Consider the following 71,623-nt stretch of genomic DNA (forward strand, 5'->3'; position numbering starts at 1 on the left):
CCTTCCTCACAAGACCTGCAATAGCATCAGGTGAGAGTGTGTTTTTTTTAATCATTCTTTGTTATCCGGGGTAGTAACAGGAGGTATCCATACCAGATTTGTGCTACAGCTTCACAGTGGAGAGAAAAACGTTACAGTATTTGCATGGAATACCTGGTTGCTTATCAAACTTATTTTGCAATTTACAGCTTGGTAACGTGGAGAGCCAGTGTTAAGAAACAATTAAAACAATGCAGGGCACAGCAGAAGAAATGATACCATCGTACCTGGACACATTTAAGGTATGGCAGGAACTGTCAAGTTGAATTTATAAATGTTCGGCATCAGATCACACAGCTGCGCAGGGGGAGGGTCCAGGGCAGCAGGCCGGCAGACCGAAGAACAGACAGCGGGAGCAACGGCAACAAAACATCTTTTAACCCCAATGCTTGTTTTAAGAGGGACCCAAATCTTTTGTGAAAAGCAGAAAGTTTAAGATATATTTTTAAGTAACTATTTATTTTCAAAATGGGAAAGGGAAACCCCGTAGTTCAGGGAGAAGGAACAGAGCGATCAGAATGGCGAGTTTTGAATTTATTTGAATGCTTACTTTTGCTTTTTTCCACAAGTTTAATTAATCATTGGTGTCTGGTTCAGATTCATTCAATATCTCATCTACACTTCGGTTTCCCAAAAGTTCAACATTTACATAAATGTCGTCGGTAATGTTTATTGCAATAAATTCCAATATGTCTGCCGTTTTTGTTTTTAAATTCTAGGTGTATGGATATCTGCCATTAATTTGCCCGTTTTTGAAAACAAGTGCCAAACTATGGTGCTATGCTGTAATATCAACATGTGACCTATTTGGACCAATCAGGATAAAGTATTTTACATACATATATATATATATATATATATATATATATATATATATATATATATATATATATATATATATATATATATATATATATATATATATATATATACAGTACCAGTCAAAAATTTGAGTACACCTACCATGTTTTTCATGATTATCTATGCTTTTAACTGTATAAACTTGTTAAACACTTAATATTTCATTATATGATACGTGTACCTATATAAGCTGATAATCATAAGTGAATTGCATTCAAAATTTTTAAATGAAAATGTAAATCTTGTCAATTTCAATGAAATGGTCACCCAAAGCAAGGGGATTTCAGTCTGAAGCCCAAGTCAGTTAAAGTCTGAAATGTGTATAACACGGTGTTATAACACTGGCCTAAATATAAAAGTATCTTTGTTAGGTGTTCTCTGAGTTAAATAGCCTGTTTCCTGTAAGGGATCAGAAAATTACAAAATATGCTCAGTTAAGCAAAGAAAAAAGACACAAAAAAAGTCCATAATGTCAAAGTGAAAAATAAAATCTACAAATTATTCTAAATTAATTACAAATACAAAACAGAAAATAATTGATTGCATAAGTATTCACCCCCTTGGGTCAATATTTGGGAGAGGCACCTTTGGCAGCAATTACAGCCATGAGTCTATTTAGATAAGTCTCTACCAGCTTTGCACATCTGGACACTGCAATTTTTGCCCATTCTTCTTTGCAAAAATGCTCAAGCTGTATCAAGTTGGATGGGGACCTTTGGTGAACAGCAATTTTCAACTCTTTCCACATATTCTCAATTGGGTTGAGGTCTGGGCTTTGACTGGGCCACACTAGGACATTGAACTTTTTGTTTTTAAGCCACTCCAGTGTGGCTTTGGCTGTATGTTTGGGGTTATGGTCCTGCTGGAAGATTAATCTTCTCCCATGTCTCAGGTCTTTTGCAAACTTCAGCAGGTTTTCCTCCAGGATTTCTCTGTACTTTGCCGCAAATCCATTTTACCCTATATCTTCACAAGCTTTTCAGGCCCTGACGCAGAGAAGCATCCCCATAGCATGATGCTTCACAGTAGGGATGGTGTTCTCAGGATGATGTGCGGTGTTAGGCTTGCGCCAAACATAGCGCTAGCGTTGAGGCCAAAAAGCTCTATTTTGGTCTTATCAGACCATAGAACCTTCTTCCACTTGTTCTCAGAGTCTCCCACATGCCTTCTGGCAAACTCTAGCTGGATTTGATGTGAGTTTTTTTTCAACAGTGGCTTTCTTTTTGCCACTCTCCGATAAAGGCCAGTTTTGTGAAGAACCCAGGCTATTGTTGTCGTATGCAGTGTCTCCCAGCTCAGCCGTGGAAGACTGTAATTCCTTTAGAATTGCCATAGGCCTCTTGGTGGCCTCCCTGACTAGTGCCCTTCTTGCCCGGATACTCAGTTTTTGATGACGGTCTGTTCTAGACAGATTCAGTTGTGCCATATTCTCTTCATTTCTTAATAATGAACTTTACTGTGCTCCGGGGGATATTCAATGCCTTGTAAATGTTCTTATACTGTACCTCTGGTTGGTGCTTTTGAAGACTCTTATTCCGTATTTGCTTTGATAGATATATACAGTATTAATATATAAAGACGATGCATGAGCTAGACCCTTCTGAGCTGCAGGTCCTATTTTAGCATAAGTTAACCTCAAACCAAGTTAAATGTTGTGGTTTTGCTGCCAGGGTTATGTAGATGTAAAGGTTTAAAATCAGATGCTACAAACAGAATTTACACTTGATTGAAAAAAACTACTGCTGCACTGTTTCAGCCTGCCCTTGACTTTGGAGAAACAACGCAGCTTAAGTTTTGTTAAATCTTGTTCTGCTTTGACAATAGCCATGTTCTGTCTTCGCAAATCTACATTTCTTGGCTGTGCTTCCGGTTTACATTAATGACGGTAGTTGTTGTTGATAAACTCAAAAGCCGCCCGTTGATATATCACACATAAGTCTACTACATTCGGCACCAATTTAGCAGGCCTACTGGTTTAAAAAAAAAAAAAGAAATAACAAAACAAAATGTAGTAGACCTTTAATATTGACAATAATTTGACTGACGCGGTGCCCAGACCACAAAGAGATCCACAACATTTCTAAGTGATTGCTTGTTGCATTTCAATTTTAATAATAATAATAATAATAATAATACATGTATTTTGTATAGTGCCTTTCATTAGTTATCTCAAAGTGCTTTACAGGATAAAATCAATTAACACATATTAAAACAACAGACTACAAAAAAGCCAATCGATAAAAAGTCTTTTATTCAGAATTTGCTTTGACAGAATAACATTGCTACCAAATGTTTTAAACACGAAAAACTAATGACATTTCAAAGATGGCCACGGTTTATCGAACACTATTAGTGTAGTGTTAGAAAGTGGTACATTGTCAGAACATGGTACACGTACCAAAACTTGACCCATGTAATGTCAGAAAGCAATATGTTGTCACATTGAAAATGGTACGCTGTCAGATTGTCAAACAGAGGTACATTTCCCATTAAATATACTTTTTCTTTTTTCAAACTTAAAACTGGAAACAGACACTCAATTTCACCACAGAGTTGCAGAAAAAAATGTACAAGACCCAGTGTGTTGCATATGATAAATATCTGCATACTCTTTTCTTAATGGTGGAAAAATATAAAAAATTACATTAACAACGATGTAAAATACAGGACAATAATACATTACATTTAAAAAGATGTAAAAGACCATACTCTTGTCTTAATGGTGGAAAAATATAATACATTATATTAACAATCATGTAAAAGACTGGACAATTATAAATTAAATTTACAGACGTAAAAGACCGAAAACATCATAACGTACCAGTTTTGAATGGGCACGTTATGCTTTCTTTCTTTTCTCTATACTGGAGTTGCCTTTAAGGGAAATTTCCTGATCAAAAGAGCTGGTCTCAGTCATCACATACTGTACTGAACCATATAAATCATAAGATTCACTTATGTAATGTACTTAAAACCCTTTTTTGTTGTGCTTTACATGGAGAATCACAGAGCACAAGTGTGTATTGGGTATGAAGCCAGAATCTCAGTGTTAGGTCTTTTTCCACTGGAAAACAGTCATGTGACCACAATATGACCGCTAGGTCACAGGTCAAAGTGAAGGGTACCGTTAGATTTTGTGTAAGGAGTTTCCATAACATGGAAATTATGAAGTCACATGAAATGGTTTATGAGAAATAAGCAGTTAAAATAGTAGTGGTGGTGCAGCTAGAGTTTATTTAAAACATGCATAATTTAAAAAGACATGAAAAGCCAGTGACCAGGTAGAGAATTTCTTCTGAGATGCACTCAGTGCAGTTGTGAGGAAGGTCAGCTTCCTGACTAGTCTCTAAAACAACAGCATCTTGCATATGAAAGAAGAGAAAAATGGAAAAATCTGAATTACTTGTTTCGAGTTGTCACCAAAACACATTCGAATTTTTGTCCTGTTTCAATTAATACATAAAACATACAAGTCTTTCCTTCTTTCTTTATTTACAACATGCCATAGTCACATACAACATTAACATACACCATTAATTGTAAATACAAAGTGCTTTGTTTGACAATGTGTTCTGGGACTATACTGTGTGCTATAATATAAACTCTGACAAGAAAAATACTTACCCCATTTGACAAGTAATTTTAAGTATTTACAAGCCACTAAAACTATGTAGCTGTGGGAATACTTTCAGCTCTGATCGTGTCACCCATCACTATTAGAAATAGTTAGGGATTTAGGGGTCTATTTGAAGTGGTCTAAACCTCAGAAGAGGAGTAAAAAGGAACTATAAAGTCTTAGAAACTGCAAACTAATAGTAAAATGTTACAAAACTTTTCACACAGAATCAAGGCATGCTTGTTTCTTATTCCTAATATTTCCTGAACAGCCTATTCCTCAGTTTCTGGAATATCTCTCAACAAATGGAAAAACGGGCGCCCGTGTATACAGCTCTGGCTGTCATTTCCAAGCTGCTGTTTCATTCTGGAGATTGTATCTTCAACATCTTCTTTTGAGAAGGTCAGTGGTAATTGGCGTGCCAGGCGAACAGCTTCTCCCTATATATGTACAAAGAAAAGAAAAAACAATAAGGCATACAGAAATGTGAATTACACAGTAAGTGTAAATTTATACATGACAGCCCCAGTATACATTGAAATTCAAATTACAAGAACTCTTGTCAATTAGGAACTCACTCTATTGTTTTTATAAAAGACAAATTAATCAATTCAAATGTTCATGGTAATATTCTAAACTGTGTTTATACAGTACTATATAGTTGTGCACAGGTGCTTTGTCACAACACTGTACAAAACCACAAATTAATGCTATTTACACATTTTCATAACAAACTGTATGTTTGGTTGCTCTAGGGGTCACTCTCAAGTTGCTTGGAAGGACACTATAAACCCTGATATAACTGCAGCAATAAGAAATATAAACTTACTATAAGGACATTATTGTTGGTATAACAAATATCTCCAATTCCTTACCTGAAGGTAATTTTTTACTTTAAGTGGTCTGCAATGTTGCACGCTTTTGGCGTTTCTGTTCAAAACAGCACTTAAAATTTCCTTTAAATCTGATGTACTGTAGTAAGGCACACAGTCAGACATCCCTGCAACTTCCAAGTGTCTTTCAGCAGTTGAGGCACCTAGCCAAGAAAAACAAAAAAACAAGGATTAATATACACTTGACAGTAAGTACACTCTCCAGCAAAGAATAATAAATAAATGTTTTGATTTACACTCCAGTGACTGACCAACAAAAACAAACTGGTGCCAAATACAGCCCTAAATGACTATTACAATGCTGTATAGAATGGAAAACCAAGATTTCACTCCATCAATCTTTTAGTTCCCCTTTAAAATACAGCTGCAACGTTTTAAAGAATATAGCAACTGTTGCCTTGGGCAATGCCTAGCGTTAACAATTTATTCCCCTATGGCCTAATCTATGACACTCCACAACCTTGCATGGGTATGAGAAATGTGATGAAATCATCACCCAGTGTTATTCCCCCAGACCAGGAATCCGTTGTTAACTGTTTTTAATAACAAGGAAACATTTAACACAAAGAAACATTTCCAACACATGACTAATCCAGATACAGTCTGAAAAAGGTGAAAATTGTATGTGCTGTGCAATATGGTATACAGATGTGGTCTGTCTGCGCAGTATATCTATAAAACTGTTGATTTTACAGCTGTATATAAAAAAAAAAACACACACACACACATTGGTCTCTTCATTACGTAAAACTGTCTGAGATTTAAATTACGAATGATATTAATAATAATAATGTGTACATTATTTATTTACCAAATTGTTTTATCTGAGGAAAGTCTTGAAAGCTTGTGTTTTAAAGTTTGAGAAATTGGTCTAAAAAAAACAAACAAAAAAACACATTTTACTGTAACATAAAAAAATGGCAAATAAAAGATGGCTTATTTCAGGGTTTAGGATTCAGGTGCGCAGTTCAGATTTGATGTACTGTACTATCACTTTCAAAGGTCAAACCCCTCAAATATTTTCCATGTGAGGGAGAAGAATCTGTAGCTGCTGCAGCATGCTTTATTTCTATTTTTTCTAAAGCGAACCAATTACTGACACAATAACTCAGAAAAATGTATCGGAATCTTCTCCTGCAAACCTTATAGTTTGATACAACATGAAAAAAACAACCCTTATGACCCTAAACAGTATGATTCAAAGGCAACCTTATATTACACATGATGGTAATTTGTTGTAAATTACTTTTTAACCCTGTTGGATTGAATGCAAAATGCTTTTAAATAGAAACTTCAGGAAAATCTTATACTAAGAGAGAGATTCAATCAGAAAACACAATACCCACACTTTGTTCCTGTTCTACAGATACATTCAATCAAAACTTCTGGGGGACAGTCAGCGATCCACATAAGCTGTAAAGAATATGCTGAGCAATTTTGATGCAAAGCTTGAGGTTGCATGTTATCAAGCTTCTTGTACTTCGTTGGTTCCTGGCATCTCAATGGTCAATTGTGAATATACTGCAAGCAGTGGCTAGGGAGTACCAACTTCCAGGACTGTAATATTATTAAGGTAGGACTAAATTGCTGTGAAAAAGACATTGTTGGTTTTTGTTCAGGTGGAAAATAAGGAAATCCCAGTGTCTGCATGTAGAATGACTGTAAATGAAGCTGCTGTTCAAAGTACGTTACAGTTAAAATTTACCACTGTAGTTAATGCATACCTCATATGTTGCCATTAAAGTATGGACAGCATTGACAGCACTGAAAGTAAAATAGTGTCTACATTGGAGAGTATATATGTGTTTTAAAGCAAATGACTTAAAACAAATAATAATAATAATAATAATATAATAATAATAATAATAATAATAATAATAATAATAATAATAATAATGTTACAATTTTAATTAGCTAATTCTGTAGTGTATCTGGAGATGAGAATGTATCCTCCTGTAACTTGAAGTTTGATTAAGTAGCGTCCTATAGTAGGGAAATAACAAGAGTCTTAAACTGTAATTTCCAATTATACCCCTAAGTGACAACTTCTGTAACAACACAGAAAACCAGATCAATTCCTGGGATACTGTAGACAAAAAGGGCATTGTTTGCACTACGAACACTTGAAACAAAGCTCAGCCTTTAACCACTCTAATATCAATGCCTCTTACATTTTTTAGGCCATTTCATATCTTCCTAAAAATCTAATAAATACAAAATTCTAAGCAAATATACCGCACATATTCATACCTGGGATGAGTCTGACTTTAAACCCGTTTGACACAAGCCTTGGGTCTGAAAAGTAGGTCACTCCATTCAATGCTGGGTCTTCCTTTTCCATGTTGTACAGCGCATCTGTATACTGCGGCCCTCCAAGCACACTGGACGCAAGCAACAATGAACTGTGTTATGATTTCAATTGAAATAGCAGCAACAGTTTTAACATTCAGAATGTACTGTACATGCCGAAAATAAATGCACAATACTTTGAAATAAGAAAGTGTCAGATAATCCACTTAAAAGGACAAGATGGGAATTTTGCCAGACACAAATTAAATATTTATATGGAAGTTATTTAAATCTTTGATGGAAGTAACTTAGGGTATATTGACTGAAATTAACTAACCTATTGCCACATTCTTATTTTATACACCAGAACCCAACCTATAATGTAAGCCCACTTCTGCAATTTGTCATACTTTCAGGCAATTTACCCTTCTTCATTAAAAAAAAAATCACTAGGGATTTCACACACACACAAAAAAAGCTGACCCAAAACTTCTTTAAAAAGTGGTAAAGGATGTTGGTCTCCTTTCATTGAACTGTTAATTCAGTATTTGTATCACCCATAAAATATTATCATTTCATATATCATGACACAAAAACAAAATAGAAATGCATTGATACACTACCCATCTGTTAACTTTACAGGAGTGTCCAGGCACTCTGCTGGAAGTATATTAGTCTCCATAAGCCTTTTAAACAGCAAGGCTTCTTCCACTCGAGATGGATTTAACAACATGAGTTTTCTTCCAGATAAAACAACCCACGCACTGTGCGAACCCAGACGGTTTACAAGTTGAAGGCCTTCTGATTTTTGATGGCACTGTTCTGAAAGGAGTCCAAGCCTGAGCTTTAATGAATTCACAGAAAAAGGAACAGTTTTAAACACTTTCTCAGAGTTGGATTTCTTTTCTTTCTGGGACTGAAAAAGCTTGTCGATTATTTGTTGGTTTGAAAGAGGATCCTTGCGCTTTTGGATTTCAAGCTTACTACGTGCCAAACCCAGTTTAGGATGTTTTTCTGCTCCTTTTGAAAATCTGTCAATGTTTTGCTCTGATGCTTTCTTGGTCTGTAATTTATATCGGTCCCTGTCCTTTTTAGCTTTGTCCTCATACCTGCATATAAAAAAAAAGAACACAACTTACAGATATGGATCATAGGAAAAGAAACTCTGCATTTTATTTATTGTCATAAATAAAATGGCCCTATATATTTTATCCCCATTCCCCCCAGAAAGTAGTATCCTAATTTTACACCACTTCTGGTTAGTTCCACTTGTCCGAAAATCAATCTAGGTTTGCTAGCCATAAACTTAATACCCTTATGTGGACTTAGTAGCAGTTTTTCTTCCCTGTAGATGTCAAATAACTTGAAGAATAAACAGTTTTATTTTTTTCATTAAAAAACTGCAATGTTAGCTACTAATTGCTGGAGAAATTATCTTAAATTTGTCCAATGGTGAAAATGTAAATACAAGGGATTGCAGGCATTCATCATTTGCTGCCTTCTTTAAAACTAAAGAAATTATGAGCTATTGCAGCCTCACCTAATTTGTTTTGTAGAAACTACAACAGTCTTCTATTAAGCTTTTAAAGATAAGCACTTCTTAGGCAAACATTCAGAATCAATTATTTGCAGGCGTGGTGGAAAATGGGTTTGGTATAAAGGTCACCAGTTGTAACTAATTATAATATGCTCAATCACATATGGAACCTTGATTGAATTTACTCTGGTGAATCTGGTCCCAAGGGACAAGCAATAAATCGTACCCAAGAAAATGTGGAGAAACTGTTAAGATAAAAAACATCTGCTACCTGTAGAGCCAGAGGGGGGATGGGGGTGACCTGTATCCCTGAATAAAGTTACAGCTTTGACCTTATCCCATCGAGTTATACGCTGTTACTGATTACAAAGCTGCTGTTGTCACATTAAGGCTTTCGATAACTAGTGAACAAAACTACTGTGTATATTCCGTTACCATCCTGTTTATATTTTTAGTGTATTTTTTTTTTTTAAATAAATGTAATCCATACTGTAAATTAATCTCTTTGGACCTGTGTTGAATACTCATTTACACTAAGTAACCCTGTTGTACTCTGTATTAACATTGTTCATAGGGCTAAAGCAGTGGGCACACCTTTGAAAAAAAACACACCTTTGAAATTTAAAATATTTAAATGTTTCTCAGCATCCTAGAAAGAGACTGCAGACAATTCCCTTAGCTGTCTGCTTCAACAGGACACAGATTAAAGCCACCTGGTGGAGACTATTTGCATTGCATGTCTGAACTGACATAGAACAGCATCTGCTCAGCGTATAAACTGCAGAATGTTTGGATATTTTGTGAATATTTGGAAATAGTCCAAGTTACAGTATCTGGACAACTGTGTATATATATATATATATATATATATATATATATATATATATATATATATATATATATATATATATATATAAATATATTTGTTTTTTTTTGTAATTAGCTACAACATTTGGGCTTTCAAGTCTATCAGATACCATATTTATCGATCCATTGACTACAATTCAAACTTTCAAGGACTATATGTATAATGATAACATATCACTGAGCGTATATTACGTGTACACTGTGTCGGGTGGAGACATTTTGTGAAACAGTACCACCCTCATAAAAAATAAGTGGGCCACTATATATTTTATAGGCGCTTAGATAAAACATAAAGTTATTATATTATTATTATTATTATTATTATTATTATTATTATTATTATGGTTTTAGAAAGAATGTAATGAATTAAGGATACAAAGGATACAGTATCTTATTAACTGCTGGACTGCGAAATTGTAGGGGTTTAAATAAGATTACTCTTCTAGTGACCTGCTGTACACACAGGCCCCAAATAATCAGTCAAGTTGTACAGTTAAACATTCATCATTCTACAAGCCACTTCAAAAAATAAATTCTTAACAAAATGAGTTAGAAATGTGAACTATTATTACATACCCTGCTGCTTATGATTTACAACGAACTCTGTACATTGCATTTAAAAATGTTTTGCCAGATTTGGTCTAAAGTTAAGGAGAGGTCCAATTTGGGGGTTGGCCTGTCTTCATTTGCAGTGAAAAAACAAAACCAAACCAAAAATAAACGAAATTACAAAATACACAACAGTATTCAAGGCTAATCCTGTGCAATGGCAGCACAAATTTATATTGAATCAGATTAGAAGACGAAGGCATGAACATATAGCTACAAAGGTGCAATAAACAAATGTTTGAGCACTGATAAACTTATTGGTCACATGGCATGTGGAATTTATATTAATACTGAACAAAAAAAAAAAATTTCTTTCCTTCCTAATAGTTAGTATGTGTATTTTTTTTAACAAAAAAATCGAGTCAGACTCCAAAACAGAGACAAATTGTAAATTAAAGAACATTGACACAAAATTCAGTAAGGTTTACTTGTTGTTGAATCTTTTGTAGTTTTTGTACGGCACTGCTGTATTAGGTATTTATTGTCTGAGTTTGCCTAGTGCAAGTTCAAGATGTTCATGTTCTGTACACTTGTACAAGCAACTGTTCATGTAATCTGTGAGACGTTTTGCATTGCTACAAAACCCCAACATATATATTATCTATATATATCAATAGTAATAGGATTTATTAAAAAAAAAAAAATAATAACTAATAATAATAATAATAATAATAATAATAATAATAAAAGATGATAAAGAAGATTGCACAAACCTACAAACTATTATGATTATTTAAACTCATTTTTAAAGTTGTGGTTTAACGAGCCATACACCTTCTGTCCGATGAAAAAAAACTGTCCGCTCCATAATTGAGCCTTCACACAAAAACGTAAAAAATAAATTTACTACAGTAAATTTACTATCCAGTGACTATTGTTTGTGGTATGAATTACCAAGTGAAAGAAAAATGCTCCGTTATTAAATCACAGCTGTCGAGAAGATCAAGAATAACACTGCCTAGGAGAATATATATACATGTACACATATAGTGTTTATATAGTCATGATGGAAAAAAGAGAATGATTGAAATGTTAAAACCTGGACTGGAAAATGTTGAGCATCTAACCTAATAATCAGATGCAGCAGTCTGGAAAAGACAAACATATCAACAATCCGCAGTCAGGATGACAGAAGGGACAAGCCAAAACCAATTTTCCACTCTATATTTTATAAAACCTTGAGATATGGTTTTTGCACCCTGTGAGTCACAAGGAATGCAAACTACTGGTTCAAAGGTAAAATCTGGAAACGTACTTTTTTTGCTCCTCTTCGCTCAGATTTTTCCACAGATCTTCAACACTGCTGGTAATATCCTGCAGACTGGCCTTCGGATTCTCTTCTAGGATCCTTGGTCGCATTTCTTGATCGAATATTGCACTGGCAGACATTGGCTGCCTCACAGTTCGGTTGCTGATCAAGTCATAGGCTGTAACCTTTGCCATTTTCTCAGTCACAGCGTTTGACAGCTTTTTGCATGGGCTTGAATCTGAACTCTGCAGGTTGATTTCATTCTGGTTTGCAAATGTCTTTTGATGAGGCACAAAGACTTTCACAGGTTCCAGCTTCTCTCCTGTGTTGGAATCTTTCAATGCATGACCCATGCTCCAGCTTTCGGCAGTCATTTCAGAGAAGTCTTTAGTACCATCAGCCTTTGTGTCCACCACAGCTCCTGGGTTCTTCAGCAGGCCGTTTTCACCTGCACATTTTAACCCATTTCCCTGCTGGCTGTCCATAAGGATCCTCTCATCATCAAGGGTGAAAGTCACATCAAACTCGCAGGCGTTATTGATGATTTGGCAGCTGCCGCCTTCTGATGATGTGCTCTCCAGTGGCTTGGTTGGCATGGTTTTGTTGAACGACACTGGTGGCTCAGAAAGTCGGACACTTGTGTTTTCCTTCCCAGTGTTTAGCGTTGGTAATGAAGTGTCACCTGTGAGGACCCTGCTGTCAGGTGAATCGGTTTCATTCACGGACATAGGAAGATCTCTTCTGCTGACATCTTTAGGTACTGAACAAGGCAGTGCACCATACATTGAAATTAAAATGGTCTCAACAGCAGATAAAATGTTTTCCTAAGAATACAAACAAAAATGAAAAAAAATACAGTATAAATGCAGTCATTTAAAAGCATTCAACAGCAGATATGAAAAATACGTAGTTAACCGTTTAAAAGATTAATGGTTGTAATATTACCAATACATATAATGTTCAAAAGTATAACAATTACTTTCATGTGGCCAAAAGGTGTAGGGGAATACGAATGTTAAGTTACCTTGTTCTGAAGCATTACTTGTGTTTTATCAGGTGTGAGGTTAATGTCAACTGAAGCAGCAGGAACAACAATGTTCATAAACAACACAGGACACCGTGAATGTGAAGACTGTTGGCAGGACTGAGAGCTATAGTACTGTCGGACCAGCTATAAAGACCAGCAGAAATACAATGCAATCAAAAAACAAGGTTTGTTTATCAAACAAGTATCAGTTTGGTAATAACCCTTATTAATCAGTACATCATTTCAATACATTTAGTATAATTGTTTAAACCTGTAAGTTAGTTTTTATTAGCTCTGGATGGTGTACAGTTTGCTTCATTAGACCTACAGAAAGTCTATTCCTAAGTCTAAACCTAAGTCTAAGTCTACTGTAGTTAAAACCTCTCTCATGCTGTTTATTTCTAGTTTTTAAATCTTTACAGCATTCTATTCCATTTAAAAAGGGATGAAAACTTTGTACTGTAGCAAAAGCTTTATGCTAGTCCACAGTCCGTTACAGTACCTTCATTACTTCTTTTAGATGAACTGGTCTTTGATTCACGAAAATGAAAGTTTTGTCAGAGCTGCTTGAGCTTGTCAAAGTGCTGTCAGAACCTGGTTTTGGAAGAAATCCACTAAGACTAACCTGTAAATGCAAAATAAATAAATAAAAACATGTTGTACTATAACAAGTAGGTGGTAAATAAACACTACAGACATATTCCCCAGTGAGAAACAGTGAAGAGAGATCAGGCAACTACTTGTAAAGATTATAATCATTTAGCGTGTGTGTCTGTGTGGGGAGGGGATGTGAATGACCTAAAACATACAAGGATCTCAATCTGCTCAAATAACAATACCAGGGAAAAGGTGCACATTTTGCATAGAAACTCTTTGGAAACAGGCCTTTATGTGACCATGCTAGTTGCAACAGATGATAAGAACTACTTTGTCTGCATATTGTGATTAAGTGCTGTAGCAGCAAACAAAACAAAAAAAAATGTTTTCCACTGTAGGTCTATAACTCATTTAAGGTTTATTGTGCAAGAACCAACTTCAGTTCAATTGTTTGGTGTGTACTACTGAGGCAACACACCTCTTCGTCCGGCATACTGCAAACAAAGTATTTTCTCATCACCCCATTATAAACCTATTCTCACTCACACTGTACGACATGCATTCACAATGTCATTGTGCATTACTATCCACTGGGATTTTTTCAAAATAAACACATCATGCACTGTTTACTGTTTAATATTTAAGCAATTAATGAAGTTTTCAATGCACAATCAGAACAAATTTGTCATCTCCGGACAATGTTGATGCCAAGCTGCCAAAATCTGCTATGACAACCTCTTCTACTGGCAGTGTGTTGGAAATACAAGCGAGCTGTGAAAATGGGAATCGTCTCAAAATGTTGAGAGCTACCATATATTGCATGGAGTGGCGTGCAATTTTAAATTAACAAGCTCAACATCTGCTGTGCAACAGTGTATTTTAATTAGAGATTTTAATGAACTTTCTAATTACTGTGGTGGGAAAATTACAATGTTGCTACTGCTATAATTGTTTAGGGTTTCCATGCTCAGGTTTAAATGCTATTACGGGTTATAAGATTTAGCTATAATATAATAATAGTGTATTATTATCGGTAGTTGTTTGTGAACATACTTCCTCTTTCTTGCTGCAGGGCAGGTGGCCCATATAAGTGATGGAAAGATACTGACTACTAGCTAGAAAGAGGAAGTTCTCTTTATTTAGCAACCGCAAGCTGCATCCTTGACACTTCACGGAAATGTCACCGACTTACTTAGAATAAGAATGATTTTAGGGTGCTTGCAATTTAAATAAGTTGTTATTGTTGCATATTATTGGTCTCATCTTAATCTTATAAGTTGTTGCTATCCTTGAATATTGAGTTAAGCTTCTGTGATAGGCTCGCAATAACTGTAGGTTACAAGGTATATATTATGCTTACTGGCTCTGCGTAGCCAGAACATTGCTCAGGTTTCTTTGCACCTGCGTGTGTTCTCAGGTTTGCAATCCTTGAGCTATAAACTTGTTTGATTCAACCTTGACTGTCTCACTGAGTCTCTTTCAGAAGTTGAGTGAAAAACTTCCATCACATTACTCAGAACTGAAACATTTACAATAGCCATCATCATACATTATTTATACTGCACCATTACAACATTGTTAATTAACTGTAAGCAGGTGATCACTGATGCAAGATACTGAATGAGAAAACATCATTGAGGTACAATACATCCTATCACTGTTGGCTTTGTCGATCCTCAGAAACTACAATATTGAGTATACAAGCTTTCTATTTGCATACAACTACTGCTTTATGTTTTACAGCAATTGGCGAGGCAAACTATTAGCCAACCTGCAGCAATTTATATTACGCAACGGTTACACTGAAAAACAGGGAAAGATTAAAATAACTAACAGAAATGTTATCTTAACATTTTTTAAGTTTTATCTGTCAAGAGAAATTTATTTATGAAAGTTGCAGGTAGCAAACAGGGGAACCATGGCAAGAACAAGCAAACATATTCATGCTCTTCTGAAATGCAATTATAATTTGAATTAGTTCAACCAGTTCATGCGACACAAATTATTATTAATGCTTTACAAATCATGAGGAGAAAATCTGGAGGCCATCCAATGACAATATGTCACGTATGACTGGCTTGAGTTCAGCATATCTTGATCAGAACTTAGAAGGGCTGCATTTACTTTGGGAGCACTCTGGAGTTTTGCACTTCAAATGATGAGAATGCTTATCAATGTTTTTAAATATACTAAAGTTCCTCTTACAAGGTGCTCTTTAATTCACCCAGAAACGAAGAATTTGAGAGTTCCCAGACCCCTCCTGGTTGGAGCCACCAATGCCAAGCCTGCTGGCGGTCCGGCATTATGCCAACTGAGCTCAGCTATGTCCTTATGCTGGTCACACATCTACAAGACTAATGACCCTCCCAGCTAATCCAATGTTACATATTTTGCAAGCCTCCAGCCCTAAACTTGGCTGCTGGGTCATAGAACTAGTTAAGTTATGTACTATTGCTAAAGATTGCACCACTTATTAAAAAAAACAAACTGGTTATTTTACTAACCTTAATTCAGTAAAGAGACACTTAATACTGGAATTTACATTGCATGGAATGTTTTTTTTTCAGAAAGATCTGTATTTTCCTCTTTTTAAAATTATAAAAAAATGATGTACTGTGCTTCTTAAGATACCATATAATTTGTGTTATCAACACTGAATTAGTTCTGTTTTAAAGGCCTTTTGACTAAGCAGTAGGGTATTACTAAAAAATACAACATTCGATAAGCCTATTGAAAAAGTATAACTTTAAACACCCAAATATACAGCAAGATCTTCAAAAATAGAAGAAACCATGAAAACTCATCATCAAACACTGGATTTGCAAAATGATTATGACTGCCACCCAGACGCATGATGTAATGGTTGAAGCCACTCATGCCCCACTAAAAGCAACACAATGGAGATCTGTGCAAGAATGTCATACAGCTCAGTTGACACCCTTGTCTGTCACACTCTGAACATGAACTGTCTCCAATTTTCCCAAATCCTATCCAAACTTTTATCATAAGACTTCTAGGTATAATCTGGAATACTTTATTGATTCAAGTAGTCCGAGTACATAAGGATCCTACATATGTGTGTGCGCACACTGGTTTTCAAATCTGACTAACTCACTGTATCTCCTGATTTAACAGACTGCACTTATTATTTAAGTATGAAACATCTACTGACTTGCTGTACTTTACATTACAACAGAGCTGCAAATCCCATTCTATCAGCTCAGACACAGTAGTTCAAAATAAAACGAATTTGCTCTGATCAGAACTGTAAATAAAACTGACAAGTCTGTCCCCTGAGCTCACTGAATCTAATTGAGTAGACGACTTTGGGATTTTTGAAAAAAAACTACTGGGGTTGGGTTTATATTGAGGGACTTCATTACTGTACCTTCTTAGATTCTCCCAGGCAAAAAATAAATGTAATATTATTCAAGAGGCCAGCACTGTCCTTTAAAACTGTTGTCAGTTTTTTTAAATCATTATTATGATTTTGAAAAGAATAACACAACTTAACAGTTTTCACAGGCAGTAATGTATAATATTCAATTAAACTGCTGTCATTTTAGGAAAATAATTCCAAAGCTGCTGAGCAAGTATTGCTGTCTTGTTATTTCCTTGTACTGGGATGTAGCCTTTTACTGACCTCTGGATGCACCTGATGGTGTTGGAAAGGTAGCATGTTGCTCATCAAGGCAGTTCCAAGCACGGACATGAGGGCCATTTTGTGATCCGACACCCTGGCTTTCTGCCAAACAATTGCCTGAAACAACATGGTAAAGGGTCAAATATTTTGTATGCTAAATTTAGATCTGTTGAACTCTAGTCATCTGCAGGATTATGTACTTGCGAACAGATTCAGCAGCATTTCCCCACCCCAAAAATGTCAACAAGCATTTTTCATTACATTTTCCATCAGCCATACAGTCCCTTTTGCAGGTTCAGTGGATATCTCCAAATGTGATTAAGTCTAAAAACCTTAATTTCGATCACATGAATGGTTCAATAAAACAACAAGGATCTGTATTGGGTGAATAGCAAAGAAAATTGATTTGTATTAAAATACACAGTTGATTCAGTTTACCAGTGATTTTACAAAATATTAAATAATTCCAAATATTTGTTTGTAATCATTCTGTGGGATTCTTATTGCAATTAACGAAGCACTGTAGTTGTACTGTTATAGACAGATGCATTCTCAATCAATAAAGTGTGGCATATGAAACAGTACCATATTTTTATTTGAACATGAAAACCTGGATTTTTGAGGTTGCTTACGCATAACATATATTTTAACACCAGCGTGCAAGCTTGTCATGGGCATTTCTAGATGCAAGCATAAATCCAGGCTGTTGATTTCTGCAAGCGTGCTATCATATCTATCATATGTATCATACATCTCCAATGAAATATGCAATTTAAGAAATTGTAAAATGACCACTGTAGTAAACAGCTTTCAAAAAAGCTGTGAAACACGAGAAGCCATGAAGTGCAAAGTTTGTGATACAAGATATCTACGCATGTGCTGATGGTGTGAAAAGCAGGCCCACTCCTCCCTTGACAATCTTTAAATGAATTAAATGAAATTGATATGCGACAGACTTTTCCTCCTCCAAACATTTCATACAACGTAGGATTTGCAACTATATCAAGAAGTATTCCAACTGCAAGCAAAGTATTTTTTTTGTTGTTGCAGCATTTTAATGTTGGACAGACAATAAATTAAAATAGAGAAAGAAATAGGATTGAAGTAGCTTTCCACAGTTAACCCAAACTGCGCACATTTCAAAATACAATAAACAAAATCTTCAGCCACCACCACAGACACTGTGGACAGGAGGCTTACTGTACTGTATAAGGGACTTCAATCTCAATTGCAACTAGGTATGCTAAATTTAGAGTGGAGTTCAAATGTCAGTCGATGACACTGCAAAAACCCCACACTGGAGATAAGGTCAACAGGGACTGCAAAGCTTCAGCCTTTAAGATAAGGAAGGCCAACAACATCATTACACTTATGTAATGTATTTCACAGCACTGTTGTCAAAAAGTACTTTACAAATTAACAGCATTTGCCATTTCTTGCATCCTCTTGGAAATGAATCTATAAAATGTAAAAGGGGATGCATTGCTTTACTGCAGGGTAAAAATCAGATAAACCTACTTATAGTGATTTGTTTTTTTTTTACAAAAAATATCTACAAAATGGCAAATGTCAGTATAATTAATATAACAGTAATCTACCGTATTTTCTGTACTACTGTTTAGGGACCACTTTTATTTATTTTTTTTTTACTATGTTCGATTCAGTACAGAGCTTCACGTAGCTTCTCCCTTAAGTAACATTGGCTTTTTGCTCTTTCAAATGACTTCCATATGCCTGATTTAAAGTATGCTTTCCAGGAAAGCAATGATGAGCGATGGAAAAAATACACTTCTCTCACAGAACATCTGGCATGAATAATGGCATTATCAGTATTCTAACAATTTCTTGGCAGGAAAGCCCAATATTTGGGAACCGACATAAATCCAAGAACTGATTATGAAACGTTACAAGCAGTTATATCCATTAACTATCTATATCTATTTTAAAAGGGAAAACTGCTGTGTACCAAAAGGTGCAAAAGCAGAAAGAAAAAGGTAATGTAAATACACAAAAACCTAGCTTCTGGTGTGATTTTATACTAGGATAAATGTGCAGATTTAACAGAAGTTAAATACAGAAAAAAGCACCTTTTTGGTTGATATTCTCTCCCTCTCTCTCTCTCTCTCTCTCTCAATAAAGCAATGGTAGAAATGTATTTTATTCCCCCAACAGTCACTTACGTTTTCAGGTACACACTGAACACATTGCATTTCACAGCTTTATCTGTTCATTGTAAAATTAACTGCATACAGAGAGAGACATCTTGTGGTTAAAGCCATCACTACAAGACTGGAACTCATTCATGTGTTAGACTGTGTGTTACATGTGTTTCAATCTACACTGTTCCAAATAACTGAAGGGTATTCATAGATATGACTCATGTACATGGAGATGATCATTGACACCACTCACTTCCAGTAGGCATAATCAATTCCAAGCCTGTACTAGTTTCCATGGTGATCTTCACACACGATATTGACTTAAGGACAGTGGACAACTGGGACCCTCTTTCTCGATGTGATGTTGGATATTTGCATATTACAGGACACCTCACCTCATACCTGTTTGCATTAAATGACTCTAGAGGGTGTCAGGCATTATTTCAACATAGGATTAGGGATTTTAACCCTTAATATACAGATGCAGACAATGTACTTTACAGTAAACAACCTCTGCGCCCCACCCCTAATATTCATTCATATAATGTATTCATATAATACTCAATATGAAGATGGTTCTCCATGAGTCTGTAAACCTGGTTTCAGATACATTTACCAGGATTGTATGGGGAAGCCTAAATTTGCACCCAACCTGCATCAGACAAGAACACAAAAATGGATATCCTTGAAACCAGTCACCATATTGTTTAGTTTCATACCTTGTTGTGTGTAAATATCATTCTCAGCTCCGGTTTTATTATGGCATATGCCATTAGGAGATCCTGAACCTTTTTTAACTCCTCTTTACACTTTTTGGCAGAAGAGTAAAACTGTTTCCTCACAGGCAGATTCTTAAAAAGTTTTAGCACCATCACAGTTGTTCCTAGATAAAATAAGCATGTACAACAACAAAATTACTGGTAGCACTTTATAAATTTGTACAGGTACAGCAGCTGTGGACAAACACTACAAAATATGACTAGCGCTGTTCCTAGTACCACCATTATAGGAAATACAAAATTAGAAATCTCAGTTGGTTTCAAATAATAATACAATTAATCAGTTACTACTACTTGTTAAATACTCTACATCTCTGCAGTATATTACACCCTATGCTTACTGAGTTATACTTTAGTTCATAAAGGCTGGAATAAAGAATAACCTAATTTATTATTTAACTAAATATGAAAGAACTTCAGTTTCCTACCTTGACCCAGATGGGAAGGCTTTTGAGAGACTACATTTCCAGTAAAGTCCAATGTGTACTGAGTACTAACGTCATCAGAGGCAGTCTTTGTGATAATTATTACCTGAATAGAAATTAGGTGAAATACCAAAGATTTAGACGTGTGTAAATAACAATGGAATAACAAACCAATTTAATGGCTTCTATGCCAGTGGTTTCTTGTTAATTGTATAAAATAATTATTTCACAAAATAGAGTTTTCATACTGTACCTTGTTCATCTAAAACCCATAAATCATATTAATTATGAATTATTAGGCTAATTGTCAGAAATGTTCTCTTTCTACGTGTTCTGGAGGTCTTTAGCAAAATAATACCTAGTTTTGTAAAGGGTGCTTCTTAAACAGAGCACCATATGAAAAAAATAAATAAAAAATAATACTTATTACAAAATAATTCTGAATTACAAATTTAGGACAGAATATGCAAACATGTCCAAGCTAACTGGAATCAAAGAATTACCATGTGCTAGGCCAATGGCGGATCTCAATTTGAACATTTGTTCTGTGATAAACGTTTTTGTTATATGGCGTGTTCTTTATCAAACACCGTGTATACCCTACTCCCTACATGTAATACTTTTCCTTTACTGGGAATTGTTAGCTTGCCTCCACTGCAGCACCATCGGAAAGGCTAAGCTGCAGCATCGCTCCCTGCCGATGGAAACTCTCAAAGGTACAAGGACACCTCACCTCAGATACAGCGCACAGGGCTCCCAATGCTTCACCACGGAATCCATAAGTCTCTAAGGATTCCAAGTCATCATGGCTGCTGATTTTTGAAGTGTAGTGTTTAACAGCCATAACGGGCGTATCAGCGGCTTCAATTCCAATGCCATTGTCTCTCACCTCAATTCGGTCAAAACCATAATTATCCTTGACAAAAAACAAACAAACAAAAAAACAGGATTCAATTTAATTTATATTATTTCCTCTAGTTTTTGCCACAAGATCACCAGATAGCTTTATATAAACCACCTCATACATAAACCGTCAGGAAACAATTATTGATCTGGAACAGTTTAAAATAAGCAAGTCTTGATTACGTCACTTAAAACAGTGCACTCATTTGAGGAATTGTATTGCCTCTTCGTATGACATACATGGAAAACTATATTTTGGTTGTGTTTCAGGTCACTTGCCCTTATGCAATTACAGCGCAGGCTGTGGTGTTAAAACTGTTCCGATTCCCTTAATGGGCAATACTTTTGGTTCCTAAGAATATACACCTGTCATTCCAGCCCAATTTTTATATCTTATTATGGCACAAACAAAGATAAGGAAATTGCTATTATTTAACTTCACACTTCAAGGGTGCATTCAACAGTGTGACAAAACATTTGATCCTGCTGCTCAATATCATAAATCAGAATAATTTGTCATCACTATTTTCAATGCAGGTTATTAAAGCCAGATGTCATCAGATGTCTTCTGCCAAAAGGTCCAACATTACATACCTGACTAACCTAATAAATATACTGCCTTTAAAGACGCTGTCTAATATTCCGTTAAAGCAAGTGTACAAATATGTGGGGCGGCACTTGCTGTTTGGCAAGATAGAGGTAAGCATATTCGTAATCAGATGTCAATCTGAAAGGAGCAAAACTGTCACATTAAGGGGTTTTTGACATTTGACATTTGAAGACCCTTACGTCACAATCAGAAGTTAATTTTTCTTTGATAACGATTGTTTAAATCTACATTTGGGCAAGGTTGTTGGTTCACTGTAACCAAACTTGGTTTTCTAAAGTTGGGGGTGGGTGGTATGTGTGGAGGGGGTGGGGGTATCAGAACTGCTAAACTACAAACAACACATAACTTGGCATTAACTGACTAGTGACTATGGTCTGACATTTCTAAATCTTACAAATGATTATTATTAAAGTGAAGGTGGGTTACCACCTAAATTTCTACTCAGGAAATAAAAACGCGCGTGAGTGCAGTAGGTACCTCTTGCCATTTGGACATGTGTGCGAGACATGTGTGAGAACTGAAGAAATGAACACTTTGATTAGTGACTGCATGAAAGTTATTGCTATTATTTTAGTCGATGTCGTTACAGGAGATATATTCCACAAAAAATAAGATTCTATTCGATTACTGTGCCAGAGGTGTGTTTTTTTTTTTTCCCCCAACTTTTTTAAATCATAATTTCAAAAGACTCAATCACATACAGTGCTAAAAAGATTCTCTTTAAAAGATGTGCATTTAGACCCCCTTAAAACAACCAATTTGCTTTATTTTTGTGGTCTCACACAGATCCAGATTTGTGAAAATACATCTCTGGAAATGCATATCCATATAGTATACCCAGCAACGGTGATAGAATGAAGCACACGATTAGTTCGAAACAAAAGCACCGATTTGTCCGGTGGTGGCAACGCTGTAACTGGAAAAGCCGCTGGTAGAACCTATGAAGAGTAGAGGGTGAAATAATTCTATAGCATACAAACAACATCAGCAATACAATTTGAACAGAACATCTTCCAACTTCTGTTTCCAGGTGTTTTTAATCTGCACGCTACCCCCAGGGTAAATCCCAGCTGTATCTCCTGCTGCGTTTAGTTATGGAACAGAAAAAGGTGTTGGATCAAAGAGACTACCAAATCCCACATACATATATAAAGGGTTTGTAAACAGCAGCAATACAATTGTGCCTGTGGTGATGCAGCAGAACCATTTTCAATAGAAGGAGAAAGCCCCAGGGAATGCAACAGCAACCCTTAAATAAAACATGAGCAGTAATGTATTTCCATTACCAAATGCACACGTACTCACATATTTCATTATTCAACAAATGGAAATATTATAACCTTCCCTTATATTTAAGTGTTTACATCACTTAACAGGTGCTGCTAGAAATCTACATTCTAGATTGCAATTAAATACAAAATTACAGAGCATTGCCTCTGTCTTGAGTAATAACTTTACTGCACATGCTGAGCAGCTTGTCACCTTTTTGTTAAAGGGTACTAGAAAAGAAGACAGAATTGCAAGTCCTGAAATGTCTGATACATCTTTGTGGAAATTCAAAGCTCCACATTTGGGAATGAAATTACCAGTTTCACTTCAATGCTTGATGCATCGGCATCCAACGAATTCTCCACTAATTCTTTCACTACATTCAACACAGAGGTGATCACTTGGGAACTTGTAAGTAAACGGACGGTTTCCTGAGGCAACTGCTTCATGTTCATAAACAACCAAAAACTTCATAGGAGAAACCTGAAATACAGCAGGGATACATGTTAACTAATATTAATAAGAATACATATTTTATTTTTAAATACCAATATCTGATTATAAATTCGGCATTGCAGACTTGCATATAAAGAATGCACACTCATTCATTCTAATCAATTTTTTCCCTACATTGTGAGCATAATCTTTAAAAAAACTTCAGATTCAAGATTCATGTTGTTTTGCATTTTTAGAAGTGATACATATTCAAATTTGTTTAAAGAAGAGGCTCACATTAAAAATGGTATCAAATTTATAACAAATGGCCCAATACAGGGCAGAAAAAGTAAATTACTTCAAATATACTCTTTGACAATTCTACTTAAAAAGCTTTCAAGTGTGGATCATTTGCAAGAGTTATGGCTTTGTTAGGCTGAACTAATGAAGCTTATATCTTCAAAAACATTACCCGAAATTTCACGAAATACAGCATGGAAAACTGTACAGCATACTGTGAATGTTGTTGGTCATGGATTACTGTGACCTTAATTTCAGCGCACTACATGCTATTGGTTGTGACGATAAAGACTCAAAATGCACGCGGAATGCTTTGATAAAACCTTGAACAAAAATTAGTTACTAAACGTTTTTCCACACAATATTGTAAATTGAGGTAGCGTTTTCAAATGAAAGCTTTCTAAAGAAAAAAAACAAAACAAAGAGAAAGAGAGGTGATACCTTTTATTGGACTTTCACCCGAATAAGAGACCTCTGAGGTCTTGAAAGCGTGCGATTAACTATTGTTTATTTAGTCCAATAAAATGTTCACTTCCCCTTTTCTTTATCTTCATTTCAGCTATAAACGATAATGACAATACATAAACTATAAATGTTAATGTGCATGTCTGCCGTCTTTATTTACCCGGGAAGGCTCACCACATGCCACCCTCCAGCTATGACACTAAACACTGGCAACACCACCATCACCACCATTTACCGACCCAACGAACTAAAACAGGACATGTCATACTTTTAAATAATTCTAAACGTGATCAGTTCAGCTAACATGCTACTACTTGTGTCCCTCTTTAGCTCTTATGCATCATGATACACACTGCATAACTAACAGTTCACCTTTTCGAAACCCGTCTCAAAACTATTTCTTCATACTACATTTAATTAACTCGTTTAATCGAATCGTTTAAAATGCTGCATGTTATTGTGATACAACACGTATTTGCCCATATTCACTAAGATTTTATAATTACTTTTCACGAGTACTCCAATGCTTCTCACTCTATTTTCACCTTTTTTTTTCCTGCACAAGTGCGGAAACCCCGCCTCAAACTACTAGCGTCAGAACAAGTTTAAAATGATGGTTGGCTATTTCCAGTATCAGTCATTCTGTTATTCGCACTCCACTTCCGGTCTATGCGAATTCTTTGAGTGAAACAAAACTAGTCAACAACGTTGGAGCTGTGCAGCAGGCTGAAGGCCTTCCAATTGCTTCGTCAGAGGCTTATTGCTTTTTTTTTTTTTTTTTTTTTTTTTTTTTTTTTTATTTATTTATTAATCTTTGGTGTTGGTGACACATTTAATTTATAAGACATTTCTGTAAGTACCAACTGCTCTGCTAATCTTGTCTATCATAACAACTTTTGTAATTGAAAAGCCGCCTTCGAAGCGTTGTTTCTGAAGGGATTGACCTAGATAACCCAGGTGAAAATGATTATTCAACTGGTGGAGATAAACGTGACGATCTAGCTTGATTTCATTATAGAACGCCAATTTTCAATAGCTTTGGTCTGTTAAGTATTTTAGAAATCATAGTAAATTGCAGATAATGTGTAAACAACATTGGACAATAATGTTATTGACCATCATTTTTTTTTTTAACTTGTCTAATTTTAAGATTTGTGTGTGATAAGATTTAGCTTGCAATTGTAAACAGTGCTAAAATACGTTTTGTTTCCATGGAATGTACATATTGCACATTTATTACACTAGTCTGTGCAAGTGTGAACAGGTTCTAATTTTGCGCATGTAATGATTACATACCGCAATACACGAGTTTTTGGGAGCACACTGATCTACAATTTGAAAAAGCACAACATGTCACGGTTGCCTGGCACTGTGCCAGTCTGTTTTTTTACAGTACTTTTCGGTTATTTATTTTTTTATATTTATTGAATATGCTTAAAGCAATCCACAATAGATATACTATACTGCGAGGCAGGTATGTACATTTTTAATGATTTTGAAGAAATCTATACAATGAGCACAACTCGATCTCGATATAATTTGAAACCACAGTCGACAAAGCCACTTAAGGTACAAGTACATACAGTATCATAGACCTAGGTGACCCAACCTACGTAATTCAACTACTGCAATTAATATGCAATGCAGTGCAACTGATTAGACTTTCACGTTTAGGCTGTATTGTGATTAATAATCGCCCAAACCTATTGGCTATTTTTAGAGAACTAGACTTTTTTTATTATTTTTTTTCTTTTCTTTGATGGTATCACAGCTGGTTGGAGTCACACCAATCATCTGGCATGCATGCAGGTGGTATTCAGGTGTGTTTGAGAAAATACAGTGTTAGGGTTTTGCATCCGTACATGCTATTAGGGGCAGTATCAGTATAGGGGCAATGTCAGTAAACTCCCCTGATCACGCAAGTTTAACTTTGCAAATATAAAGAAGCAATGCTTTCAGAAATACGTACAGCCAAGTACCAGTGATAAGACTTTTAAAGATATGGTAAGGGTCAAACAATTTTTAAAATTTGTTTGGTCTTAAAACTGGGTCTGCCTCTTTCTTTAGTTTCCATATGCATTACACAGTGTTTTTAGAATGTTTACCTTTCAACTCTGAAGTAGCTTTACATAATGATAACCCTAAGACACTGTAACTAATGCAATAGTTTACAATACACATGCTTAAGGTAACATTAGGTAGTCCAAGACAATGCTTGATAATTGGGAGCTATGAAACCAGATATTAGTGTCTTAAACTGGAGAATTCATTGTGTTACATACAGCATAGACTTTAACCAGTGCTGTTTATCAGTGTGCCATGTGGAGTATCCTATCCAGGACTGCAGTTTTACCATTACTTTTTTACTTGTACTGTATACACTCCTTCACCTTGTGGGTTCAAATATGTTGAAAGCTTCAGCTTAGTCCCAATAAGGGTTAATCTTACCAACAGCAAAAAAAGAAACATCTTTGTGTAGGAATGAATGAGCTGGCACAGTGATTTATCCCCAACTCCATAGAGGAGAGGTTGTATGCACAGTGGAGAGAAAAAATGGAAATTGAGTCCTTGAGTCTTGAAGCGCTACATTTACACAACAAAAACTCTATTCAGTTTGGTTAAGAGGAGCCAGGAAACTCGCAGTTAGGCATCTTTAATTGAAGCTTTTTATAAGCTTTAACTTCCACAGTGGAAAACAAAATAATTTGACCACATAGAGATACATGACCCTGGGAAGCTCTGAAGGATGCTTCAGCATATAGGTCTAAATGTAATTGGTATGAGTTGACAGTAAAAAAAATAATAAAAAAAAATAAAGCTACAGTGTCCCTTACTGAAGTCAAATTTCAGGCAAAAATTAATGAATTCCTGGCATTCACTGTATTCTTCCATACTTTAATTGCCTTTTGTTGCAGCCTTTATCAGTTACCAGATGTCAGTTGTAGCCCAGGAATCAAAATAAAAATTGTCTTTTTTTTTCACATTGTGGTTTTATATACAATACAAATCATTTGTCCTTTGACGACCTGTTTTAGGTGTGCCTCAGAGTGACTAAGTGTTTAAGGATGGCAACAACCTTCTTAAATATGTGAGCTGTATATGTATTTTTATTTATTTGTATAAATGTACCCTAAATCATTTTTCTTCCCAGGTCAAAATGAACGTGGGTGTTGCACATAGTGAAGTGAACCCCAATACGAGGGTAATGAACAGTCGAGGAATCTGGCTGACGTATGCACTTGGTGTTGGCATGCTTCATATTGTGTTACTCAGCATTCCTTTCTTCAGTGTTCCAGTTGTGTGGACCTTAACAAATGTTATACACAATTTGGTGAGTAATGAGTTGCACTGAAACCTTTTGTCTTTTTCAAAAGGTGCAACTCCTGATGTGGAAATGTAAAAGTTGCAACCAGAGTTTACAGTAAGTGAACCACCGATTGTGTCCCACAACTATTGTCAGAACCTCAGAGTTCTGAACATCATACTAATGAACTGACCGGTCAACCCGAATACCCCCACTTTTAGCTGGAAGTATGCAATCACTGAACCTTGCCCATAATGCAACCATAATCCAGTTTAAAAAGTGTACGGGTAACCTACTGAAATGGTAAGAACGTGTTAATTGAAAGAAAACCTTGACGATATTTTTAAAACCTTGACAGCGTTATCATATTTTACTGGGAACAGTAGGCTTTTTTTTTTTTTTAAAGCCAAAGGTGTCTGAATGACTGAGTGAGCTGCCCTTATTCAGTTTATTTAAAATAAAGTAAAAACAAGCGCTACTTTCATCCAGGCTTTCCTGGATGTTAAAATCTGTGTTTTTGCTACAGTTACAATCTGAATAGAAAGTTAAATGTAGCAGTTTTCATTTATAGTACTGTGTTAAAGGCTTTAGAACCCTAACAAAATGAGTATTGCATTAATGTGCAGTATCCTTGTAGTATTTGGTAGAGTAAAGCTTTGTAGCATGTTTACATGTTTTATTAAAACCATTGAAAACTAATTTTCAGAGTTACAGACATTTTACTTACTTTTTTTTTTTTTTTACTTTTTTTTTTTTTTTTGATTTCAGATTTTTCGCTTTTAAAAATCTGTAATTTGTTAGTTTGTTTTTTGTAACCACAGGTGTTTTATACATTGACAGCAATGATGAAGCTAGAAATGCATGAAACCTTTCTAAACAGTATTAATCAAAGTGCTTTCAGAAAAAAAGGGTACAAATTGGCACAATGTAATGGAAACAAACTAGGAACATTGTAAATTAAAAAAAAAAAAATTTAGGCTTTTTAGTAGTTTTTCTTTTCAACACAAGCTGAACTATAACATTTAAAAATAGATTTAATGTTTTCATTAATTAATGACAAACAATTATAAATAAAAGCCTACATATTTAGATTTCTTCTAATTCAATTAAAAAGCACTTTGGTAATATCTCCCTGAGAGCTTTGGAGAAAATATGCAGCAACTAGACACTACATTCTGCAGTAGTCATTACAGTACTATCGGCTCAGAATTATATGTCGTTTTCCCCCAAGTGATAATAGTTACTAGCAACTGAAGTGGCATGATAGGCAGCGCATTTTTACAGTTAAAATCATGGTCGCGTTTGGTGGCTGAGAGGGGCAAAAATAGTTTTTTCATGCGTTCCCATAACGTGTGTTTCTTGAAGCCTCTTGTCATACAAACACTGTACTATTTCAATGTAACTTTTAAAATATATATATTGTTTGTTTAAACTGATTTTGTGGTAATGTCTTTGGGTGCCTAATTCATTTTTTTCCCTCCGAGTTTTCTCCACAATGCGAATTTCATAGAGCCCGATCTGCACTCATAGTTTTTAGAAGGCAAATTGCTTTGTGTGCACCCAAATCTTGTTCATGTTCCCCAGAGTTAGTTTTAGCTGCTGTCTGACAAGTTTCCCTTGAAACTTTCATGTCATGTTCTCCTTGAAGAAGACTAATAGTTCCACCCCTGTTTCTGTTGCTACAGTGTAAGGGTTTGAATGTCATGTGTAAGCTCTTTTGTACCTCAGGATGACAGAAAAATTAAAGGAATTACATTTTCTCCAGGTGATGTTTTTGTATGCTGGTAAAAAAAATATAATAATAATAATGCACAATTTGTTTCTGCAAAGTAAGAATGGCATCACTTGTGGCTAAGTAGTATGGTGATAGAAAAAAAGGCTTCATATTGTGGGGTAACATTGGCAATCATCAAGCAAAGCATTTTTCCATTGGTGCTGTGCATGTTTGTTCTGCTACTTGTTTGAAGTTCATACTCTGATGGTTGATACCCTGCTGGGACATGTAAACCCTGGACATACATACAGCACTTGAATTCTATAGCCAGCTGGTATTAAAACAAAGGAAGCTTCCTCACTACTTCAGACCTCATTGTTTTGGCATGCTAATGGCTTTTGAAAATTAAGGGTATGTTTTGTGGCATTGTAAGGGGCTGTAGTTTGTCTCTGGTCAGATACGAAGATAGTCTATGTATGACTGTGTTATATGTAACACATGACCCATCTCTAAAACGTTTTGTAAATAGCAATGGGTTCCAAGTTATTGCTGGGGCCTGGGGAATATTTTGTTGCATTTTTAAGAATTTACATCACTGCTAAAGAACAGAACATTGTAACCTAATGTGCTTAAAAAAATCGTAGGATAAGCCAGCATTTTAGGCATTAGTCTTCTCAATTTAAATATACAGAATGAAGGACAGTTTGTTTTTTAACACTTGATAAGGGTTTGGTTGGTGTCTTATTTCAGTATTTTCAGAACATCTGACACAGTAGATGGCTTAAAATGTTTGTAGCCTGAGACTAGAAAATTGATTTGGGTAACTTGAGATGGCTTTGTCTAATCAGGGACGCCTATTCATTTATGGAAGCAAGCGAGCAACACAAAGCAGCATAGGCTTTTACATATTTTAGAAAGCCAGGATAGAAACTATAATTGACAATTTTCACAAATAGTTTAACATTTAAGCTAATTAAAATGTACATCTGTAACACTCTGATTTATTGCATTAGGCTTGAGGGATTCATAATCAATGGCTCTTTGTAATACGTTGTTGTGTTTTTTTTTTTTTTTTAAATCTACAGGGGATGTATGTATTTTTACATGCAGTAAAAGGGACCCCATTTGAAACACCAGATCAGGGTAAAGCCAGATTACTCACACACTGGGAGCAGCTGGATTACGGAGTACAGTTTACTTCTTCCCGGAAGTTCTTCACTATCTCACCAATAATATTGTAAGAATTTGTTGGGTTTTTTTTTTGTGATTTGTCATAACTACACACCAAAAATGCATTTTTATTATGCTATCATGTATTTAATTGCATTCCTGTTTAAAGTGTTCATTTTTTTGGTTTCTCATGTAATTTGCTAAATCCAAGCTACTCTCCTATGAGAGGAATGTATTAAAAAAGAAAAAAAGAAACTTTTCTCTTTAAATAGTACAGCAACACGTGGAAAGCCCTTTGCAAGACCTTTAACCCAGTTGAGTCTCTAATCCTGTTTATTTCAGACTGGTCTTGGCTGGTTAAGTAATAGCACAATAATTTCAACTCTAGTAACTCCTCATGAAGGAGGTACTATGATTAAGTTGTTAATATATATGGATGTACATTTTGATTATGCTTTATTTAAGATATATATAAATGCTGTAGTTGCTTTAAGTATGTTTATATATAATATATATATATAATTTTTTTTTTTTTTTTTTTTTTTTTTTTTTCCCTGCGGTGCATTGCAATGTTACCTTCAACTTTTAATACACATTAGTTCTCTAGAGCACTTGAATGAGTGCTAACGAAGACTGGGCACATATGTATGGATGTGCACCTCATAGAAAGCCTTGGGTATCATTCTTTTAAATAAAAATGTGAATAATTATCTTAAATACAGACCTGCAAGAATATATTGTCCCTTTAACATTTTCTCCATTATTATTTAAATACATGACATTCTTCCTTATTAACGGCACTTTGTAAATTCCCTTTAAGTCATATTAGAATACAGTCTTCTAATGCAATACAATTGTACATGCTGCTGTCATACTGTGACAAAGTTAAAGAATTCATTGCCTTTTCAGATTGATTTGCAGATAGAGGCACTGTACTCATCATATAATGTAAATTAATTGGCTGTGCACTTAAAATTGATTAGCAGAGTCTCCAGTTCAAGCATTAACCCTCTAAGATAATCAATGCTTTGCACTCCTGTTAGCTGATGGTAGTGTCAGATTTTTACGTTTTAGTTTCAAGGAATACAGCAATACAAATAACTGAAGTGCAAAATACGGTAGTATTCAAATAAAACTTCTAATATATATATATAATTTTTTTTCTTTATTTTCACAGGTATTTTCTGGCAAGTTTCTACACAAAGTATGACCCAACACACTTTATCATAAATACTGCCTCTCTTTTGAGTGTGCTGATCCCTAAACTGCCACAACTCCACGGAGTCCGGATCTTTGGCATCAACAAATATTAAACTGGGATACCTGAAAGCTGCAGTCTTGTGACCAGTTATCCAACAAGCTAATTGCTTTTTACATGGCGAAATGAATTGGTAATCAGCTGTACGTTTGTACCCTGATAGTGTGTACTAATCAGTTTGTACAGTAAGTGTCCAATTGCCACTTTCATTGTTTATATACATTTGGCTAAACCGTGTCAGGATTGTGTAAGAGGAGAATGCAAAGTGCGTTTACTAACATAAATAAACTATTTAATGTTGGTTTTCCAGAAAGAACTGGGCAGGCCCAGTTCCAACACTTTCATGAAGTTTAGTGTGTAGTTTTGATGCATGTCGTTCTGTAAAAAGAATGGCACAACTGCAAGGAGGTGAGTCCATAAAGATCCATCATTTATACAGGCGTTGTGGCCAAAAAATAAGTCAAATGTATTTTTACAGATTAGCTGTACCTGTGATTAAGGGCCTATTCAATTTCAGATGCTGTATTTTCCTAATTTAATGTGCTTTTATTAGGATGTAACAATGTTTAAACCATTGAAGGAAAAAAAAAGCTTGTTTTGTATGGTGTTTCATTGGCAAATTGAATCAACTTGGTTATGGGACTGACTCGTAATCTAAAAGGATTTTGTTTTTCTATGTAACATTATAAGCATCTTGTTAGATTGTATAGTTTCATACTGTATACGATTAAAGGTTTCAATTCTAAAAACAAAAGGCGAAAGTATCAAATGGTAAGAATTTAGTGAGTCTTGCATAAGTATTTAAGTTCGTACAGAGGAACTAGTTTACAGAAAGATGTGTACAGTATTGTTTATGTACTGAAACTTCATATAGCTGTACTTGTATAAGATATGTTTGTGGATTCCATTTTAATTATTTTTTTTTGTTACTGCTGAGACAGGTAGTCCGTCTAGGTCTCTGCTCATCTGTGATATTCTTTTTAGCTTTTAAACAACCCATTTACGTTTGACAATAAAAATAAATTGTGCCCTACTCTATGTGCACTTTTCCTTGAGTGGTGAAAGCAATTTCTTTGTTGTGTTTGTTTGTGTTTTGTTCATTTAATTAAGTTTGTGTATGTAATACCTTTACGTGTGATTAAATATAAATGTGGAAAGCCAACACATTTGGGCTACTATTTTGCTGACAGTATTTGAAGAAACTAGAGGAGGTAAACTGTTTCCTTTCAGAATTTGTGTTCAGAGGTTCTCCTCTCTACATTATGGGCCTTATTTGTAAAAGTTAATATACATGTTAGCAACTTTTTTGCAATTTGTGGGTGATTCATCAACACATTTGTTGGAAATTAATATCCTAACATGTTTCTGTTGTGAACTAATGTTGTATTTGTTTTCACTATAATTTAATTATACACTGTTTTAAATACCTCTAAAAATACCCCGGATCAAGGTTGTTTTTATTGCTATTAAAAGTCATAGAAAATATATTTCAAATTGTTTTGTGTGTGTGTGTGTATATTACTTTATTTAAAGAGTTCACAATTTTGTTCAAAAAAAAAAAAAATTTCTGGGCATCTTTGGCATCTCTGGCCATGGGCTATATGGTTAATGCAAACCATAACAGCAAGAAGTAAGGGGTTTGGGCTGTTTCTTGGGCCACAGCAAGGACTGTGTCAGTGTCCGGGTCAATAACCAGTGCACCTACGCTTGCCATCCTTCTTTCCTTGCTGTAGCTGCTGCGCTTGCATCTTGTTTTCTAAAGATGCAAAAAACAGTTCTCCTTTCACAGCCACTGTAACCTGCATATCCTTATGGGAGGATGGGGGCCAATTTCTACTGGCTTCCTCAAACTGAGGCCTAGTTAATGGAGGAAATGCAGGAATCTTCACCAAGAAAGGTTCCCCGAGACCAGTGCAGTCAGTTTTGCTATAATGAAGTAAAGCAGTGATACATGGAAGAGTGCCTCCTTCTTCTTTGCTGTTTAAGTCACTTGTTAAACATACAATAATTTCTAAAGGATGTGGACTACGTTTATCCCTGCATGCCTGCACCCTCTTGATGTGTATAATCAAGTTTCATACTGGATATGAGGCACTGTATAAGTGTATAAGGATAAGTAGCTACCAGCTGCTTAAAAAGGTGAGGTGTTTCCTTCTTAGAAATGTATTGTTTCTGTTTTTTTGCGTTTTGAGCTGTGGTTCCATTACTGTTATTTCTGAAATTAGGTCAAATATGTATTTTTAAAAGGATAGTAATAAATCAGTCTATAGTGTAGTTAGATCACACTAATGCAAATGTTTTGTTACATAACCTAATCTGAGATGCACAATTGGTTCCCTTCTGTAATTTAGACCATGCCTTCCACACCATTAACTTATACAACAATTTCAACGCTGTATAGCAAGACTGCTCTGTACAGTAGCTTGGCAGTCTGGTTCTACAAAATGTTGTATACACTTGAAGTAGGCATTATTCTGCAGCAGTAAGAGGTTATGGTCTTTCAAAGATAAACAAAATATATATTAAATTTAAAAAAAAAAAGTGATTTTGTTTTTGTTTTATACTACTGGCATTTTATAGGAAAAAAAACATTTTTTACATTTCATTTTGATAATGTAACTGCAACTAAGACTTACAAAAAAAGGACACCAGGCCCTTAGTTTAAAAAAAAATATGCTGAAAGCCACAGTCCCAGTCACGGTCTGTCTACCACATTTGCAAAATTGTGCACATGTGTAAATATTCCCCACTGAAACAATTTATGAAACCTACAGTTCTTTCATAGTCTTAAGACTGATTATTTGCAGAAATTAACATGTAAAGTAGAAAAGTGATACACATCCTACCCCACAACTTCCAAGTGAAAAAAATATTCTAGAAATGTGTAGAAAATTAATTAAAAATAAAAACTGAAATAGCTTGGTTGGATAAGTGTCCACCCCCTTGTAATAGCAATCCTAACTGAGTTCAGGTGTAACCAATCGCCTTCAAAATCACACACCAATAGCCTCCACCTGTGTTAAATTGTAGTGATTCACATGATTTCAGAATAAATTCAGCAGTTCCTATGGGTTCCCTCTGCTGGGTAGTGCATTTCAAAGCAAAGACTCAACCATGAGCACCAAGGCGCTTTCAAAAGAGCAAAGTTGTTGAAAGGCACAGATCACGGGATGGGTATCAAAAAAATATCAAAGGCCTTGAATATCCCTTGGAGCACGGTCAAGACGATAATTAAGAAGTGGAAGGTGTATGGCACACCCAAGACCCTGCCTAGATCAGGCCGTCCCTCCAAACTGGATGACCGAGTAAGAAGGCGGCTGATCAGAGAGGCTACCAAGAGGCTAATGGCAACTTTGCAAGAGCTACACCGTTTACCTTCGTATACCCTCGACTATACCACTGGAGCAACAGGAAAGCAACTGATGGCCAGACCTTGCCACTGAGAGCAGAGCATCTTGGTTACTAGGGAGTAGCAGGCGATGTCTTCCCAGAAGGGTCAGGTGCCTTGTGCCAGCCACAAAAAGAGGGGCTGCAGGTCTGGGTCCTGTTCTTGCAGCATATGCAGGTCGGATGGGGGGGTTGGGGGAGGGGATTTAGATCTACTTACAGGCAGGCAGGAGGATGAGGCTCTCGCTGCAGTTGCTTTCCTGTTGATCCCGTTGGTCACACATATATACTTGAAGTCTGTTGCATTTGTCTTTTGTCTATATTATATATCATCAGATATATATATATATCACCAGAACCGCATGGCCCAAAATGGTTTATATCGCTTATAACACGGCTATCTGTTTTATTGTGTATACATCCGCAATGCAACATAGTCCCAAATGTTATTGTTTTTTTAAATCTTTGTTTTCTTCTATTTAATTTAGCTGTTCCTCATCCATTCTTATGTGTCTACTCTTGCTGGTGTCCTTATTTGTCTTATTTTTTCAGATGGACTGCTGTCTTCACTCAGAAAGTTGGTGTTGTACCAGTTATGCCCCAAATCTATCAAAGGAAACAGGTCAAATGCCAACCATTTTTGGCTGTAGTTTTGTAACTAATAACAAATAAAACAGCAGTTTGTCATAGAATTTAGAATGTAGTGGTGCGTAGTGATTTATTCAGTGTGAAGTGGCTCATTAGTATGCAAGCCGTGCTATACGCTATATATACGCATGGTCATGTGATACTGTTTAACCAACCAAGCCGTGTTTAATCAAATTTAACTCAACCAAGCCGTGTTTAATCAAATATTGATTATACCTAATTAAAATATTTAAAAGTGGGCGCGTATTATATATATATATATATATATATATATATATATATATATATATCATATATATACACACACACACACACACACACAGAGCCTCTATAGAAAGTCTACACCCCCTTGAACTTTTTTCACATTTTGTTGTGTCAGTGTCTTAGAGTTTCATGCATTTAAATGTAATATCATGAACTGCTGCATTGTGTTGTTATATGCAAAGAGTTATATCGAAGTCTGAGACATTGATCTTGTCAGTAAAATGTTTGCTCTATTTATTTATTTTTGTTAGAAGAGCTGTGACAATGTGTCCATATACTAGATCAACATTGTTATGATTGAAAAAGTTGTATACAAACTTTATACTAGGTTTAGTTTGTCTATTAAAGTGTTTATCCAATTAATTTTAAGGGGAATGGATAAAAAGGGTGTGCTCTGTCGTCCTGGAGTTCCACAGCAGCCTGATCAATGGACCAACTCCACTATTCTGACAGATCTGTCCTGACTCAGGGCAATCACTGCTTGGCAACCTAAAAACAAACAAGTTTATCATAGGTACATTAACCAGGATTCAAACTTTTTTTTAGCACATCTTAATCTAAAAGAAGTCCCTGTCAGGGACTGTTGATTCGAGACACAGCTGTTGACTGGTCTAAACTGATCTCAGCTGTGCACCAAGATACTTGTTCGAGACACAGAGCAACAGACCAAGCTGGCATTTGTTAGGATTTTATAACCCAACATAACAAGATTGCATTTGTTGCCAAATCGTATGTCTTGCAAAGAAAGGAAGGTATTTGGGTTGGTCCCGATGGAGACCAGCATTCCAGACTGCATGGCTTCAGACATAATGAGTCTGCCAGATCATTGGTGCCCAATAGATTTTGCTCCTCAGAGGGTGCCCTTTTCCACTGTGCTATAAATTACATCTTAATGAAACACCCAATGAGTTACAACATAACTTTTGGCATAGTGGTCAGGCAGCCCCTGTATGAGGCATTATGCAGACTGTGGCCCATAATCTCTCTAGTGCCAGATAGGGAAGGCCAGAAAAGGTTTGTGGGATGCAGTTCATCTTTGCCATAGGTTACTCAGTGAAAAAAACAAACTAAAAGCAGGATTAATATAACGACGTGTGAATCATTAAGAGTCGTTCCCTTATACAAAGTGATTAATAAAGACACCCTATAGCTTAGACCCAATACCCTTTTATATACAGCATGGTCTCTTAACTATGGCTCTCAACTACAATGTTATAAAGTGGGAGCACTGTATACATGGTTAGAATTGGCATAGGTATTATTTCATGTTTTACAAGACAGACTCAAGTAATATAAATGAGAAGGTATAAATTACCAACATCTAAACAGCCAAGCAAAGAAGTACAAACTAAAAGGATTAATTTATTTCCACTACTGGTCACCTCGTTACTGGAAAACAGGAGCACATAACAGGTAAGAATACGCCTGTATGTTAGGCCTTAAAACTATACCTTTAAAAGTCGAAGAAGGTGCTTTGTGACTGACACTTCCAAAAATGCAAGCTATCTAGCTGCACTATGGTCAGCTAGAGCTTCCAATGCCACAGCTGTCTTCACCTGTACATTGATTTTTCTCCCACCAATGATTTTACCTAGTGGGGTGATGGCATCCTGGTTCTGCCGGTAGCCCTGTGCCATCTCTGCCAGAACTTGTAAAATTTCAAAAAGAGAAAAAATCCTGTTAAAAATAAATGATATTATTATAGATACATCATTTCTACAACAAATAAAGTAATGCTAACCAACGCTTTAATATCAAATGGCTTACATCTAGCAACATTAACAATGAGACATCCTTTCTTGTGACAAGGACCTTGTCGTTTTGTCTTGCTTTTTTTTTTTCTTAGGAAATTGAGACATGTCATTTTCATGTGTGATCATAGAATGTCTTTGTCATAAAGTTTTTCAACTGGGTTGTCAACACAACATGGGAGACCATAGATCTCCAGACACATAACATAACAAAATAGGACTTTATTACATGATCTGAGCATCAATGGTGTAATCCCGCCCTCTTGTGTAACTGTGCTTTGATTGGCTGGATTGTTGATACACATCACACAGAGACAGTTAACTACATTAAGTAGCACATTGTCAATGTCTGAATGCAACAGCTTCACCAGAGGGGGTATTAGACCCTAAAAGAAGAAAAAAAAGGCAGGTTTTATTAAAAGTTATTTTTCTCTTCAATGAAATTTGCATTGTTTTTGTGAAAGGAAAAAACAAACAAAAAAAAACAAAGGTCAAATAGAGAGGAATGGCCCATAAGGTTAATTCAAAAGTACTATGTCTACCTAAGTTTGTTTCTTACTAGTTTTGTAAATGCTATGCAAAGTTTTAAAATATTTTTCTTTGCAGTGGGACTGAACACTTAAGGCTGTATAATGTATTTATCCTAGCAGAATAAAATAGCTTACAATGTCCATGCTGATTTTTCTTTTGTACCAAGTAATAAATGTGTTCTTTGTTATATATAAACATTTAATCAGACAGTACTAAGAGTACAGAGTCCCAAGCAGAATTAAAATAATATATTAAAAAAATCACATTATCGTTATCATTTTTAGTTGTGGTAGCAGTAGCAGTACAGGTAGTAGTATTTTTATTTCTTTAAATAATTGCTGAGATAGATCTAGGATCCGAGTTTGTTTATATATATATCATATATATATATATATATATATATATATATATATATATATATATATATATATATATATATATACTTGGACTTGGAGAAATCAGAAGAAAAAAAACTAATCTGATCTTGCATATCTTACTAATTTAGCAACAAGGGTCTGGTTGTCATTGATGTGTGCAAGATTAGCCAGGATGGCAGAGCTGTAGGACTGAAGTTCAGGACACTGTGTCTGAAGCATCTGGAGAAGCACAGGAATAGCTCTGCATTCCACCACAGCAAGGGAAACGGGCACCTGATTTGAAATATTACAAAGCACAGCAGCAGCAACACACCGCAGGTTCTCCTGCTGGCTAATGTAATAAATCAACCAGGGATGGGATTTCCACCTGCAACACAGAATGGAAAGAATCTGATAGATGAGACGAGAATGTTATACACTGACAGAATAGCATGTGGGGAACTGAAGAGCTATGGGTGAGTGATTAGTTTTGAGTTTATAGCGTATGCATGCATGCAGTTTATATTAAATATTTGAAATGGATATTTAACATTCACATTATTTGACATCACTAATACGCCACATGGCTACTGTTCATACTTTTTCCAAACAATCCTTAGATCAAAGAATTTAAATAAAATCACACTTTCGTATAGACCAGGACAACTGAGAAAACCAAACCAATTGTAATAAGTACTGTTAATGAAAGACTTGGGAGGATTTATAATTCTATTGTAAAAAAGTGATTCTGTACTACTATGAATTGCTATTAGTCTCCAAAAGTAAAAGGCAAGTTAATTAATATGAGCCACAATCCATCACCGCCAGGAATAACGTCTTTCCAGTGGGTTTCTGCAGCCACACAAAGGACTTCTAAGCACCTCACTGACATGTCTTTCTTAGTTTCATCTTCACACCAAAGCATCTCTAATAATAATCAGAACAAAATCACCATTAGGGTTATACATGTAACTAGTAAGTTAGTAACATAGATTCCCTGCCTAGGTTGTAAATTCAAAACAGGTAAAGGTCAGTAAACGAAAAATGTGTGGATGAGAATATATTGAAAGCATTTGTATTTATGAAAGTAAACATGTCATGATGTAATGTAGATTTAAAAATGTCAGTGAGACATACAGACAGACAAACAGTCTCAATATAAAAGTATAAGTATATACTATAAGTTTGACCTCAATTGAATTGGTCTGTATGTAAAAATGTCATTGTGACATATGTATGTATGTAAAGAACAGATGATAAGCCCCTCCTGATATCACCATATTCTGAAAACTCTCAATATGTAATAGTAAATTTGACCACATTGGGATACGCGGTTCTCTTATGTATGAACATTTTTAAGTATAAGTATTTACACCTGTCATCTCCAGGAAGGAATAATAACGAGTATAATTTAACATTTCCAGTTGGGCTATACAAATCATAAAAAAATTGGAGAGTTAACACAGTTCTGTAAGAAGGAAAGTGCATCTGCATCTTTAACCTTATCATTTCTACCACTAGAGGATGCTAAAATCTAATAACAGCCAATAATTGGAAAAACCAGGAAACATCAGCATCCTCACTTTCCCCGATTTATTATTTTTTACATGTTTTAAATAGCTAGGTATTAATTAAATAGAACAAACCAATTCACAGCATTTTAATTACACAACACACAAAAAAAGTGTTGTCTCATTTGTTTTCACTTTGATTTCACTTCCTTAGGTCTTCCTGTCCGCTGTGAATTATGAAATTGTGGTTCAGGGCAAGATTTAACCTGATTAAACTCCACAAACAAATGCATCTCCTAGTAAACACAGTGGCAGACAGATCATTCAAAGTGATAAGCTCTTAAGGTAGAGCTAAGGAAAGAGAGCATCTGTAAGTGATGAATCAATGGCATTTGCTAGTTTCCTGACATTTTGTGTCAGTTGACCAAACAGTCACACTGGTACTTTATTGTTCAGATGCAAGAAAGGCAGTGTTTCTTGTTGTGACATTAACACGTTTTTAAAAAGTCTTGCTTCGATTTAATGCAACAGCTGTCAATTAAAAACAAATTAAAGGGAATTACTTGGATTTTCCTCTTATCTGCATACCCCTGGTCTAAAATGAACACATACCTACAAGAAGTTTCCAAACTGGCAGCTCTTCCAGATTAAGCTCAATCAGGTGCTTCAGCATCTCAGTGTGAAAATACAGCACCCCCAACTGAACCATACTGTTTCCCTTACTGTCGCTTTTCTTCCAGTCAGCACCAATTGACAATATATACTTGAGAGCATCAAGAGACGCAGACATGGTAGCCAGCAATAGTGGTGTATAACAAAGCAGAAAGAAATGGACATTACACACTTGCTGCTGTCGCTGTATACAACAGCACAGTATCATCTGGATAGCTGCAACATGTTTTCTTGCACTTTGATTGGGAACATTTACTTTTTCACTTCATTATGTGAAATAAAAAAAAATCTGCTCAAGTTAAACAACTTTGTTGTATCGATGCTCGTGCAAAATCAATGTCCGAACCAAAATTCACCACAACTGCATAATCGGTTCTCTACATGTAATGCATGTAATGTACAGACAGGTGCCTCCACTACAATATATCCATACAATCCTAATAAAATACTCTAATCTTATGCATCAGTTAGATGAACAGCTCTTTCGATATTAAAATAAATAACTAATAATAATAATAATAATAATATGGTGCCAAGAACACACATCATGTAATTCCGTCTGGGATATCTGACAGAATATTTATGTATTATGTATATTTCTGAGTTTATGATAATATGATAAGCATCCAAATGTGTTTGTCCATGAGTTGAATCGTAACTTACTCAGCAATACTTTTCATCTCCAACAGAGTTGGGTCCTTTCTGTGCAAAGCCTGGATACACAGAACATTGCCATAGAAGGCAACAAAATGAATAGCAGTCCACGCTCATCTATCCACCATTTTGTAGTCCACCTGAAGGGCTAGTAGGCAGTGTAACTCTTCCAAAGAGCCATACTGAGCTGTCAGATGCAATGCAATGGCCCCTTGAACAATCATAAATAAAAATCAGGTAAGCATCTCTATTAGCTAAACCTTGTAAACTACCATGACAGAGTAGCATGACTGGCAGCTGCGTTCAGCCTTAAAATAGGCTATTAGATACAATACTTTTGTACTTTTTTGGAGATGAGTATAAGAAAAATATGCATGCTTTTATACAGTTTTAAAACAGCTTACCAAATTTTGTTTTTAAAGCCGGTTCTCCCAGATGGTCTGAACTAATTTTTTCCAATATCCATTTTGTTTAATAATAAACTGGCCTCATATGAATAGGGATACCTATACAGAGCTCATTTGATACTTCACAACTGGACCATGCTTTACTGTGTAAGGGCCTTTCACTTATTCACTGTCCACTATAAAAATAAATAAGTGTAAGTTACGTGAATGCAAAATAGCAAGGGAGTACTATGCTTAAAAAAGATGGGTTGTCAAGATATCACTTCAATTTATGTATGCTAAAACTGAATAAAAGGAAAAACCTGGACTAATGGATTTATCACTGCGTCTCTGGTTGAGGTGTAAGCCTGCCATTGCAAGCTGGTTAATAATGGGCACCTGGTTGTGTATGGCTGCGTAGTGAATGAGAGAGTAACCATCTTCATCGAAAAAGCCCAGGCGAGACGGAAAGTTCTTGCGGGAAAACGTGTGGAATATGGCAGCGGGTCTTTCTCTGCAGCACTTTTTAGACCATATGATAAGTTCTAAATGAACAGGAAAGGTTTGCATCACAGATCAGAACATAATAAATAATAAGAAACTACTACAACTACAATAAATATAGAACAAAATACAAACTCGAAATACAGTACCTCACATTATAGGGCCTTTTTGTAACCAAATGTTTTTTTTTTAATTGTTCATACAATCATTTAATGGTAGTCTTAATCTTCAGTGTTTTGATGAGAACCACTATAGCTCCCCACCACTGGGTCTTGTTAAACTGTTGATAGAAGGTTTCAAGTTTTATAGAAATCACATATTAGCTGTAACAAAGAGTACATTTGGAGTTACGCCATGTATAATGTGTAAAGTGTACCTTTAATATTGTACTGCCCTATTTTTGTAATACATTACTTCTGCCGTCAAACTGCACGACTGATATGGAGTAGTAGTTTTGTTTGTATGATGTGTCCTGTACTGATTAAAATGAGATGCTGCTAGACATGTAGATCTTCAAAGGCTAAATAGTTAGACAGTTTGCAAGAGAACTGTAATAGCTATTTCACTTTAACAGCCATTAGAATTGTCAAGTATTTGCAAAATATATATATATATATTTGCAAAACATAAGCTTTGACATAATTCTTTGATTTTTTTTTCAAATAGATTAATAATGCAGTAATGGATAATGCATTTGTTTTTATTCTAGATAATTGTCAACAGAGAGCATCCAGCAAAAGACAATTAGCCCTATTTAATATATAAATGGTAGTGGAAATAAATACTGCATGATTTATTCAATGATCTCTAAACAGTGCTGGATCTAAAGATCAGCACAAACACTATTATAAACCTCCTGTGGTTTTAAAAGCTTGGAGTTATAACATGTTTGTAGGCACTAAAAAAGACAACGGTTACTTTGAGTATTACAATTGAGCCATTTGGTGTGGAAGAATATTAATAACATTTTTGTGTATGAATATGTGTTTTTGTACTGGGTCAGACTAGGTGCTTGAAACAAAGTCACTTTTGCAGTGTTCAAATTGTGATTTTTGGTATGTTTATTGTATAGTTAGTATTTGGCTTATGTTCTTATTAAACGCTAGCAGTTACAGAAATGCAGCTAAAACTGGAAAAACACAGCCAGTGAATGCACGTCAAAGTGTAGACACTATAGGGTATGTTTGGTGTAAGGATGATGTCATGTAAATACACGGTTAGGCAGGCTCTGACAGTCATGCTACATCAATGTCTCCGCTTTCAGTTCTGTGTTGCTAGGATACTGTATGTGAGTACATTCATTACTGACTGGGGGCCCATCACAAGCCTACACTGGCATTTGCTTTCCGGCAGGGAATAGTTCACCTCATTGTGATTCTGTGACCCTTACTGATCAGACGACCCACGAGTCCAGGTAGAAACTTCCCAGGCTGGGCAGTTGCCAGTTCCTGGTAAGTAACAGAAGATGATAGGCTGGACAGTAAAACATAGGTTTCTGTTGATCTGTTGATCTGATGGGTAAGTGGGTTGCAGCGCTGAGGCGACATTCAAACTGTGCAATTGGGTGGAAACATAAGGGTTACTGATCAGTACCTCTGTATATGAGGGGATTTGTTTAGTTAATACTGAGGTTCAAAAAAACCTGGGAACTATAACCTTGTTTTGTTTTTGTTTAAAGAAAAAAAGTATGTGGTTTTACTGATGAAAAATCAGTATAATAAGTGAAAAACAAATGTTGGTAGACATTTTGTGACTAGAGCCCATATTTTCTTATTTATTCTAGTCTTTAATTATATGTCAATTTTACAAAATTAGAAACAAACACAAGTACTGTAGTAATATAAGGGTAAAGCAGAAGAGTAAAAGTTTTGGAAATGCTTATAGTGTTGGTAAAACCAGGGTTCGACATTAACCATGGTCCCGTGGCCTGGTGCCGGTAGAGAACACAGTCTGGCCGGTAGTTAAGAAGCACCACAGGCCCGACTAGGCCGGTTACATTTAACTAGTATAATATATATATAGTGCATATAGCTTCCGTTTTATGAATCCAGGAAAATGTGCTAGTGTGTCAAAAAGCTGAAAATTAATTTACAAACCATTTTTTAAAAACATAACGAACTAATCCTATCTTTCCCGCCACGTCACATTTGTTGAACAGTCAGAATCTGAGACAACGTACCCAAGTGCTGTGTTGGTACTCGTTCCCGTGGCAAATCTTTTACAAATCAGGTTTTCTACAACTAAGCAACCAATAAGCCAAAAGGAAAGGTATAATTACTATCCTTTTAGTGTATTCTGTACTACTTGTTAAATGCATCTTTTTTAATATATACTTATGTTTTTAACTCTTGTATTATTTTATAAACCTCACTCTTAGCTATTGATTTGAAATAGAATAACAGCATTTAAGATACCAGATTATGCTGTGGATAAAGAAGAAAACCTGAATATAATAGTGGGGCCAAAAAAAATAATGAGAAAAGCACTTTACTTTTAATAACATGCATTTAATAGCAGGTTGCTATATAAAAATTAAAAAAAAATACATTACTTTTTATATATTTTTTTTTATTTTTTTATATATATATAAATAATTTTATATATATATAATATTATATATATATATTATATATAATATATATATATATATATATATTTTAAACCTTTTGAAGTCTGTTGCATTTATCTGAAGCCTTTTCATTGCCGTTTTCCATTTTGGCGATCCTGGAGCCAAACTGCATGGCTCTCTTTGGCAGGGCAGCTGAGGCTGTGAGTCCCAGCTCCCGGGCTGCTAGGCGTAACAGCAGCTTCTCCCCCAGCCCACGAGGTAGCGTCAGGTCAGCCTTCTCCCACACCGGGAGGGAACTCAGAAAAGAGACGACCTCTTCATCTAGAAAGGGAAACCTAAAAGAAAAAGCAGTGTCTTAAAACAATGTTTAATTATACTTACTAGATAGCGAACGAAAGTAGTTTTAAGATATGGTTAAAAAAATAATAATTACGCTACTATAATCTGCTATAGATTTTTTGTTTATACGCTACAGAAACTAAAATTTTATAGTAGATTAGAAAATGATTGTGTGCGAACAGCCAATCAGCTTCCAGATCTAGCAGGCTTCTTTTTTGCATAGATGCCTGCTGGAATGTTGACGCGCTAACTGTGAATTAGATTTTAAATCAATCCACGCATAATACCGGCTTATCCCCTTAACATTCTAATCTACAACTAATCTGATAAAATAAAAAGCTACAAAAAACATTGATACTTTCTGATGCTGTAGAGACAAGGAAAATCATGTCTGTGACAGGACCACGTAATGAAGGCTTAATTCGCAGCTACTGGACAGCAAAACAACAGGAAAGATGCGATTGGTCAACAATTCTGTCATAAGCTGGATCTAAACAATGCCCTGCATCGAAACCAGCCAATCAAACTGCCAACCCAGTTTCAGTTCTTTCCGCACAGCCAAGTTTCGAGTACGACTCTAATACTACAAGACTATTCAACAATCCTACAGTTAATTTATCTGGCAATATCATAATAATAATAAAAGCTTCTCTACGTGTATGTCGTTTTTCTATTCCAACTATGTTAGGGACTATTTTCTTCAGCGGAAGGTTACCCGGCAAAATATCAATAGTTCAAGGTAAATACAGGTTTTAATTATTTTTTTAATTTTTTTAAAAAGAGAAAATAAAAAAATAAATTTTCTAATAGCGATAGAGCCCTCTCGATGCGTGCTCTACCGTGTGGTAGATGACTCTGACTTTCGTTAGCGCCCTCGCCTAGGACTCGGGACGCATAACTCCAGTCGCGGTCATCTACCACATGGTAGAGCCCGCATCAACGGGCTCTATCGCGTAAACAGATCCTGAAAGCAATTGCACCACTTGCCTGGCTTCTTTGCCATGATCCCCAATAATCCTATCATCCCTGCCGAGGTTTCTTGAAGAGATTCGTCCCAGCTCCATTTCCAACTCGTTGACCAGGCCCTCCAGTCCCGACATTTTATAGCGAACGCGGTGCCGGGAATACCCAGCCAGCTGCTCATCTGCACCAATCCCTGTGAGCACCACCTAGTACATTTAACAAATCAAGGAATACATGACAAGAACAATGTTACAAGAACATGGGCTGGACATGGTACAAGAACGATTAATAAACATACTATGCAACAGTAGGTCATCAACACAGGACACATTCATATTTCTTAAGAGGGAAAATGCATACATACCTTTGCAGTTGAGGTGTATCCTTTCATTTCATTATTAAGAAGAGCTGTACCTGCTCCCCTTGAAGCAAACCAAACAGCACAACCAATACTGTCATCCAGCACTGTTTCTAGGGGATACACCAAATGGCTTATTGTCTTTTGTCTCATTTCCTGAAGTTCATCTCGGGTGACATTAATTTCTACAAAGTTCCATGTTCTTGTTGGATTAATGTCCTGCAGCTCCTGAAGGCCTGCTCTGCCAGTAATTCTGTCAGGAACATTAAAGCACTCGAAACCTCCTGCTTCAGTAGAACCAAGCTCAGCCTCTTCCTGACACGGATGATCATTCAAAACTGTCTTGCATTTTTTTGTGTTTTTGGACAACACCTTTTTTGGTTTCTTCAGTTGGAAAGCCACATTCAAAAGATCTATCGGTTGTTCAACAGGAATGTGACGATCAGCCAAAGCAGCCAGAATCATAGAGTCAATCCCACCTGAAAACAGTATAGCAACATTAGCTTTGTTAACTGAGGGACACGTGGCTACAGTTTTACTTGGAGGGTATTGGATTCGTCGTCTCACTGCCTCACTTAAAACATCTAGGAGCTGATGGACTATTTTCTTCCTTTTGTCACTCTGGAGAAATGGCTGAAGATCTTCAAAGCTCGGTTGAGTACCTAAGGTGTGTTTAGATTCAGGCAGGCAGGCTGGGATTGTTATGTTTAGTGGAACAACTGGAGCTGTAAGAAAAAGTCCAGATTCATTCATCACTAATGAAACAGAGCTAGAAAACTTTTCCAGACTCAATTCATGAGTTAGATTGCTTTTTTGTAATTTACTGGATGGATATTTCCATGGATATAGCACCAAAACTAATGAGTCCAATAGAGAACAAGCCTTTAAATCAATTTTGTAAACTGCAGAGGCTGGTACTTCCTGCCATTGACCATACTCAGTTCCAGCGACCAAAGCTCCCACAGAGCTAAGCATGATTGATTTCTCTTCATCAAACTGCCAGAGAAGACTTCGACGACCAAAGAAGTCTCTACCGAACCAGAGACAATGACTGTCTGCCTGGAAGTAAATGAAAGCCCAAGGTCCTTGGATAGCTGAGAAGATAGACAGAATCTCTGACTCGCTGGTGCACTTAGAAAGATGATCAAAGATGACCCGAGTGTCATTTTCTTCACTCCCTACTTTCAAGCCACCAAACACCTCCCCGTTCCACAGAAAGACATTTCCCTTCTCATCTTCCAAAGGCTGGGGTGTTAGAACACCCCTCATATGAAGCACATGACCAGAGAAAAAACAGTGGTAGTTAAAACCAGCAACAGCTTTAGTAACTTCTCGACTACAGTTAGGCCCTCTTTTTTGTAGATTTCCATGCACAGCCTTGTCTAATGCAGACTGCAAATTGGATACATTTACAACACAACAAATGCCACACATTTTTAGCACAAAGTTTACTTTTTATTGTATTTCAGATTTAATACTGCCGTTTTTTTTTTTTTTTTCCTGGTCTTTAGAATTTCACAAATCCTGGTACTCCTTCTTCATGTTGTCCAACATTTCTGCAAGATTTGACAAAGGGTAAAGTATCAATAAAAGGCATGTCAAAAATGAAGTAAATACATGTATCATTCAAAGTCTTCCCAGTACTGTACAGTAACAAACCAACAGCCTTGCTTCTGAGAATGTTTGGTATAAGCCTTCTGAATTGAAATTTATTACAATCTGATAAGATATAAAATATTCTTCTCATGGGAAACTAACAGCAAAAATGAGCTTTCCTTTTAACCCACTAATAAGTTAGAGGCTCTTGCAACTAAACCATAACCGATGTGCCTAGATAAGTGTGTCTTTTTTTGTGCAAGATCCTTTTATTATTCAGGAATAAAAGGTGACAAATAATCTGTTCTGTCTGTAACACTAACAGGTTTAAAAACAATGATTTAAAAACAATTATCATTACTACTATTATTTAATTATTTAACAGATGCCTTTGTACAAAGCAAAATTATAAATCCATGGAAAAAAAACACTAACAACAAAAAAAAAACATGATACTGTATTTAAAAACAAAACTATGAGTCAGCACACTTCATTCATGCTAGGGAATGAAAAAACAAAACAAAAACTTGCCTTTGGATTTACTCAAAGTTTCACGTTTGTCTCCCAGAAAGAATATATTACTATTAGGCTGCTGTATGTAGACTTTCTGTAGGAAAAAAAAAAAAGTATTATTAATGTTAATGTTGAAAATATCAACGAATAATGCATTTGCCGTGGAGCTCACTCTTAGTATATCAAGTCCAGCATGTATAAGTGAAAGGAAGTCTTTTAAAAAAGGACAAAAATGAGACACACACTAATAACCTTACCCGAATGTTCTTCAAGTTAGAGAGTTCATCAACCAAAACTTCTTGTTCTTTTATCTGTAAAACAAGCGCTTCTGTAAATAATGATGCCTTCATGTAATTCTACTCTAGGATGCTGGTAAGAGGACACAGAAACAATGTATAACCGTATTTAAGCTGACCAAAGTAAAAATAAATAAACAAAATTAATAAATAACAATGCCCTAATACTGTAGTAATGTTTGTGTTGTGCGCATTGGAAAACTGCGCAGACTTGAAACATTTCCAACAATAAATATACGTGCCCTATCAAAATAACGCAAAATCCTAAGTATTCAGTATCCAGACTGAATAGATCTGCACTTTGTAAGACTACTTATAAAAAGCCTTTACAATGACATGTAAATAACATTATTTTCCATTATAACACATGTAACAAAAACAATGACTTGTAGCATCTGATAACATGTTTCACTTGATTCATAATCCATGCGAGTCAAGAGCATTGTTCAGTATTGTAACATTACCATCTCGGTCTCGTTATCTCAATATCAAGATGCTTCTCCTTCATATTAACGTCACCTTTTTATTTAAGTCTTCTTTCTGCTTTGTGGTGACCTCAGATGTATTATCTTGTCCGCTCTTAACTGACATCTTCGCTTCAAAAACGTATTTAAAATATTCTAAACCAATTTCACATTCTACCGGAACAACAACGGCACTGAAACGTACAATCAACATGTGGTGAAAGTGTAACAAGAGGAACCGAATTCACTGTGATCACACGAGAGTGCTGACCTCTAGCGGGTGGAAAGATTAGTGTTCTTAATAAAAACATGTCTTGCTTGACAAATCTCATACACAGGCTTCATCTTTAATTACCCATATACAAAAACATCGTCACTGCTTACGGTACCTGCCGCTGTGCAATGTTTGTACTTTTGAAGTCAGTTAACATCTGCAGGAAATAAATGCTCCAAACACACGTTCTTCTCAGCATGGGGATCACAACGGAGCAATGAAACGGTATAATCAATCCACTGTTATATATAATTCTGTACTTATAAAAACACGTTATTAAAAAGTATAATTTACGAGGGACTTCATCATTCTGTATCAATTATTATGAATGTATTTATTTTAAACTCATAAAACATAGTAGTTGAGTTCATTGTTGGACCAATATAAAAGATTAAATATATAATAGGTCTACAGACACAGTTTCTGATGTGGTGCTCTGAAAGCGTCTATAATTGCAACCGATATTTTTGTCCAGAAAAAGTGATCAACTTCAACATTGTTTTACTCTTTTCATATATGGATGTTAATATATACTGTATCTAGAAAACCATTTGTCCAATTGTAATGAAACATGGTGAGCTCCTTTATTTTAGCTCCTTTAAGTAGCATAAAGTGAATGTAGGTCAAGGTGATATAACTGATTTGGATATATGGAGGTGGAGTGGGGATGAATGTCACTGGCATTATTTATTTATTCATCTGGCTGCTGAGTCATTCACCCTGTCTTTGTTCTCAAGATTTCCAAGATCATAACAATTCATTCAAATCAGCCAATAAAATACACTGAAAAAAGTACAGGCAGAAACTTTTACATACATATCCTTAGCGAGTGCAAACAACACAAGCCTGGGCACAAGCCAACTATTCATCATTGAACTTTGCAGTCAATTTCATGTCATTTCATGACCTTGTAATATTGTAACTAACCATCTTAACAAGCAACCCGGTTGAAGAAAAAGAAAAGTAGACAAAGCTCTAAAGAACTGTGAGCCTTTATCTAATGCTGCAAACTAGTTTTTGCCAGTCTTACAATATAGAAAAGGTATGGAATGTGTTAATGACTGGATCTACAACATAAACCTGGTGATTAATGTACAGACAAGCAACTCAGTATCTGCTTGATGCTTCTTTATTAACATTACGATCTGAGTTTCAGACGCTTGCTTCCTACTCCAGATATAATCCAACATTTTATTGTGGTCAGGCAGAACATAGTCCTTAGGGTTGGTGGTGATCATTTCTAGCATTCACATTTACCTTGGAATTACAGTTCCTCGACCAACTGTTTACTATCTTTCTGCAGATCATAATAGACGTGTACAATATTAAGATAAAAAATGATTTTAGTTTTAGTAGAAATAGTTAAATTACACTTTGACTAACAGCCTTAATCCATAGAACGCCAATAGAACAGCTGTTTATAATCTCCTGCTGGGGGTGCATATCCCTGCTACTTCATTGAGCCACATGAGTGGCGTCACCACAGTCTGTAATGAAACTTGATAAAGATATATCATTGAATGTATCATATGTTTATGGCTGGGTGTCTGTCCAACTGCCATTCTGTATGTCTCATTTATAATTTTGCACACACTGTAGAGTATCCAGGGAACCAATTGTGATGAAACATGCTAAGGCCCAACTTTAGCACAACTTACCAAGTGTATCATAATTTGGGGACATGTTAAGATGGACGTCTGTTTCACCAGCTTTCCATATTTTTGTGTTCTGTTCATCAGGAGTGGTAGAGCTAGTTGTTGTCCAGTTTGTTTACATGCCTTAAAGGTAGCTTCAAGGACACTCTCCTTTTGTTATTCAAGAAACAAAACAGTTACACTTGCAGCAGTGGACGGTTATAAATGTTGTTTCCAACTTTTGTTGATAAACCTATACAGGACTCTTACACCTTTAAAAGTGAAATAGCACATCAAATAAGTTCATTACAAGTGTATTTGCTCCAAGCAGTGCAACCTGGAACGTGCTTTGTTTAGAAAATGTGTTTAATATTAATAGTATACAGTATGTGAAAAACAAAAAATGAATACATTCTTTACAGGTTTTTTCCATAATTTTCCTAACTGTCCAAAAACAAGGAAGCATGTCATTGAACAAGTTACAGCAAGGAACAGGTCACAGTCCTTCAGTGTAAGCCTAGAGGACTTTGCCTCCACTTCATTTCACTGTTCACTTAACTTTTTCTTTATTTGCAACTATATACAGCATCTGGTCCAAGTGCTGTATATACCATTATTAAACTGATGATTTTAGAGAACATCAAAAAAGAACTAGTGTCCTGAGAAAAAAAGTGCAGAATTTACAATCCATTTAAGGTTGCTTTTTGTTAACCTGTCTTGATTTATCCAAAAAAAAAAAATTGCTAAATGTCTTTGATTGCATGTGGTTGGTTGCTGTCAGCCGACCGCTTCTTTTCTCTCTGCAGGCCCGCCATGCAGCCAACCCAGAGCTACAGCATCGGAGGACAACGCAGCTCTGGGCGTCCGGCCAGTCTACAGGGGTCGCTGGTACATGGTGAGCCGAGACACCTTGACTGACCTAAGCCCCCCGCCCGGGCAGCGCTTGGCCAATTGTGCGCTGCTCCCTGGGGACTCTCATCCACGGTCAACAGTGGAATAGCCTGGACTCGAACCAGTGACCTCCAGTCTATAGGGTGCATCCTGCACTCCACGCGGAGCGCCTACTGGATGCGCCATTTGGGAGGAGAAATACATTTTTTATATGGCACAGAGCAGGAACACTTGTTTGCCATTCCAGGACAAATCTATTTAAAAAACAACCCAGTAGATGTTGAGGGTCAGACATGTCATCAGAAAATAAAGTCTAAAAGTTATTGTATTGATTTAAACACCTGTGAGGTGTTTGTCACATTTCCTAAAAACACAACAACCTGCCAAGTATTGAGTAATAGGAAACATGCTTTATCTGTTGACAAGCAGAAAGGACTATCAAGAATGCTTTGTGCCATAATGGCTAGCTTAATAAATGCATGTGCACATTCTTCAGGATGACCAAATACAAAGTGAAGTCATTCACTGTGTGGTATGCACCGTGACAGTATGCGTCAGACTGTATTGTTGTTAAGGTTCTCACAGCTGCATTTACAGCTAAAACAAACTTCGTAATAATAGTCACTTTTAGTCTGTATAAAAACATTTCCACAACAAAAAGCAACAACAAAAATCTTGAAATCCATCCGAGTGCTATCAGTTTTATCATCAAAAACATTTTTATGCTTACAGCATCAGGGGATTAAAAGTGACATTAAAAAAAAAAAAAAAAAAAAAAACTTTTTTTTCAAATTGTGCTTTTTGTTTTTTACACTATTAACTTTTTATAGTACCATGGCAACGTAAGTAAACAAAAATAACTAACAAAAAAGCCTGTATTTTTTTTTATTAAATCTAAATGTGTGAAAAGTAAAACATTATGTATAAATATGTTTTGTGCAGATTCTTTTTTTTTCTATTACAGTCTTTGACCATGTCTCTAGAATTCCAGCCACAAGACTGACTTCCCTTTGGACCAGGTGACTCAAGGCATGATGCAGCATGTAGCAGGTAGAGACTTGGTGTGATGACATCACACATTACCCCAAAGCGTGTTTTTTTTTTTTTTTTTTTGTCATGAGAAATCTGTTTGTAACTATCAAATAAAGCAAAGCCCAGGATTAGGCTAAGGCAGATCCAGAAGATCTGTAGACCGCAATATTTTGAAGTTGGTTTTGTATGCTAAAGCAGCTAGATGAGAACAGCTTATCTGTGGCTACATTAACAATAATAACTGTTCACAAATAGAATATCACATAAATGTTTGTCTGTTCTTTAGGGCCAGAAGAAAGGTCAAATGAACCTTTCATCTGCTTTAGAGCAGATAGAATTCCCTGATAGCATTTGTTGTTGTTAACAGATTAACTATCCTTATAAAATGACCCATATTCTAAAAAATAAATACCCTTTTAACAACTTGATTGCTAGTTGTCTGATAAAAATAGATATATTGTCATACCTGTTGAAATGTCTCATAGTTTAAATACAAAAACACCACAAAACTACGATTAACTGTTATGACCTTTATGTGTAAAAAAAATACAGAAAATTCAAATGACTTTATGTGTTGTGTGTTTTTGATCAAAAAAAAATTGGTGCAGCAGTGCTGCAATTACTGTTATATGCAGAGTAATGTGGTAACTATACGTAATTCTCTGTTACACAGTAATAACTAAGATTGAAATAATATGATTTTCGGGGTGCAATATTAGAACAGTTGCAGGAAATATAAAGTGACACATAAAAAAGAAAAGCAAGATTAAGCTTTGAACCCAGAAAGGAATCTATTTCCATCCGCCAATGACTGAATCTTGTGTAGCGCTTGCTCTACCATCTACTATTGGGTATGCTAAAGCATACATTGCTACTTATTGAAGTTAAATAGTTCAAGAATATCTGCGTTGTGTACAATCACTAAATGACTAGAGTTAAGTAGTTCTTCAATGACTTACCACCCCTTTCCAAACCTATGATCCACTATTTATTGCAGTCTTAATTGATTAGGTCATAATATATATATATATATATATAGATATATATATAAGATATATAATATATATATCTATATATTATATATATAACAAAATATATACCATGATATATCATTGTTTACAGCACTGGCACTAGTAATGGTTGGGTGATGGATGAGAGGGTAGCTGGGGAAGGAGAAGTCAGCTCCAGTTATATCCTGTTTGCCTGTTTACTGTGTTTTTCTTGCTAATTCATAATGTGGAGGGATAATATGCTGTTATACGTCACTCATTCTTTTTTTGGCATTAGTTTTGCATGACAAGGTCTCACACAAGTGTTTCTTGCAGATAATGAGCTTTGGCTTGTAGGAGGTAGCACTATTCTCCACTGGCCCGTTTCCTTGTAGCTAATTGTAGCAATAAGGATATCCAGAGACACAGTTACTAGCTTATCAAAGCAAACTTTGGTATTTTTCCTTTTTGAAAACCTTGTCTTTAGAAACCAACATTGAATACATTTTTTATGAGTGACAATAAAGTCAAAAGTGAATAAATAAAAAGGCGATTTTCAGAAATCTGAGGATCCAGAGGCTTTTTGCAGGTATTTAAAGGATTTCAAAGAGCAAAGAGGAACAATAATATCATGGATTTCTGTGTGTCCTTCAGGTATAGCCTGTAACAAACATTGTGGTTATTTTGGTGATTTTAATAACATTTATGCCATTGTGGTACAAATATCCAATTACTTGCTTTAAGAACTATATGCATGTACATTGAGTACATTTTATATTGGGAGTAACAATAGCATGTGTTATGTATGTGTGTAATTATAGGCTTGAATTTAATCTGTGAAGCCAGAACAATAATAAACTGGTCATTACAGCTTGTTACTTGTCTGCGAGTGTCTGGGGTTATTGTGAAAATGTAGAAAAGGTAAGACACATGACAGCATCGCAACATCAAGGGCACATCACGCAAACAAGTAACAGCCGCAAATAAAGTTATGCATTACAGTGAGAGAAAAGTTCCTTATGTGTACGATTAATGGGAGGATTTCAGATCTTACTGTAAGCTCCCCGACATCTGTTTGCAAGACACTTCATGACATCAGGGCTTCTGTGGTTAAGGAGGTGGAGGTGATAGCAGGTATCTGTTGGTCAGGAGTTTAAATGGTATTTATCACAATTTGAAACCAATATAGCTATAAGGGTGTTGACCAGTAGATTGGCTACTGACAAACAGTCAACTGAAATAACTGAGAATTTAAACAAATAATAACTCATTACAAAGCAATTTTTTTAAACACAGTATTGTACATGTCTCATGTTGACAAGTAGTTTTACAAAATGTACTTTTGTACTTCGGGTGCAACCTGTCCTGTGCATCATGAATCTCAGCTTTTTGTGAGGCTTAACTGTAGAATAATACAAATATACTGTAATACTGTTTGTAGGATAACAAACACACTAATATCTCTCTATCACACACACACACACGCATGCACAGATGCACACACGCACACATTATTGATAGAATGCATTTAATTAAAAAATGTCTGTGACAGCAGTAACTGGTAAACTACACACACACACTCCGTGTTAAATATGTGATCTATACTGGTGGTTTGTTTGGTCAGAATGGTTACTTTTCAATGAAACTAAAACACCTGCCTTAAAAAAGCTTGCTCATCTGTAAAGGAAATGACCTTGTGGTTTGTAGAGTATCTGGGATGATTTTTTTTTTTTTTTCACAATTTGGAATGATAAATATTTTTTTGTCGAAGTACAGAAAACAAAATGTAGTTATTTCACTATTATTTTACAAATAAGTTTGTCATTGGCAAACTGGTTTTACTTCATAGTAAATCTCACTATGACACAGCCAATTAACACAGATTTGTGTTATTTTCAAACAAATTAATATTTCATAAAAGCAACCCAACAAAACAAAGCATATCCAATCCATCATATATATATATATATATATATATATATATATATATATATATATATATATATATTCATATTACAATACATATAAATATATATATATATAATTACAAACACAGTGTGCTCAGCCTGGGGGTTAAGCAGATATTATATCATGCCATATGAAACAGAGCTGAATTACATCAGTTAGTAATTAGATGGTTTATAGGATTAAATAGATGCAACTAAATGATTAAATGATTAAATGAACACTTTAACTGCTTTCATAGCATGGATATAAAACCTCAGGCCATGGTTTTGAAGGGGTGTAACAGTGGTTATAATTGTTATAGTTTGATTATAAGATCAATCACATTTTTTTTGATTGAGAAATAACTAACATGTCTTTCTAATATGGGGTATTAATGGGTTTGGTCTATTAAATTTGCCAACACTTTTTGTGTATACAGTTAACTGCAGATTTCAATTTGTTAAAAAATACATTAATAAAATACCACAGATATAGGCTGGTAGCTAGCTCATCAGAAATACAGCACAAAGGATGCTCACTTATTCTAATTCATCCTGCCACCTCCCCAGTCATTACATATTTACACTGGTTGCAAAATAAAATAATGTATTTGGTAATAAAAACACATTTTAAAGACAGCTTAAAATCTAGCATTTACCCACTGGAACTACTGGAGTGCTACAGACTGCAATAAGTGTTAATGGTACTGTATTATTATTATTATTATTATTATTATTATTATTATTATTATTATTATGAAAATTGTCCGTTGACTTGCTTTTACTTAAATTAAAACATAACCAATCGTATTCTAAAATAAGCACAATATACTGTAACTAGGTCTAAAAGGTATTGACAGTGTCAACCCAAGGGACTTTTTCAGCCTGAAAAAAGAAACAAGGACCAGGGGTCACAAATGGAGTTTAGAAAAAGGGGCATTCAGAACAGAAAATAGGAGACACTTTTTTACACAGAGAATTGTGAGGGTCTGGAATCAACTCCCCAGTAATGTTGTTGAAGCTGACACCCTGGGATCCTTCAAGAAGCTGCTTGATGAGATTTTGGGATCAATAAGCTACTAACAACCAAACGAGCAAGATGGGCCGAATGGCCTCTTCTCGTTTGTAAACTTTCTTATGTTCTTATGTTCTTATGTTCTTAAACTGTATTCAGCCCCTGGACGATTTAAATATCTCCTTTGTTTCTAGCAGACAGGCAGATACAAAACAAATAAGAACCTCTCAAGTTGACACACTGATTCTTGTTTGTTATTTTTCACAATTCATGCTTGACAGGACCACAGCAAAATAATTTGTTCTGAGATCGATCATTGTTAGGCTGTGGTCTGGAGGCACGTGACGCTTACGTATTTAAACGTCGAACCAGGGGATTTGTAAATAGAGTGAACAACAGAACTCCATCTGAGCTAGTGTTGAAGTGGAGCATAGCTCTGCGAAAGAGAAGATTCTGCTTTTGCAGTACAGCTCAAAACAGCTCAATCTAAAAACATTGCTTTCCAACTTCAGCTACAGTGATAGCTAAGTTTGGAAGGAAGGAAAATATATTCAAATTTCTCATAGAAAACGCATTTAAATTTTTGCACAGCACTAAAAAAGGAACAGGGCATTGAAGGAATTTCAGGCACAACAAGAGCAAGAAAAATATTAAATATGCCACTTAAAGCAGAAAACAAGAAACGTTGTTATGGTAAGTCTGTGTATTTAATTAATTAGTCTGTACAGAATTCCAGACATGACGTATAGTTTTGCATCAGCTACAAGGGTCAATTGTGTTAAAAAATATCAGTTGCTGTGCAACTTGTACATAACTTTAAAACTTTCTGTTGTGCTGATGTACAATGTGTATTTGTGGTTGCATGCAGTGTATGATAGCCAGCTAACTTGACCGTCACATCGTATATGCATTACAGATTCTGCCGCCGACTATTTCACATCAGCAAAGTTCTTCATTTACCTTGGGCACGCTTTGTCAACATGGGTAAGTTGAACAATAGAAATATTACCAAATAATATTTATTGGTAGCATTGTATAGTCTCCAGCGTAATGACAATGCAATTTGTTTTCTAAAGTCTTACCGTGAATGACAGTGATTGGTTACCCATATCCTGTTGTTTCCAGGGCTGCTTGTGTTTTTAACGCTTCTCTGCATCGTTGCAGAAGGGTTCTACAGTAAGAGGAAGAGGCACATCAACATCAGGGTTTCAGTGCCGCCTATTAAATTTGAGTGTTGCCTATCCCTGAATTCAGTAGAACATGGTAATAATAGTAATAGTAATAGTAATTGACAAACCTTGTAAATTTGGTTTATTTATGTATATCTGGAGCAGAAATTAAACGGACCCAAACCCAGAAACACGTATTGTACAACTGTACTTGTACTGAAACGTACGTCATTCTATTGGCATTACTATTTTTTTTTTTTTTTTTGCCGTGTCCACGAATAGTTTCTATAGAAATATTGGACACAATATGAATGCTCGTGCACGTTTTAAAGTATGGTTTACATGAATGATTATTGTTGTCGATTTTTTTTTTATTCCATGTAATTAAAGAGCAGCCCATGGACGATTAAATATTATAGTATTTCGAGTTTAGTTATTGAACCCGAGAGTTTAGGGCGAAACACCAGCCACCTGCAGATTATGGGAAATATTTTCGTTAATTAAAATTAAGCTATAAAAAAGGCTAACAAGATGCTCGGATACATTGTGAAAAGTGTTGAATTTAAATCAAGGGAAGTAATGTTAAAACTGTACAATGCACTAGTAAGACCTTGAATATTGTGTTCAGTTCTGGTCACCTCGCTATAAAAAAGATATTGCTGCTCTAGAAAGAGTGCAAAGAAGAGCGACCAGAATTATTCCGGGCTTAAAAGGCATGTCATATGCAGACAGGCTAAAAGAATTGAATCTGTTCAGTCTTGAACAAAGAAGACTACGCTGCGACCTAATTCAAGCATTCAAAATTCTAAAAGGTATTGACAATGTCGACCCAAGGGACTTTTTTGACCTGAAAAAAGAAGCAAGGACCAGGGGTCACAAATGGAGATTAGACAAAGGGGCATTCAGAACAGAAAATAGGAGGCACTTTTTTACACAGAGGATTGTGAGGGTCTGGAATCAACTCCCCAGTAATGTTGTTGAAGCTGACACCCTGGGATCCTTCAAGAAGCTGCTTGATGAGATTCTGGGATCAATAAGCTACTAACAACCAAACGAGCAAGATGGGCTGAATGGCTTCCTCTCGTTTGTAAACTTTCTTATGTTCTTAACTCCAGTTTTTTGAAAGAGGTAAAACCACCTGTTGCATGTGAAGCTAGTGATCTAATATAAACAACCGTCTCCAATACACGCCGTGTGTGATGGCAGATATTGTAAATAAACGCCGGAGGCATTTAATTTGAAGTTCTATGGTACCCCAATGGATATTTTATAACTTGTAGAAATTTCTCAAACAAATAATAGTAGGAAAAATCTTTTTGTAGCAAAAGTTTTGCTTTTGTGGATGAGGAAAAAAGTTACAAGAAGTGTAGTCTGCAGTTATTTATTCAAGCAATTTTCTTTTTTTTGCAAAACTCCAAAAATATAAATTCAAAAGTATTCATAATCTGACTAGTTGAGGCACCTTTTAGCATTAATAACCTGTTTTAATTAGGATATTCATCAGTGAGCTTTTGGCATGATTCTTTAGTGATTTGTGACCTTTCTTCAATGCAGAATTGTTCAATTTCATTCACATTCAGAGGAATTCCCTTATGCACAGCCGCCTTCAACTCATACCAAAGATTCTGAACAGACCAAAATACCTGCAAAACAAATTCAGAGAGCTAGGAAGAAAATTAAGACAGACCAAAACTGTGGTATTTTCTGGGATAGCTTGCTGCCGTCACCTTGCAAAAGACCATATGGACAGCTGAAAATAAATGCATGGCTGAAATCGTGGTGCGCACAGGAAGGCTTCACCACCTTTGAACATTGGACCACATTCTACAACAAGGACTCTCTAGGTTCGAATCCAGGCTATGTCATTGCAGACTGTGACTGGGAGTTCCTAGGGGGTGGCGCACAATTAGCTGAGTGCTGCCTGGGTAGGGAGGGCTTAGGTCTGCAGGGCAATCCATGGTTCACCACACACCAGCGACCCCTGTGGCTGATAGAGCACCTGCGGGTCTGCAGTGGAGCCATTCAGCTTTGTGTTGTCCTCCGGCACTATAGGTGTGGTGGCTTTGCTGTGGTTCAGCAGTGTGAATAAAAACAGCTAGGCAGGGACACGCTTCAGAGGACGCGTGTTTCAGCTGCCATTTCCCTGAGTCGCCGGGGGGTTGCAGCGGTGAACCGGGATTAATAATAATTGGCAATTCTAAATTGGGGAGAAAAATCATAAGCAATGACTAAATAAAAAAAAAAAAAACTGTCCTGTATAGGTGTGATGGACTGCACTTAAATAAAAAGCAAAATAATCTGTTATACAGTGACATTAGAAATGCGTGTAGCAAAGGAGAAGCCATACTAATGTAAAATGGGAAAACCCGGTCGGGAGCACGACAGACAAAATTTGAAATAGTGGAATGACAAATGACTGCTTCCTAATGCAGTTTGTCAAGGCACCGACTACAGGGGAGGCATGCCTTGATTTAGTCTTTTCAAATAACAAAGACAGAATAACTAAAACAGAGGTCAGAGAACCATTGGCAAACTCAGACCACAACGTGGTCTAATTTTGATGTGCTTTTTAAAACCTAAAAAGTAATGATTTAAAGCTAAGGTTTACAATTTTAGAAAGGCAAACTATGAAGGAATGAAACAGAGACTAACGGTAGTAGGTTGGAGTAAAATAGAGAAAACATCCACAGAAAAAAATGTAGTACTACAGGCACAAAACAATTCCATCCCAAAAGTTGACAAATCAAAATCTAAAACAAAATGACCAAATTGGTGTAGTAGATCAATTAAAAAAAAATGTATAGAGAGAGAGAGAGAGAGAGAGAGAGAGAGAGAGAGAGAGAGAGAGAGAGAGAGAGAGAGGCGCACTTTACAGAGCGTTTAAAAGGGACCAAGAACAAAGTACACAGAAAGAATACTTGGAACTACAAACACAAGTCAAAAAGGAAGTTAAAGGCCAAGAGAGAGATAGAAATGAGCATTGCTAAGGGGGCTAAAACCAATTCCAAACAGTTTTCCCAATGTTATAACAGTAAGAGAACATTCAAAGAGGAGGTAAAATGTCTAAGAGCTACAAATGGCAAAGTCATAGACGAAGAGAAAAAAAATAGCAAATGTATTAAATGATTATTTTTCACAAGTTTACAAAGGAGGATACAGACATGCCCCAAATGTCGACCTGTTCTTATTCTGTTTTAAATAACTTTAGCATAACAGAGGCAGAAGTGTTAAAGGGACTATGAGCTCTTAAAATAAACGAGTCCCCTGGGCCGGTTAAGATCCTCCCAATAGTACACTTAGAAATGAAAAGTTTTTTACAAACTGCTAACCTAGATCATGCAACAGTCTTGACACAGGGGTTGTACTGACAGACTGGAGAATTGCAAACGTAACACCGATCCACAAAACCGACTCCAGTAACTACAGACCAATAAGCCTGACTTCTTCTATTATATGTAAACTTATGGAAACTATAATAAGATACAAAATGGAAAATTACCTATATGGTAACAGTATCCTAGGAGACAGTCAGCATGGCTTTAGGAAAGGGAGATCGTGTGTAACTAATCTGCTTGATTTTTTATTTTTATTTTTTATTTTTTTTGAGGATGCAACATCAACAATGGATAATTGCAAAGCATACGACATAGTTTATTTAGATTTCCAGAAAGCTTTTGACAAAGTCCTGCATTAAAGATTAATTCTCAAAGGGATTCAAGGAAATGCATGTACATGGATTAGGGAGTGGTTAACATGTAGAAAACAGAAAGTACTGGTTAGAGGAGAAACCTCAAAATGGAGCAAGGTAACCAGTGGAGTATGACAGGGACCAGTATTAAGTCCTCTGCTATTCCTAATCTACATTAATGACTTATTCTATTATAGAAAACTATAAAAATGGCCAACAAAATGCTCGGACATATAGTGAAAAGTGTTGAATTTAAATCAAGGGAAGTAATGTTAAAACTTTACAATGCATTAGTAATACCTCATCTAGAATATTGTGTTCAGTTCTGGTCACCGTCCTGCAAAAAGGATGTTGCTGCTGTAGAAAGAGTACAAAGAAGAGCAACCAGAATTATTCCGGGTTTAAAAGGCATGCCATATGCAGACAGGCTAGAAGAATTGAATCTATTCAGACTTGAACAAAGAAGTCTATGCAGCGATCTGATTCAAGCATTCAAAATTCTAAAAGGTATTGACTGTTGACCCAAGGGTTTTTTTTCAACCTGAAAAAGAAACAAGGACCAGGAGTCACAAATGGAGATTAGATAAAGGGGCATTCAGAACAGAAAATAGGAGGTACTTTTTTACACAGAGAATCGTGGGAGTCTGGAACCAACTCCCCAGCAATGTTGTTAAAGCTGACAACCTGGGATCCTTCAAGAAGCTGCATTTGAGATTCTGGGATCATTAAGCTACCTACAACCAAAAGAGCTAGATAGGCCGAATGGCCTCCTCTCGTTTGTGAACTTTCTTATGTTCTAATCGGATTTAGATCGGGACTTTGAGTAGGGCATTCCAGAAACTTGATTTTATTCTTCTTTAACCATTCTGAAGTAGATTTTGTGTGCTTTTGGATCATTGTTGTATTGGAACGTCCTGTTGCACTTTAAACCAAGTTTTGTAGCGGAGGGTTTTGGATGATTGGCCAATATCTTTTGGTATGCTATGGAATCCATTTTACCATATATTGGAACTAAATTTCCTGTGCCATTTGAGGAAAAACAGACCCATAGAAGGATATTACCACCTCTATGCTTGACAGTAGGTATGGTGTTCTTTTCTTTGTACACCTCACCAGACTTTCTCCAAACAGCATGACTCCATCACTCCACAAAACTTTTGACCAGAACTCATATCCATCATTCAAATGCAGTTTTGCAATCTTTAAGAGAATGTCCTTAGGATGTTTTCCTAAGAGTGGCTTTTTCCTTGGCCTGCAACTATTGAGAGCTTCACCATGCAATACTCGACCTGTGGTTGAAATGGAAACCCCAGTCCCTCTTGCAGTCAATTCACTGTGAATATCTTTGGCAGTCAATCTCGGATTGTTATTAACCTTCCTCACAATTCTTCTACTTTTTCTTGATGAAAGAACCTTCTTTCTTCGAGACCGTGGGAGCGTTGTGACAGTACCACGAGTTTTGTACTTCTTAATAATAGAAACAATAGTTGAAATTTGGATACTTAAATGCCTGGAAATCTTCTTGTATCCTTCTCCAGCTTTATGACAATAAATAAGTTTTTGCTTAAGGTATTCAGATAGCTCTTTAATTTTTTTCCCATAATGACAGCAATCACCCTACCCCTAACCCTTTTATACTCTGTAAGAATGTTCACCCACAATCTAGCATTTTCTAGTCTTTGCTAGAATTAGGTTCTGCATTATCATATTTAAATTAATAGCACCTTGTAGACAATACTAATCATAGTATCAAAGGGTATTAATACTTTTAGCATTTTTGGAGTTTTGCAAAATAAAATTGCTGAAGTAAATAATTGTAGACATGTATTTCTTGTAACTTTTTTTTTTTTCTCATCCACAAAAGCAAAACTTTTGCTACAAAAGATTTTTCCTAAATAGTTTTGTTTGATAAATTTATAGAAATTATAAATTTCCATTGGGGTATATAAACCTTTGACTACAACTGTATATATGGGTTTGTCATCTTACAACTGCGTCTGCCATTAACACCTGTCCAAAATCCACCTCTGAGCAAGTTGATCCTAATATACCACGGATGACATTTTTAGTCAGTGGAGTGAAAGAGGAATAGATTAGAAATGGCTGTATCTGACTTGTTTTATTACAATACAAAGTAATCTTGTCTTTCCAAAATCGCACAGTAATGTTGATTTATTCTTCTCACCTTCTTGTATCTGTAATGCTAGTCATGTAACCGAATCTTTTTCAATTGTATTTTATTCCCAAATCTTGTTTTGATGGTAAGATCCAGTTACGGCAGGTTGGGACACATGACGCTGCTATATACCATTGTACTTCTCCATGTATGAAACTAAACTCTGAAAGGGGTACAAGAGCAGGGATCATGTGTGGTAGCTGTTAACCTCATTCCTTCTAAATGTTTTTATCCTGAAAGTACAGAAAGAACACCTGCTGTTATTTTTGTTGGCATTTGTGGAAAATGATCCTGTTTATTGCTGCATTTGAATAAAGCACAGTCGCACACATTTCAAATATATTGATTGACAAGGCAGTGTAGTACTGTCTCCATGTTTTGATTAGTTTTTCAAGTCCAAAAAAGGGCAGAGACGACACAAACTTGTTTTATTTGTTACATGAACTGTATTTGACCGTGAGATTAAGTACAGTTAATGACAGGATTTTGTAGTGTTCTGGACTAAGGTCCTCTATACATGGGTCCAGGTTTCATTTAAAATACCGGTAGCTGTTTTGATTGCCAATGTCAGATTCATCTTTTACTGCATGTCAGAGCAGTAACAGACAAACTCTGTTAGAGTAGGGGTCAAATATTTACATTTCTGGTTTCAAATTGCACAGATTCAATTACAGCTTTGGATGAGTTTTTTGATTGGTGCTGGGGTTTGTTTCCTAGTTCAGTTAGCCCAAATGATCTTTATTTTGTTTCATCCGCTATGTACATTCAGACAGGAAATGAAGGCAAAAGTAACTGGTCAGTATTCATTAGATACAGTACAAATGCCAAATAATGTGAAAGCGGGTCGATTTTTTTTTTGTTTATTTTTTGTATCAAACACGTGTGTCCAGACTGTCGGAGACAAACAAATATCTACATCAAAGTCTACATGGCTTGGTATTGAAATCAAAGCAAAGCTTTATAGGTAAAATTGACACAATATACAGTGCCCTTGAATGCAGTAAACATTTTCAACTTAACCACAAATACAGCTGATCAGCTGACTCTTGTTTAGTTCCTAGATGCTTAAGTTCCTTCTTGGTATAATTAACCCTTGCACCGATTTCGTGCCCAGTAATTTATTATAATATTGTTTTAACATCAAAACAACCAACCTGATAGTAGCCTAGAAAAAAACAGTCCCTTGGTTAAATGTACTTGCCATAGGCCCTTGAAGAGTAAATTAACTGATGACTGGTGCTGTTAAAATCAACAATATGTACTCTTGGGGTTGTTACTCACTCACTTCCATTTGTGAACTGTATACTGTACTTTTTTCCCCATAGGGGGACAGAATGTGGCACTTTGCAGTGGCAGTGTTCCTGGTTGAACTCTATGGCAACAGTCTGCTCCTGACTGCTGTCTATGGGCTTGTGGTCGCAGCGTCGGTTCTGCTGCTGGGAGCCATCATAGGAGACTGGGTGGACAAGAGCGCCAGGCTGAAAGGTGTGTCTTAGCAACATCTACTTAAAACATGAATGCCAGCAAGCTACCATACTGTTGAACTAAAAGTATGTTTTCTGCTGTTCTTATAGGCCAGGGCTCAAACTCCACTGCATAACAATAAACCTTTGTCTTGCAGTACATTACTCAAGACCCCTTGGACTTTTTTTTTAAGCAAGCCAGCGGAAGTATTGCAATGTTTATTTCAGTGAAATTGGATGACTAGCCTACACTGTATGCCAAAAGGGTAATTGTGTGCTAACAAATTTATGCAGTTTTCATTTGATTCTTATTTAGATTGAGACAATTTTAACCCTTTGGTACCTGAATGTGACTTTACAGCCTTCGTTGGGACTGCTTGGTAAACAGAGTCCTGCTACAGTATATTGTACATACTTTAACTAATACGGCACAGTGATTTCATACCACAGTCAGTTTACAGGCATTCATTTTGAAACAGTAAATTGATCAAGGCACTGTTCCAAACTCTTTAGGTTAGGCCACACAATTTGAAAAGAGTAAGCTAGCGGCACACTTGGCTGTTATTTCACAACTAACATTTATTTTTAACCTAATGAGTGAGTAATTTTTTTGGAAATGGTTTTACACATTCTAAGATATGCTTCTCTAATTGTACAATGAATTGGCTAGCATTAAAGCTGTTTTCTAATGGATTTGTTTGCTTTTCAATCCCCAACAGTCGCTCGGACATCACTGATTGTCCAAAACTCAGCTGTCATTTTGTGTGGCATCCTCCTTATGGTGGTTTTCCTGTGTAAAGTCCAGCTTGTGTCTCTCTTCAATGGATGGCTGCTTGTAAGTGTTAGATTTTTTTTTTCTATAATCCATTGTATGTTTAAGTTTTCAAAGAACAAAGAAACATTACTTATTTCACTCTATCCTCTAAAGATATAGTGAAAACACAAATGTCACTGTTACATCCACATGTCATGTCTTTCTGATTTGTAATAAAGCGAGATGTGAGAAACTCTTCAGTTTTGGAGCCTACAGTTTAAGTGTTTTTAAAAAAGCTGCATGCAATAATTAAACAAAAGCCAAGGTTTGTTTATTTTAAGCTGAGCAGACACATACCTATCTATGTCTGAAAGCAGAGCTATCAGAGCTCTGCTATGAGGTCCACAAATATGCACTGCCAGCACATTTTTGTTTAGTGGAGGTCAGCTTTTATTACCTTTCTTTTAATGGGAAATATAGGCCCTATAGGTTGACCTAGATCAAATAAACAGTCCCATATATAGCATATGTTTACATTGTTTTTATCTGGCAATATATGTTATCTAATAAGTGCTTAAATAAAACATGTTAGGTAAACATTGCAGGCTGTTGGTGTCTCAGCAAATAGCAATTTTATCTTCTGGGAGACACTGTGCTGCTGTATGCACAGACCACCATAAAAAGACAGGAATTAGTCGGGGGGGGGGGGGAAATGAACTCCAGCAACTTGTCTGACCTCCCTTAATAAACAAAACATGACCACCTCTTAGCAAGGGGCCAATGAAAAGGAACATGTTTGCTCATGTCTGCTGTGAATGAGTTTATCCTGCTTTACAAGTTTACATGAAACTTTAAATGAAACTGGCAATATGCCAGTTTCTAATAGGTCATTTTAAGCCTCTGCTGATTTGATAATCTCAATAGGAGTTTGTGAAAATATTTTATGCTGACTTTTTCGTTCACAGTTTAACAAACACATGAACGTGCCTCATAGCTGCACTATCCCTGCTTGTCTTTTAATATTGCTATAGCATTAACATAAAAAAAAATAAAATAAATAATAATAATTAAAATGTTACGTTTTTTGGTTTTGTTTTTTTCTTGCTTACAGACTGTCTGCTACATCTTAGTCATCTCCATTGCAAACGTTGCAAACTTGGCCAGCACTGCGACAGCCATCACCATTCAAAGAGATTGGATTGTCGTGGTGGCAGGAGAAGACAGAAGCAGGCTGGCAGGTATGCTGTCTTCATTTATATTCATGCAGTAGCCTAACAAGATCTGGTTCAACTTGTTACACAAAGTTCATCAGATGGAGTCAGCAAGTTTACAGTCTCTGTCCTTGTACTGGATGTTATGAGAAGCAGTTTTTATTTATATGAGTGTACCTTGCAACCTTTATTTATGGAAATATGTGAATATCACATGCTGTACCCCAGACCATACCCCAGTTTTCTCATGTATGTAAACACAATGATAACTGCAGTTTATGGATATCCTTACACATAGAAAGGAAAAAAGTACATTGTCTAAAGGGTTAAAACTGTAAACTTGCCCCTAGTTTTTACTACTGATTCGGACATTTGTGTTCTGCTTGTTGGCTTGAGTGTGAGAAATGACAGAATTGCTTTCCTGCCATTTTAAACCCCAGTCAGGTCATGTGTGTATTGATGGCTACATATTATAAAAACATAGTAATTACAGGAAGATATTTTTTTACCTGTGTCACTGGTATTTTAAACTCCATCTTGCATGAGCAATGTCAGTGATTTTGCTTGCAATTTTAGTTTTATGGTAAAAGGATATGTTTTCTGCAGTTCCAGGTCCCCTATAGAGTTTGGCAGGCTATTCAAGTAATACAAATATATCCATTATACACTATTTCATTTATTTGTTGGTGTGAGTTCTATATGAAACGTTCCTTTTTTTCTAAAATCGGTTCCATTTTTCTCCAAAACAGACATGAATGCCACAGTGAGAAGAATCGATCAGCTGACAAACATTCTGGCGCCCCTGGCAGTGGGACAGATCATAACCTTCTCCTCCCCTATGGCCGGCTGTGGGTTCATCGTGGGCTGGAACCTGTGCTCCATGTGCCTGGAGTACTTCCTCCTCTGGAAGGTTTATCAGATGACACCTGCACTCGCCATCAAGACAGGCCAGAAGGAAGATGAGCAAGCGCTAAAGCAGCTCAATATTCAGAAAGGTATTCACACCATGTTACTGGATTACAAGTGCTCAAGTGCTGGTTCAAGTCCAGGTTATGCCATCGCCGATCATGGTCGGGAGTTCCCAGGGGGCAGCGAACTCCTGTGGCTGATAGGGCGTCTGCGGGTCTGCTGTAGAAGCCACTCAGATCTGTGTTTTACTCCAGCACTATGGATCTGGTGGCATCGCTGTAGACCTGCAGTTTGAAAAAAGATGGCTTTGCAGGACACATTTCAGAGGACACGTGTCTGCCACCGTTTCCCCGAGTCTGCACAGGAGTTGCGGGGCTGAACTGGGATAAAAATAATAATTGGGCATTCCAAACTGGGAGAAAACCGGTGTAAAAATCATTGGTGAACAACTACATTTAAAAAAACAAAAGAACAAACAAACAAAAAAATAAAAACAAATGCAACTCCTTTTAACATAATTTTAAGAAATGCTTTGCAGCCGCAATTCTTATTTTCGCTTTAGCCTTAAATTAATATGTAATTCTGGGCATTCTTGCAGAAATTTGCAAAAACAGGGTGGAGATAATGCAAATGAGGGATCAAAAATACTGTATTGATGTACTAAAGCTGTGGGCAATTGTGACACTTACAATTGCAGCAATTTGTTAAGAACTTTTGAAAGCATGTTTTAAACAGTTGCAGTTGTTGCTGTCATTAGCCAGTCTGCTTTTTCTCGTGTGCTGCCAGCTGTGCTCAAAGTATTTGAGACGAACACCCAAGTACCTCATTTTCACTAGTCAGGATGTACTTAAAAGCCTTAAACACATTTCTATGACATTTCTGATTTCCCCAGTCTGTTGGGATCAATAAACTGCACACGTGCCACTAACCCCTCCAGCTCATTCTCAGCATCTGTGTAGGACCACGATCTATTGTGTGTTAATTGTCTAGCCTACTAAGAAGACAAAGTTAAAAATAATAATTAAAATAAAATAAACCCTAAAATCATTTAGTTTCAATTAAGTAGCATGATTTATTTTGTGTTACATAATGTAATGTGTAGCATACCCAAAACACATTAGTGTTATTTCAGCGCAGTGATTTATATTTGAAGTACATCAAGAACTGTAAATGTATGTGTGTGCGAATTTATTTATTTATTTATTTAAATTGTATTGCTTTTAAACCTGACACTTCCTTATGTTGGACAAACATGTCTGGTTTAGTGAGGGGCTACTTTATGATTATGAAAAGCTTTTTGGGGGTGCAGGTGGGGGCCCCACTATAGAATCTGATGGGTTTAAACTGCCTTTCATTTTATATATGTAACAGTATTAAAATAGGTAAACGACGGAACAGAATGCATTGTACAGATGTTTACATTTAAGAAAAACAATGTTTTTTGATTCTTGCACCCTTGCATGTATGGACGGTATCCAAATAATATTTAAATTAGTATATTGCGGCTCTCTTCATTAACATATTTTTCATAGTACATAGGACAAAATGTGAACTTTGTGAATTGTCGTAACGAAAATGCAAATTGCACTGCAACTGGCCCATCTTAGTACATCTACCTCTAAATGTCTTACAAATTACATGTAAAGAGTAATATGTGTTCTGAAAATCTTAATCAAATATACTGATTCTATAATTGTGTTTTCTCTAATGTTAATTACCAGCTTTAGATTGGCATCTGTTTTTTTGCAACAAAATATTTCTTTGCAAAAATGTTCTAATTCTCTTTTCTGTAACTGCAGTGCTTGAAGCTGTTCAGAAACCATCTGAAAGCTCTGAACTGGTGAGCGGAGTTGCTATAGCAAGCTCTGTGGAGAAGAAGAATGGATGCTGCTACAATATCACACAGCCATTCCGCACATTACGAGATGGATGGGTGGCTTACTACAATCAGCCCATCTTCTTTGCTGGCATGGGCCTTGCCTTTCTGTACATGACTGTGTTGGGGTTCGACTGCATCACCACAGGATTTGCATACAACCAGGGCCTAAATGGATCCATTCTGAGCTTGTTGATGGGAGCCTCCGCCATCAGCGGAATCCTGGGAACCATGGCCTTCACCTGGATTCGGAAGAGATGTGGCCTGGTCCGCACAGGGTTCATCGCTGGGATGGCTCAGATCTCCTGCTTGGCGTTGTGCGTGGTCTCTGTTTTCATGCCTGGAAGTCCTTTGGATCTGACTGTGTCCCCCTTTCAAGGTCTCACAAGCCACTTGATGGGAGATAGTTCCTTGCCTGAAGCTAACCCTACAACAGGGCATTCCCTCATTACTCAAACACACAGCTTTATCAATGGGTCCACATCTGCTTACGAGATTGAGGAGATGAAGCCTCAAGTTGTATCTTACCTGTCTGTGAGCTTCCTGTTTGCTGGGGTCATTGCTGCTAGAGTTGGTAAGCATATAGAACATGATTTTATATGATTGTTTAATAGTGTGAAGCAAGCCGAAAAGCATTGTGGTTGCCTTACTGGTGCCGTTGGACAGTGAGGACGTGGTAATAGTTTCAGAAGTTATGTAACAGAATGACATTCAGAGAAGTCATGTAAGACTTGAAGTGTTCATATAACCAAGGCATTAATGACCTTTGATGCGTTTCTTTATTAGTCAAGTGTACATGTACAATTGTCCAAAGGC

At 36.0% G+C, this 71,623-nt stretch overlaps 5 protein-coding genes across 9 annotated transcripts in view; 2 read left to right on the forward strand and 3 right to left on the reverse strand.

The window, feature by feature from the left end:
* Positions 1–3,599: 3,599 nt before the first annotated feature.
* Positions 3,600–25,142, reverse strand: LOC121322153 (PMS1 protein homolog 1-like). Of its 3 annotated transcripts, XM_041261711.1 has the most exons (13): positions 25,079–25,142; positions 23,690–23,855; positions 21,324–21,506; positions 20,594–20,696; positions 20,106–20,269; positions 17,228–17,344; positions 13,490–13,612; positions 12,985–13,131; positions 11,967–12,784; positions 8,322–8,807; positions 7,660–7,790; positions 5,392–5,552; positions 3,600–4,956 (listed from the first exon to the last, which is right to left on the reverse strand). In XM_041261711.1, exons 2-13 carry the CDS (start codon positions 23,825–23,827, stop codon positions 4,789–4,791), a joined length of 2,739 nt encoding a protein of 912 aa, XP_041117645.1. In that variant the 5' UTR covers positions 23,828–23,855; positions 25,079–25,142; the 3' UTR covers positions 3,600–4,788. The 3 variants fall into 3 exon arrangements, with proteins under 3 accessions (XP_041117645.1, XP_041117646.1, XP_041117647.1); XM_041261712.1 differs by lacking the exons at positions 20,106–20,269; positions 20,594–20,696; XM_041261713.1 differs by lacking the exons at positions 20,594–20,696; positions 23,690–23,855; positions 25,079–25,142 and having other exon boundaries at positions 3,601–4,956; positions 21,324–21,405.
* Positions 25,143–25,397: 255 nt separating this feature from the next.
* On the forward strand, positions 25,398–33,505 carry LOC121322154 (ORM1-like protein 1). Its single transcript, XM_041261714.1, has 4 exons — positions 25,398–25,424; positions 27,724–27,903; positions 30,676–30,827; positions 31,938–33,505. Exons 2-4 carry the CDS (start codon positions 27,730–27,732, stop codon positions 32,071–32,073), a joined length of 462 nt encoding a protein of 153 aa, XP_041117648.1. The 5' UTR covers positions 25,398–25,424; positions 27,724–27,729; the 3' UTR covers positions 32,074–33,505.
* Positions 33,506–36,540: 3,035 nt separating this feature from the next.
* LOC121322123 (ankyrin and armadillo repeat-containing protein-like) lies at positions 36,541–41,579 on the reverse strand. Its single transcript, XM_041261662.1, has 4 exons — positions 39,097–41,579; positions 38,298–38,454; positions 37,909–37,965; positions 36,541–36,806 (listed from the first exon to the last, which is right to left on the reverse strand). Exons 1-4 carry the CDS (start codon positions 39,193–39,195, stop codon positions 36,742–36,744), a joined length of 378 nt encoding a protein of 125 aa, XP_041117596.1. The 5' UTR covers positions 39,196–41,579; the 3' UTR covers positions 36,541–36,741.
* Positions 41,580–45,321: 3,742 nt separating this feature from the next.
* On the reverse strand, positions 45,322–50,004 carry LOC121322357 (asparagine synthetase domain-containing protein 1-like). 3 transcript variants are annotated; one of them, XM_041262205.1, is made up of 6 exons: positions 49,836–50,004; positions 49,278–49,331; positions 49,039–49,114; positions 46,918–47,636; positions 46,578–46,759; positions 45,322–45,586 (listed from the first exon to the last, which is right to left on the reverse strand). In XM_041262205.1, the coding sequence occupies exons 1-6, from the start codon at positions 49,992–49,994 to the stop codon at positions 45,340–45,342; spliced, it is 1,437 nt and encodes a 478-aa protein (XP_041118139.1). In that variant the 5' UTR covers positions 49,995–50,004; the 3' UTR covers positions 45,322–45,339. The 3 variants fall into 3 exon arrangements, with proteins under 3 accessions (XP_041118139.1, XP_041118140.1, XP_041118138.1); XM_041262206.1 differs by having other exon boundaries at positions 49,781–50,004; XM_041262204.1 differs by lacking the exons at positions 49,039–49,114; positions 49,278–49,331; positions 49,836–50,004 and having other exon boundaries at positions 46,918–48,464.
* Positions 50,005–57,963: 7,959 nt separating this feature from the next.
* Positions 57,964–71,623, forward strand: part of LOC121322277 (solute carrier family 40 member 1-like) — a 16,705-nt gene continuing 3,045 nt past the window's right edge. Inside the window, exons 1-7 of the mRNA XM_041261997.1 lie at positions 57,964–58,254; positions 58,478–58,545; positions 65,920–66,079; positions 66,777–66,892; positions 67,923–68,049; positions 68,772–69,017; positions 70,731–71,381. Coding sequence (XP_041117931.1) covers positions 58,218–58,254; positions 58,478–58,545; positions 65,920–66,079; positions 66,777–66,892; positions 67,923–68,049; positions 68,772–69,017; positions 70,731–71,381 — 1,405 coding nt within the window. The 5' untranslated portion in view covers positions 57,964–58,217. The remainder of the gene's footprint in view (positions 58,255–58,477; positions 58,546–65,919; positions 66,080–66,776; positions 66,893–67,922; positions 68,050–68,771; positions 69,018–70,730; positions 71,382–71,623) is intronic.

The sequence above is a fragment of the Polyodon spathula genome, chromosome 10 (genome assembly GCF_017654505.1).
Source record: "Polyodon spathula isolate WHYD16114869_AA chromosome 10, ASM1765450v1, whole genome shotgun sequence".
In the NCBI taxonomy this organism is placed as follows: domain Eukaryota; kingdom Metazoa; phylum Chordata; class Actinopteri; order Acipenseriformes; family Polyodontidae; genus Polyodon; species Polyodon spathula.

Excerpts from the sequence above, each read along its gene's own strand:
- LOC121322154 (XM_041261714.1), top strand. The coding sequence starts at position 27,730 with ATGAACGTGGGTGTTGCACATAGTGAAGTGAACCCCAATACGAGGGTA. Across the intron at positions 27,904-30,675 it reads CAAATGTTATACACAATTTG|GGGATGTATGTATTTTTACA; the intron begins GTGAGTAATGAG and ends TTAAATCTACAG. Across the intron at positions 30,828-31,937 it reads ACTATCTCACCAATAATATT|GTATTTTCTGGCAAGTTTCT; the intron begins GTAAGAATTTGT and ends TTATTTTCACAG.
- LOC121322123 (XM_041261662.1), bottom strand. The coding sequence starts at position 39,195 with ATGCTTCAGACACAGTGTCCTGAACTTCAGTCCTACAGCTCTGCCATC. Across the intron at positions 38,455-39,096 it reads AGACCCTTGTTGCTAAATTA|GGTCTAATACCCCCTCTGGT; the intron begins GTAAGATATGCA and ends TTCTTCTTTTAG. Across the intron at positions 37,966-38,297 it reads ACCATTGATGCTCAGATCAT|TTCTGGCAGAGATGGCACAG; the intron begins GTAATAAAGTCC and ends AAATTTTACAAG.
- LOC121322357 (XM_041262204.1), bottom strand. The coding sequence starts at position 48,345 with ATGTGTGGCATTTGTTGTGTTGTAAATGTATCCAATTTGCAGTCTGCA. Across the intron at positions 46,760-46,917 it reads GATACACCTCAACTGCAAAG|GTGGTGCTCACAGGGATTGG; the intron begins GTATGTATGCAT and ends TAAATGTACTAG. Across the intron at positions 45,587-46,577 it reads GATCATGGCAAAGAAGCCAG|GTTTCCCTTTCTAGATGAAG; the intron begins GCAAGTGGTGCA and ends TTTTTCTTTTAG.
- LOC121322153 (XM_041261711.1), bottom strand. The coding sequence starts at position 23,827 with ATGAACATGAAGCAGTTGCCTCAGGAAACCGTCCGTTTACTTACAAGT. Across the intron at positions 21,507-23,689 it reads CAAGCATTGAAGTGAAACTG|GATAATTATGGTTTTGACCG; the intron begins GTAATTTCATTC and ends TTTTTTGTCAAG. Across the intron at positions 13,613-17,227 it reads ACCATCAGGTGCATCCAGAG|GTTAGTCTTAGTGGATTTCT; the intron begins GTCAGTAAAAGG and ends TTGCATTTACAG.